This window comes from Euphorbia lathyris, chromosome 1, assembly GCF_963576675.1.
Source record: "Euphorbia lathyris chromosome 1, ddEupLath1.1, whole genome shotgun sequence".
Lineage (NCBI taxonomy): Eukaryota > Viridiplantae > Streptophyta > Magnoliopsida > Malpighiales > Euphorbiaceae > Euphorbia > Euphorbia lathyris.
In genome coordinates this window covers 78,610,773-78,682,861 of record NC_088910.1, presented here as the reverse complement: position 1 = coordinate 78,682,861, position 72,089 = coordinate 78,610,773, and the positions used below count along the sequence as shown (strand labels likewise).

General features: G+C 39.5%; 1 protein-coding gene across 2 annotated transcripts; it reads left to right on the top strand.

Moving 5' to 3' along the window:
* The first annotated feature begins 29,968 nt into the window (after positions 1 to 29,968).
* On the top strand, positions 29,969 to 68,815 carry LOC136202813 (protease Do-like 7). Of its 2 annotated transcripts, XM_065993715.1 has the most exons (24): positions 29,969 to 30,343; positions 34,071 to 34,141; positions 36,645 to 36,779; positions 37,126 to 37,184; positions 37,709 to 37,745; positions 38,264 to 38,389; positions 43,790 to 43,879; positions 44,131 to 44,196; positions 44,300 to 44,356; positions 44,443 to 44,508; positions 44,776 to 44,883; positions 50,362 to 50,442; positions 62,531 to 62,580; positions 63,303 to 63,468; positions 64,001 to 64,513; positions 65,500 to 65,682; positions 65,757 to 65,862; positions 66,079 to 66,249; positions 66,333 to 66,412; positions 66,486 to 66,713; positions 67,078 to 67,293; positions 67,417 to 67,574; positions 68,171 to 68,282; positions 68,432 to 68,815. In XM_065993715.1, exons 1-24 carry the CDS (start codon positions 30,055 to 30,057, stop codon positions 68,606 to 68,608), a joined length of 3,345 nt encoding a protein of 1,114 aa, XP_065849787.1. In that variant the 5' UTR covers positions 29,969 to 30,054; the 3' UTR covers positions 68,609 to 68,815. The 2 variants fall into 2 exon arrangements, with proteins under 2 accessions (XP_065849787.1, XP_065849796.1); XM_065993724.1 differs by lacking the exon at positions 43,790 to 43,879.
* Positions 68,816 to 72,089: the final 3,274 nt, after the last annotated feature.

Here is a 72,089-nt window from a genome sequence, read left to right as displayed (position 1 = left end):
AGTCTGGAAAGGCGATCTGGAATTCTCTATCCTGGATGGTCAGTTAGCCTATAATATGATCCTTGGGCGACCTTTTATCTCCGAAGCGGCGGCCCTTATCTCCATTCGCCACTTAACTCTTTACATCCCCACGGTCAAGGGAGGTGTAATGATCAGAGGGAGTCAAAAATTAGCTCAGGAGACATATTCGGCATCATTAATGATTCGCCCCTAGTCAAAGGAAGAAGACGAAGAAGAACTCGTCACAATGGCCGTGGGCGAAACAGAAATGTACCTCATGGCAGATGAAAAGCAGGTACGGATGGCTAAAGGGCTCAAGGGAGAAATTAAAGAAGCAATCGCCAAGGTTCTCCATGAAGCAGAAGACGTCTTTGCTTGGAGGGATGAGATCCTCCCCGGGATTAGTCCAGATGTGATCACTCACAAACTCAACATCGACAAAGATGCAGTCCCGGTTGCCCAAAAACGGAGAAACCATGGCCTAGAAAGGTAGAAGGTGATAGAGGAAGAAATCACCAAGCTCCAACGGGCGGACGCCATTGAAGAGGTACTTTATACACAATGGCTGGCGAATGTCGTTCTAGCGAAGAAAGCGGGCGGATCCTACCGCATGTGTATTGACTTTACAGATCTCAATAAAGCTTGTCCAAAGGACAACTACCCCTTGCCGTGTATCGATATCCTCGTAGATGGAACCGCGGGACACGCTATGTACTCCTTCACTGACGTGAAGTCCAGCTATCACCAAATCCCGATGGAGCCCTCCGATAGAATCAAAACCTCATTCGTGACTCATCAAGCCACTTATTGCTTCAAAGTCATGCCCTTCGGACTTTAAGAACGCAGGTGCAACCTATCAACATATGATGAACAAAATATTCGCGAAAAGCAAAGGTGATAACTACTCCGTCTATGTGGATGACATGATCATCAAGAGTACCACTGTAGAAAAGCATGCAGATGATGTAAGGGAGGTACTGGGCGTACTCCGGCGTCACAATATCAAACTGAACCCAGAAAAATGTACCTTTGGTGCAACGTATGGAAAGTTCTTGGGATTCATGATTAGCTAGAAGGGAGTGAGCCCAAATCCTGACAAGGTTAAAGCCGTTCTAGAGATGCAAGCGCCACGGAATATCAGGGAAGTGCAACGCCTTAACGGGCGGATCGTAGCCTTGGGCATGTTTATCTCTTGTTCGGCCCGCAGATGCCAACCTTTTTATGAGGTCATCAAGAAGCAAAAGGCGTTCGAATGGAATGAGGATTGTGAGAAGGCCTTCGAAGGAATCAAACGGTTTCTCACAGAACCGCCCTTAATGAGTCGGCCCTTGAAAGGTGAGGATCTTTATATGTATGTTTCGGTTACAGATAAAGCTGTCTGCACAGTCATGATAAGAGAAGAGGATGGCTAACAGTATCCAATTTATTACGTGAGCAAAGTATTAAAGGATGCTGAAACCCGATACTCTAGGCTGGATAAAATGGCGTTGGCTGTGGTCACCATGGCAATCCACCTTAGGCCATACTTTCAAGCTCATACTGTCATAGTTCGAACAAACATACCCATGAGGAAGGTTGTAGACACCGAGTCGGAGGACCTGTGACGAAAACCTGGAAACAAGACGGTGGAAGCGATTGATTCTGAAGGTTTCAAAAAGAAAAAAAATAATAATAATAAATAAATAAAATAAATAAGCTGCGGTCGGTCGCTGTTGTCGATCGGATAGCTCGCGAATGCTTAACGGCACGGTGCGAGTGCTTAGCGGCGGCTGGCGCGCGTTCGACGACAGTCGGACGCCCGCTCGACGACGCGAAGCACGCGCTCGACGTCTGTCGGATGCCCGCTCGACGACGCGAAGCGCGCGCTCGACGTCTGTCGGACGCACGCATCCAACCATGAATGGTTCGGGCTCGGTGTCCGAGCAAGACACGAGCTTGGCGGCACGGGACGCGCGCTCGTCAGCCACGAGGCGTGTGCGCCCGGCAGCGCGGAACACGCATCCGGCGGTCAGGACGCATGAACGCCCGACGACACGGAACGCGAGCTCGACAGCCGCGGGGCGTGCACGCCCGACGACGTAAGACGCGTCCCGACGGCCGTTGAGCGAGTGCCCGACCGCGTCAGGCGGAAGCCCAACGGTAGGCGGGCGCGAGCGCCCAACCGCGTTGGGCGGACGCCCAACGGCAGTTGGGCGCGCGCGCCCAACCTCGCGTTGGGCGCTCGCCCAACGCTGTTGGGCGACCCAACAATTGTTGGGCGACCGCCCAACAATTGTTGGGCGATCGCCCAACAATCGTTGGGCGGCCGCCCAACGGCTTTGGGCGACGCCCGATTTTACTCGGGCGTCGCCCATTGATCCGGGACCCGTTTCCCTATAAAAAGGGGCACAGATCCCAATGAAAAGGGAGAGGATTTTGGAGCCTTTCTCACTCTAAACATTTTTAGAGAGAGAAAGTGAATTTCTTTTGAGAAAAATATTTTTTTTTCTCAAAAATTCCGAATTTTCTAAAGCTAAATTTTTACTAAAAAAACATAAAAAAGGAAGAAGGCGACTCGTGGAATCAATCGGCTTCGACTGTCAGATACCGAATTTAAGGTATTATCCGAGGACTAGACTCTTTTATTTTATTTTATTTATCTTCTTCTTCTATTTATTTTTAGGCTATAGTTTTTATTTATTTAGTTATTCATTTATCTTGTCACGTTTTATTTAATTAGCGTATTTATTTAATTTTCGTTTCGTGTTGAATAAAATTCGGTTTTGTTTTAAAATAAAAAACCTCGTTTTGATATCCCAATACGAACCATGATCCGATAAAAAGGTAGTTCGGGTATCGAAAAACGTTGAGATTATAAGCCTTTTTGATCTAAAAGAAATTTCCAAATAATGTTTTTAAATAAAAAACATCTTTTAGGAACTTCCGTTATTGACTATGATCCATTTTTGGTAGTTCGGAAATCCAAAGCGATTGAATTAGATTTAATTTAAAGCTTTTGAATAAATCTGGAAATAATTGGAGTGCTGCTGTAATTTGCCATTTCTGTCACTAATTGCTGTTTATCGACGGATTTTCCGTCGGTAAATCTGCCAAAACGTAAAAAATGCCATTTCAGTCCCTTTTTCTTAACTTTTAAGCTTTTAATCCTTAATGTATATACGTATAGTTATGTAATATATGTTTTTCAAACTATTTTAGATATTTAGTGTATATAATTATTTAGGATGTTTGTATATCATTCTTTATTTAATTTTTAAACATAAGTATATGTATATATATGTTCTTTTTTATTCATTTGAGTTATATTAGATCCTATTTTAAAGGTTATTTACTTGGGCATTTTGGGAAATAATTAGTAGATATTGGTATATGTTATTTTTGATATTTAAAACTATATTAGTTGTGTATATATGTAGTTTTGGGGTATATGGGTTATGTTATTGATTATTATATGAAACTATTTTGGATAAAGATTATTTTCTTATTTATGAGATTTATTTACTATTTTCACATTTTCACATTTTTAAAAGTATAAATGTATTATATCTAGTATTTTCATACATGTATTATATAGTTCCTTTTTTATTAACTTTCATTCTCAAATTCTCTTTTTGATTTAAATGTATATATATATGCTTAAATTGTTTTCTTTATTCTTTTGGCCCATCCATGGGCCCGGGTTTCAAATGGGCTTTATTTGAGTGTGAATCTTGGTTTAAATGGGTTTATTATTATAATCGTAATAGGTAAAGAGTCCATTAAGTACGAGGGGAAGATAAATCACAAAAAGAGAGTTTTCAATTTAATCATTTACACTAATGAATTTTTAAAGGTTCCTAATGTAAATAAATGGAGTTATTTTTGTTAATATTTCAAAATTGGTTCCAAAACATCACGTTTTAAAACCTTAATCCGTTCCAAAGGCGGATTAAGCGAACATTGTAATTAAAATCGCTTTCTTTGTGAATAATAGAGTTTTTGAATCATTTTCTTAAAGGGTTTGTACAAAATAAAATTGACTTATATGTTTAATCATGTTTTCCTATTAAAAGGTTTTTATCCTAACGTTTTCAAACACTCGAGTCGTTCCAGCGGCGATTCGGGGGAACTTCATCAAACGGGGTTTTAAAACGCACCTAAATCGTTCCAACGGCGATTAAGGTGCGAACCATGTAAATGAACTCGTTTTGGGGAAATGAGTTAGCATAGAGTAAACACACAACATGACATTTAAATAAAGTCGTAAACCACTTCTTTCTTCCCCCTTCTCTGTGTATGTATAATATAAATGGGTGATTCTTTACTAATGTGGCTTTTCAATAATATATGCTCAAAACGGTTTCTAAAAAGAGAAAGAAAAGGTTTCAAATGAATTTTAAACTTAAAGAAGTATACGATTAGTCCGTTATCGCCTAACATGCTGAGTAGGAGGCCGGTGGTTCATAACCGGGCGATGTCGGGGTGCCTAGTAGCCTTTCTCCGGAAAGGAGCTAGCCTTCTCGGCTCGTACCTAAGTTTCCCGAACCCACACCGGTCTCCCGCAAGGGATCGGTGTTCATTTTCCCATTCGTGGGTGGCGACTCTTCCATATCTCTGAGCTCCGGTCCTACCGAGCAGCTTGATTCCACGATTGGTTGCTTTCGGCGTCAATCACCGCTTACGTCGCCATGAGGTTGTCCACCCCCCGGTCCGCCTGGGAGATTAGGCCGCGACACCTCGTCTAACAAGTGGCGACTCTGCTGGGGAAGCGAGAAATTTGATTCTGAAAGGCGTGTATTAAGCCCTTAACGGGGACGGATCGTTTTACTTCTTTTCGTATGCATTCATGTGCATTATTGCAAACCCTTTGGGTAATTTCCGCGAAACCTCTAGCGAGAGTCCATTCGTCGCTCAAAAGAGGCTAGTGTAAGTTCCCCCTTACAGTAAGGCGCCAAAGGGTCCCCATCCATTCGTTAGGGGCGAATTTGTGCGGTCCTGTGAGGTCCCGTGGTCAGCCGTGTCAGCATATAGTAGCCTTAGAAGTTTCCATAGGATCACCCGTTACTATTTTTGATGTGATAAATGAATCAGTTCGTGTTTTCAAACCGCCATGATACGTGTCTAATCCTAAAGTATGTAAAGAAAATGAGACGATGCGTTAATATATACTCATGAATCGACATACTAATTACCCTAAAACATCGAAACGATTTGAACTAAAGACGACTTAGTTATCTCGTATGAATGAACATGTGTGACCCGCCTTGTCCCTTTCGGTGTCCTGACGAAGGCACGTGCTCAGGAAATGCGTTATGACGTAAGCACGTATTAGTATGAATCGGTTCGGTGTTAAGGATAGTTACATTTCGATACAAAAGACTATATTAACAGTAGCCGTTATTCACATTCTTTAGATAAATTGGGATAAAACGAGATCACGACGAAACGAAAACGAAGAACATTTCTGTCTTGAACGACCCTGTCGTAACGTGAAAAGTTTCGCACAAGTAGCCCATCCCTTCCGAATAAAAGACGAGCTTTTACGTTATGCCTCGTGTCGTTCTTAAGAGAAATGGATGTGTCCGCAAAGGTGACTAAGAAAATAAAAGAAAAGAAAAATGAACTAAACGACCAAAATCATTCCAAGTCTACGATATATGTCAATCTCAAGAGTAGTTAAAGAAAATAAACCAATGTCGTTGAATACGTGCCTTGAACGAGTGTATACCCTGTTTAAAACTTTGAAGCCGAATTAAGCCAAACCATATAATTGCGCCATATGGACGAGACTGCGGGTTTTGACTAACGACTCGATCATTTCGACTGTTACCAAAACTGCAAGAAATATGGCCCGATATACGTGTTTGCTTACTTCGCGCCTAAAGGAAAGAGAACGGTGATATCCTCGCCTCGAATAAACATGCGATTCAACGAAACGTTGATTTTCTATAACCACACTAAGGTGATATATCCCGTAGATCGGAAAGAATAAGAGATTGTTGTTAGCCGAAAGATTACCGTGCGCTCAAATAAGACTCGCCGTCTTTTCGAATAGCAAAATGAGCAAACGAATCCTCGACGCTAAGAACAAACACGTTACGCGATGAGTCCGTTCCCTAAAATAAAATCCAAAAGTGATTCCATCACTAAATAAACACGTGGTTACGTCTCTCGATAGATCCAAAAGATCCCGTTGTAATCCAAAATCGAGACACGAACCCACGCGAACAAAAGGGAACGAGTCATTGACAATAACGAACGATTGGACTAGAAGAATAACTCGTACCACGTCTAAAAACTGAGATGCACTCAAAGGGAGTCAAAACCCGAATTAATGCGTCTCGCGAAAGGACAAAAGATGAGTTATTCCAAAAGGACAATCCAACTTGGTCGATTTCTTAGTCACTGAACGCTGATGCGTCGAAAACGAACTGTGTTGTATGGTGAATGATTTATTTTTCCACAATAATCGACGGCATCACGCGTCCCCTGGACCGCAATGTGAGCCCCAAACCAAAATCCTAGGAAAGAGACCTGGACCAACGAGTGTGTGGAGGAATAAGGGTGGAAGAGAGATGTTGTGATACGTGTAAATAGAACTAACGTTTGTTCTTCTTATCTTATAATCTTAAATAAATAAACGCACACACCACAAATCATGCATATAAAATCATGCATACATACTAATGGATACCGTTCGCGCAGACGTCATCATTAAGCGGTTGTGGTTTCGCGAGAGTAATCGGCTTGTCAGACAGTTTGATCAGCTACGAGTAGACAGTTCCAAATCAGTAGTGGTGGCTTCTGAATCATCTTCATCCGGGTATACTCAGTCTTCCGTCAATATGTCTGCGACCGACGAGAAAGTGGCTGAATTGGAAAATTCTGTGAACAATATCAATGATCAGCTGGCCGCAATCTTGGCCCAGCTAGCTGAGTTAGCACTGAAGGACAACAAGAGTGGTAGTAAGCGTGCTGAGAATCAGGTGAACGATGGCCCTCGCTTTGGGAATGAGGAGGATTATCAGGATTATATCCGAAAACAGTTAGAGAAAGAGAAAGCTAAGGAAGAGGAATGGAAGCAACACATCACGCAGGAGGTGCAGGACTTGCGCGGAGGAAGTTCCGGAAGTCAGGACTTTTATAACTTGAAGAATTGTTTATTGGCAACAGCTTTGCCTTTGAAATTTCGGCTCCCTGACATGAAAAAGTTCAATGGAACTGGAGATCCCACCGCTCACATGAATCAGTATGTTGCTGTGATGAAGCACACGATCCTGATGGAGGATCAGGTCCTAGGGCTGTTTAACACCTACTTAGAGGGGGCTGCCCTCACGTGGTTTCATGCATTGGCGATGGTCACGAAGAGGGATTGGAAGGAATTAGCAAAGTCATTCATCGCTCAGTATAGCTTTAACACCATGCTGGAGGTCACTTTGAAAGAGTTAGAGAGCACTAAGCAACAGGCTGGGGAATCCTTTTCCGATTTTGTGAAAAGATGGAGGGCTAAGGTCGCAGTGATGAAACAAAAGCCGCTCGAGCAGGATCAGATCCGAATGGTGGTTGGCAACACGTTGCCGTATATTAAGAATGAGTTGCGGTATATGCCTTTTACCGATTTCAATCAGATGTATAGTTGTGCCTTGACCGTTGAGGGGGATGGAGAGCCGAAGAAAGCATACACTAAATGGACGAAGTCTGGGTATAGTGCTGGAGGGTCGAGTGCTAGTGCAGAATCTGCAGCAGTGAAAGTGCTTGATCTTAATGCTATCGAAAAGAGGCGGTTCGCCAAATTTGATCAGACTTACGCAAAGGTTTTCGAACGTTTACAGAAGAAAGGACTATTGAAAGCCCTTACCCCGTATAACAAAGCTCAACCTACTCCGCAGATACAGGCTAAAGGGTATTGTGAATTCCATAGCAGTTATGGGCATACAATTGAGAATTGTGAGAGGCTGAAACACGAAATCCAGGATTTAATCGAGGAGAAAAAGATAGCTGATCCTTCGTCAGCAAACCCTTCCACTAGGCGTAATCCATTGCCTAATCATAGGGTGAGCATGATCGGAGTTGGTTTGACAGAATGCGTAGTGATGGAATCCTTCGAGGAGAACGTAGAGGAGTTGTTGGACTCCGATGAGAAGAATAATGTGGGAAATGGTTTGTATGTGTCGGCTTTGGAAGAGGAGCCAACGGAAGGAGTGATGGATGATAGAACTGAAACTGAGGAGACCGAGGAAGTCTCATCTCGGAGGATCATGCCTGTGTTGAAATTGTTTAGTGGGGTAGAAGACCCCGAAGCTCATTTGTATGGATACGTGTGTGCTATGTTTGGAGAGCCATACAAAGTGGAAGAAGTCGCTCCATGGTTCCATCTTTCGCTGGTGGGCGAACCTTTGAAGTGGTTTCAATCGCTACCTGACGCGACTAAGCATGATTGGTCACTGATGTCAAGCTTGTTTTTGATGAAGTATCGAAGAGACAAAATACGGGCAGGGGAATATAGCGCGATGCAAATTGGGCCTATCAAACGTCCGTTTCCAACTGTCAACAAGTATAATGAAGGGAAGGACCCCATGGAGCACTTGTATTTTTATCTGTCGGCTATGGGTCCTCTAGGTTTCAAAGAGGAGGAGATCACGAGCTTGTTTTGCAACTCATTGGCAGGAGATTCACTAGTGTGGTACATGTCTCTTCCAATGCACATTAAAGCAGATTGGGCAAAAATGACTAAGAGATTCATCAAGAAATACGCCGCACGGGAATGTCCAGTGGAAATGCCTGCATTACCCGAAGAGGAGACACCTGAAGCAGTAACAGCCATGTCTAAGTATAAGGGAGATGAGAACCCCATTGATCACATAAACCGTTTTCGTGCCTACATGTTTGATGCGGGACTCTACCGAAGTGAGTTAGTCCAGCATTTTCCAAAGACACTCATAGGAGAAGCTTTGATGTGGCACCGAATGCTCGCGGCAAAGACAAAAAGGGACTGGGGATCCCTCATGGAGGCCTTTGTGCAGAGGTATGAGAGGAACATTCCGTGGACAGGGTCGTTGGAAGATTTAGAAAGGATCAGGCAATTCCCCGAGGAACCATTTTGTGGATTATGCTAGAAGATGGAGGTTCAATTATGCCTCGTGTCGGGTCACCTTGAGTGATCAGGAGCAACTCATGTGCATCCGGAAGGGTGCTATTCCACTCATGGTTAGAAGAATGAATGGAGTGTTCCTCAAGGACTATGAAGAACTGATAGGCTGGGCTCGGTATGGATCATCGGACCCTTCCTACATAAATCCGAATGTCCCTCACATAATGGATCTGATGGTCGTGGACGTTTGGGGAAGTTCCTCCGATGAGGAAGGTATCAATCAGAGGGTTCCGATCAACATCTGGGATGAGTCTGATGATGAGTCGGAAGTGGCTGTTAGCACCGAAGGAAAGATTCTGCCAGGATTTGAGATCTTTGATGATGTTGCCGATTGGGGCAAAGGAAAGGCGAGCTGCTTTGTCGAGGAGATTATGATGCTGGATTTGAATGCCGAGGAGCAAGTCATTACCATTGAAGCAACTGCAGGAGCGGGAGATGAGCCTAGTACCTCCAAAATTCATGAGAAGTCCGAAGACCCTGATGATGAAAATTGTATTACTGCTTTGTTTGAATCAGATGATGTAATCACCCATGCTATCAATGAAATGAATTCTGATTTTGCTTACTTGCTTGATGTTGATCATGATCATTCCATGCATTCTCATTCATATAACATGCCTACATTTGAAATCAATGCAATAGAAATGTCAACTTTCAATCTTGGTACGGATGAAAATCCTAAACTTATACAAATTGCTCAAGAATTAACTATTGAAGAGAGAAAAGAATTCGAGAGAATAATTAAAAAATACGAAATTGTATTCGCATGGACATACGAAGACATGCCTGGAATTGATCAATCTATCGTAACTCACCGCATTCCAACTTACCCCGAAGCAAAGCCCGTAAAGCAGAAGCTCCGACGTATGAGACCAGAATGGGCAGATAAGATCAGAGAGGAGGTGAAGAAGTAGTTAGAAGCAGGGTTCATTGAAGTAATCGACTATCCCCCTTGGGTCGCAAATGTGGTGCCCATCGCAAAGAAGGACGACAAAGTGAGAATGTGCGTTGATTATAGAGATCTTAACAAAGCGTGCCCGAAAGATGAGTTCGCATTGCCTCATATTGATGTGTTGATCGACAGTGCAGCGTCAAGCGTTTTACACACGAATGTGGATGGTTTCATGGGCTACATGCAAGTTCAGATGGCCGAAAAGCACAAAGCAAAAACCTCATTCACAACCGAGTGGGGGACATACTGTTACAGAGTAATGCCGTTTGGTTTGAAAAATGTCGGGGCAACTTACCAGCGAATGGCCACAGCACTGTTCCATGATATGATACACAAGGAGGTAGAAGTCTACGTGGACGATATGATGGTCAAATCAGAGACAAGAGAAGGGCATTTTGCCGCACTCGAGAAGTTTTTGGCCCGAATTGCAGAATTCAAGCTAAGGTTAAACCCGAAGAAGTGCTTTTTCGGTGTTTCGTCGGGGAAAATCTTAGGCTATGTAATCGGAAATAAGGGAATCGAGGTGGATCCTGATAAAGTGAAGGCAATACAGGAGATGCCGGCGCCGAGAAATGAGAAGGAAGTGAGAGGGTTTCTGGGGCAGGTTCAGTATATCAGTCGGTTCATAGCAAGACTCACCGCAATCTGCGAGCCAATCTTTAAGTTGCTAAGGAAAGACCAACCCACGATTTGGAATGATAAGTGTCAGTAGGCCTTAGAGAGCGTCCGGAACTATTTGTCTAATCCGCCAGTGCTGAGACCGCCTAAACTGGGAAAGCCGCTTCTCCTCTATGTAGCAATTGAGGAGCGATCTATTGGGGCAATGTTGGCTCAAGAGGGAGACACCGGTGTGGAGCACGCGGTGTATTATTTGAGTAAGAAATTCCTGGAGTACGAGCTCAAGTACAACATGATCGAAAAGACATGTGTGGCAGTAGTATGGTTGACAAAGAAACTGCGGCACTATTTCCAATCGTATAAAGTGATCATTATTTCTCGGATGGACCATGTGAAGTACCTATACCGAACTCCATCCTTGACGGGGAAGTTAGCCAGATGGTTGTTGCTTTTGTCCGAGTTTGACATTGAATATGTGACTAAGAAGGTTATCAAAGGGAGGGCCGTGGCAGAATTTCTGGCCAACCAACCCCTGAACGTAGAGGAAGAAGAGATAAGCTATGATTTCCCCGATGAGCACTTGAACGCAATCGAAGTTATACCGTGGAAAATGTTCTTCGACGGAGCAGTTAATTCGAATGGAGCCGGAGTAGGAGTACTACTTACCTCACCGGAAGGAGAAAGGATCCCGATGGCCAAGAAGTTATCCTTCCCTCTCACTAATAATATGGCCGAGTATGAAGCGTGCATTTATGGTTTAGAGTCATTAGCGGCACTGGGAGCGTCATATGTCGAAATTTGGGGTGACTCAAAGTTGATCATCGAACAGGCACAAGGAAACTGGGAGGTAAGAGAAGAAAGACTACGTCCGTACCTCGATCAGCTAGAAGGGTTGGCACAAAGATTCAAAGAATGTCGTTTCTATCATATTCCATGAGCACAGAACCAGGCGGCGGATGCCTTGGCCACTTTGGTGTCAGTTTGGGACAACCCCCGGAACCTCGCCTCGAAACCGTTGGTATTAAGAAGATCTCACAAACCATGCTACGAGGACGTAATGCTGTTAGAGGCAGATGAAAAATCGTGGTATTTCGATATCGTGAACTTCATGAAAAATGGAACATATCCGGCAGAGTCAGAACCTAGGGATCAAGCTGTGATTAGAAGGCTAGCTCGTCAGTTCGTCATCCATAACGACTTGCTTTACAAAAGGCACATTGATGGGTTACAACTAAGATGCTTGGATGCGGGAGAAGCCCGCGAGGCAATGGAATCAGTACATTCAGGAATTTGTGGAGCCCATATGGGAGGAGCAGTACTAGCTAAGAAAATTATTAGGCAAGGCTTCTATTGGCTCACCATGGAAAGAGATTGTAATGAGTATGCGAAGAAATGTCACGATTGTCAAATCCACGGCGATTGCAATCATCTTCCGGCCATGGAATTATATGTGTTAGCACCTATTTGGCCATTCGCTGCCTGGGGCATCGACATCATCGGCGAAGTAAGGCCTAACGCTTCAAATGGACATAAGTTTATTGCTGTCGCCATCGATTATTTCACCAAGTGGGTAGAAGCAGAGTCGTTTAGCAAACTGGGATCCAAGCAGATGAGAAAGTTCATTGAAAAACACTTGATCACCAGGTTTGGAGTGCCTCATCACATGATTACGGATAACGGGGTCCAGTTTCAGGGGGAAGTAAGGAATCTTTTCCGAAAATATGGCATTGAACATCACAGATCTTCTCCGTACCGTCCACAAGCTAATGGGGCAGTAGAAGCAGCTAATAAGAACCTTAAAAGGATTCTCGTAAAGACGGTGGAATCACATCGGAACTGGCATGAGCACCTCCCACTCGCGTTGTGGGCTTATCGCACGATAATTAGAACCTCGACTGGGGCAACGCCATTCTCCTTGGTATACGGAACAGAAGCAGTCCTGCGGATTGAGATCGAAAAGTGATCATTGAGAATCGCAGTGGAAGCAGAAATCCCCGAGACGGAATGGGTGAAGAGGCGATGTGAGCAGTTGGCTTTAGTTGACGAAAAAAGGATGGAAGCGCTTTACCATGTACAGTTATACTAGAGAAGAATGGCTCGGGCTTTCAATAAAAAAGTCAAGACCAGCCCTATCAAAGAAGGAGATTTGGTGCTGAAACAGATCCGTGTGACGCACACCGACCCAAGGGGGAAGTTTAGGCCTAACTGGGAAGGGCCATTCGTCGTGAAGAAGATACTAAGCAAAGGAGCGGTAAAGTTAACTACAATGGACGGCATGGAATTCTCCGAACCTACCAACCTGGATAGGCTTAAGAAATACTTTTCGTAAAAAAAAAAAAAAAAAAAAAAAAAAAAAAAAAAAAAAAGAAAAATTCCCGATAGGTTGAAAACCCGCAAAGGGCGACCTATGCAACAATAAGGGAAATCCCAATGGGTGAAAACCCGAAAGGGCACTCATTTAAAAATTCCGGGATAGTAAAAGGAGAGGAGAAAAATCGCCGGGATCCGAAAACCGAAAGGCGGGTCCTGGTAACAATAGTTATGACTTGAGCAATTACAAAAACAATGTATAAGAGACTAAGTATTTCTGTTGTTTGTAAATAAATAAAGGCATGAATATATTTGACGAGAATGATTGGAATCATCATAATCTACTGAATGGAGGGTAATATGAATCACGAGTTATACATTTCCTATCATACTTTTCACAAAAAGCCTACCTACTATCCACCCCACTCCCTATACATCAGCTATACAGCGGGGAAACTCCAATAAAAGCTACAAAGCAATAATGAAAGCTACAAAACAATACATAACGAGCCTAATACGGAGGGAAATCCCAATAGTCCTCAAAATCTCTTAAGTGGGATGCCTGCTCCGCAGATAGTGCCTCCTCGGCAGCTCGCGCTCGCTCATCAGCAACTCGTGCTCTCTCATCGGCGACCCGTGCTCTCTCCTCAGCAGCGAGGCGTCCGATCGACTCATCGCGCGCTCTCTCCTCAACAGCAAGGCGACCCTCAGTCTCCCGTCGCATCATTCCTGACCAATGGTCATTTCTCTCCTGATACACCTGACCGACCCGGGCGTCGGCCTCCCGCACCAACTCGCTCTGCCTCCGCTCGTGGGCATGCAGATCGCTCTAAAGCAAAAGAAAGGAAAAACAGATAAAAATAAGAAGCAGCGTAGGCACGAACATAAATCATACATGCATGCATACATTCCACTACACTAAAGTAAAATAATGATACATACCAGGTGATCGGTGCAGCGCAAGCTGAGGCGATCTCGGAGATAACCAGACAGCCCCACGTAATCCGTGCAGGTCTCCCTCGTAGTCAGAGAAGCATTTGAGGGATCAAAGGGGACCCTCGAGGTGAAGATAGAAGGAGCTGTCTCAAATCCCGCATAAGCTGCCCCGGACACGTCATAACAAATCGTGGCAAAATCTCGCCCGTAGTCTGGTAGGGGCACACCTAGGGATGAGCTCTCTGGTCGGGCAGCGCTGGAGGACTCGCCGATATAGTAAGGCTGCTCGCACATGGGTGTCTGAGCTCGAGTGCCGTCAAAGAAATTAGATAAATGGGCACTCCTCCAGGATCCCTCCTGCAAAAAAAACACACAATAAATACCGCTAACCATCTCATGAATAAAGGGTAAAAAAGCGGAACTACTCACTGGGACCTCCTCCTGACCAAAGACTGCCGCAACAGCCTCCCTCGAAAATACATCTGCCACCGGATCCACCTCCATCGCTGCCGCCGGGGCATCCCTCGCGCTCAGCAGAGTAGACAAGTAAAGCTCACAGCCCCCGGCGTGAACCCACACCGCTCTACCAACGAACCGACGAGACCAGTCCCGACGAACGACCGATAGGGGCATGTTCCGCACCGCAAACATAGAGATGGGGATCTCACCCGGTGTCCAATGTGCGTCACTAACTCCGGTAATGCCTCGGTCCCCCAAATACCACGCCCGCATGCAGGGGCCGGTGAGCACACACTGCTGCTCCTGGATCATAGATACATACGTATAATCGGGACCGAAGTCGAGGTCGTCCCACCTGAACTTAATCTAAAAAAGGCACAAAGAGAAAGTCAGAAAGACTCAAACAAAAATCTAGCACGACTAGGCAAAATCTACCTGTCTGAGGGTCAACGAGTCTATCCAATCTAGAAGTCGCGGCACCGTCCGTGTCCTCTCGGCACCCAAGTCGAAATCTCTCCACCGGGTCATGAGAGGCGGCCTCGGTACTCTCGGTCGAGGTCGAGACCGGCTGGGAAGGATGTGCCTCTCATACGCCCACACCTGCGGTAAAAACAAGGACTAGGAGGGTGAAAGACGCAAAGAAGATAAGACGGGCAAGTCAAAAAGGCGTCGCGTACCAGCAAAGCGAAGGTGTAACCACCGAAATCCTTGCGCTTCCGGCAAGTCAGATCCAAAAACTTGTAGAGAAAGGCTAAGCCTGCCCCCGCCCAATCATAGGAAGCCGTCGCATCCAGATCGCTGAGTGCCTGAATGAGACCCGCGTGTACCTTCCCGCCCTTCGTGCGGAAAATCGTCTCACTCAGAGTATATACCAAGAAACTACAAACCGCCAAGTCGGTATCGTCAGTCTCGCAAAAATCTCGCCGACTCAAAAGGCTCGCGGTGGAAATAAACTTCGCCGGAGTAGATTTGGTGCATGGGCGAACTCCCGGTCCAATCAAAGCAGCGAGCCTAGCGAGGTCGACCCGCGGTCGCATCATGTCGAAATGAAGGGGAACGGGAGTGCTGCTCCCTCGCAATCCTGTCAACAGTGAAAAATCTCTGGGCAAGATGGTCATCTCCCCGAAAGAAAGGTGGAAAGTGTGGGTCGAGTCAACCCACCGCTCACATAAGGCGCGTAGGCCAAAACGGTCACATACCCCGTTGGTACGGGGCAACGCTGCAATAAAAGGCTCGAAGCCCAACTCGCGCACGCGGGCTCTCGCCGCGGCTCCCAGCCTAGCATACCACGAGTGAATCTCGGCGGTGGTCCCGGAAATCTCAATAAACTAAAAAGAACGAAACGAGAAAATTTAAATACAATTCCTAAAGCATGCAATTAATGAGGACGCGTTAAGACTAGGCATTCTTTCATTATCTAACCTAGAGACATCCGGTCAGTTAGGACCTGCTTTCTGTAAAAATCTCTCCTTTAGGGTCGTCCATGTAAGGTTTAGTCAATTCTTTAACCCACTCTCGTCTGCATAGACGAGGGGCATAGATTAGGTTTACACTCACATGCATTAGTTAAGTTTGCACTATTCACGTTTTTTTACTACTCACGTGCATTAGTGAAGTTTTTGCTATTCACGTTTTTACTATTCACGTGTATTAGTTAAGTCTTTACTATCCACGTTTTTACTATTCACGTGCACTATTCACGTTTTTAGTATTCACGTACACTATTCATGTTTTTACTATTCACGCGCACTATTCACGTTTTACTATTCACGTGCATTAGTTAAGTTTTACTATCCACGCGCATGAGTTAAGTTTTCACTATTCACGTGCATTAGTTAAGTTTTTACTATTCACGTACGCTATTCATGTGCACTATTCACGTTTTTACTATTCACGTGCACTATTCACGTTTTTACTATCCACGTTGTTTTTACTGTTAGCATGCATAAATTCGTAGTGTCGTTATTCACATGCATATAGCGCGCATTCTCACACAGAAATAAACAAGTGTTACTTGTAAGTGAAGAAATTCATGTTTTCTAGCTAAAGTTCTCTAAGGCAATCTAAAGGTTAGCATGCAAATCATGTTCGGATAGGAATGCTAAAGCCTAGAGTTTGAATCAAATAAAAGTGAGAAATTACTTACCTCGTTGCAGCGTGTCCGGCTCAGATGCATTGTAGGGTCGTGGAAGGGATCCACTCTATCTAGGTTTACGTAAACCTCGTCCATGCCTCTAGTGCCATCCCATTCATCTAAATCCATCCCGAGAATAATCCAAAATCAAAGTCTAGAGAGAGAAAGAAGAGAGAGAATGTGTGGGGTTGAAATGAAACCCCACCACCTTATATAGTAAGAGGGAATGGCATTCCCGTAAATAGTGAAAAAGGTACGATTTGATATAAAGGTAAAAAGTAAATAATTAATTACTAGGTACACAGACCTCCGATTCGCAGTCCGTTTCAGCCTGCATTTCTCCCAAACAGCAGCCAATATTATCAAGATATGAACTCCAGACAACAGTCAATTTTTACAGAACAGTGACACCAGTCAAAATACAGACGACAGTCAACAGAAAAACAATCATTAGTCTATATCATTTCAGACTAAAACATGTTCCCATTAAACCCCCGAGACGATAGCTCCAGTAAGAAAATACAGACAACAGTGTTGTAAGAAAATCCAGAAACAATCCCCGCTTTTGAGCCATATTACTAATGGTCGCAGACCGGAGTTGCTTTTGAGCCATCTGACTCATGGTCGCTGACCGGAGTTGCTTTTGAGCCATTTTACCCGCGGTCGTGGACCAGGGTCGCTTTTGAGACATCTGACTCAAGGTCGCAGACCTGAGTTGCTTTTGAGCCATTTTACCCGCGGTCATGGACCAGGGTCGCTTTTGAGCCATCTTACTCTCGGTCGTAGACCAGAGTTGCTTTTGAGCCATCTGACTCATGGTCGCTGACCAGAGTTGCTTTTGAGCCATTTTACTCGCGGTCGTGGACCAGGGTCGCTTTTGAGCCATCTGACTCAAGGTCGCAGACCTGAGTTGCTTTTGAGCCATTTTACCCGCAGTCGTGGACCAGGGTCGCTTTTGAGCCATCTTACTCTCGGTCGTAGACCAGAGTTGCTTTTGAGCCATCTTACTCAAGGTCGCAGACCTGAGTTGCTTTTGAGCCATTTTACCCGCGGTCGTGGACCAGGGTCGCTTTTGAGCCATCTTACTCAAGGTCGCAGACCTGAGTTGCTTTTGAGCCATTTTACCCGCGGTCGTGGACCAGGGTCGCTTTTGAGCCATCTTACTCTCGATCGTAGACCAGAGTTGCTTTTGAGCCATCTTACTCAAGGTCGTAGACCTGGGTTGCTTTTGAGTCACCTTGCCCGCGGTCGTGGACCGGGGTCGCTTTTGAGCCATCTGACTCACGGTCGCAGACCAGGGTCGCTTTTGAGCCATCTTACTCGCGGTCGCAGACTTGAGTTGCTTTGGAGCCATCCCATTAACGATCGTAGACCGAAATTGCTTTTGAGCCATTCTTACCCATAACCAACGTACGCTAGATTCCGAGAAAAGAGCATTCATCGACGGCCGCTCCAGAGGCGACGACGGAAGGAATCAGAGAACAACACCAGAGCGCGTAGCGTGAAGGTCAGGTATGCTTCCTCCTACTCTTTACGTGTCTTTTACTTTTATATGTTTTACATTGCATGTGTTACGTTAGCAAAAAACGTTTTCAAAACACACACATCACCGTCAAAATAGAAAAGTAGGGGCAACTGTAGACACCGAGTCAGAGGACCAGTGACGAAAATATGGAAACAAGACGGTGGAAGCGATTGATTCTGAAGGTTTCAAAAAGAAAAAAAAATAATAATAAATAAATAAAATAAATAAGTTACGGTCGGTCGCTGTTGTCGATCGGATAGATCGAGAATGCTTAACGGCACGGTGCGAGTGCTTAGCGGCGGCTGGCGCGCGTTCGACGACAGTCGGACGCCCGCTCGACGACGCGAAGCGCGCGCTCGACGTCTGTCGGACGCACGAATCCAACCATGAATGGTTCGCGCTTAGTGTCCGAGCAAGACACGAGCTTGGCGGCACGGGACGCGCGCTCGTCAGCCACAAGGCGTGTGCGCCCGGCAGCGCGGAACACGCGTCCGGCGGTCAGGACGCATGAACGCCTGACGACGCGGAGCGCGAGCTCGACAGCCGCGGGGCGTGCACGCCCGACGACGTAAGACACGCCCCGGCGGCCGTTGAGCGAGTGCCCGACCGCGTCAGGCGGAAGCCCAATGGTAGGCGGACGCGAGCGCCCAACCGCGTCGGGCGGACGCCCAACGGCAGTTGGGCGCTCGCCCAACGCTGTTGGGCGACCGCCCAACAATTGTTGGGCGATCGCCCAACAATCGTTGGGCGGTAGCCCAACGTAGTGTTGGGCGGCCGTCCAACGGCTTTGGGCGACGCCCGATTTTACTCGGGCGTCGCCCATTGATCCGGGACCCGTTTCCCTATAAAAAGGGGCACGGATCCCAATGAAAAGGGATAAGATTTTGGAGCCTTTCTCACTCTAAACATTTTTAGAGAGAGAAAGTGCATTTTTTTTGAGAAAAATATTTTTTTTCTCAAAAATTCCGAATTTCCTAAAGTTAAATTTTTACTAAAAAAAACATAAAAAAGGAAGAAGGCGACTCGTGGAATCAATCGGCTTCGACTGTCAGATATCGAATTTAAGGTATTATCCGAGGACTAGACTCTTTTATTTTATTTTATTTATCTTCTCCTTCTATTTATTTTTAGGCTATAGTTTTTATTTATTTAGTTATTCATTTAGCTTGTCACGTTTTATTTAATTAGCGTATTTATTTAATTTTCGTTTCGTGTTGAATAAAATTCGGTTTTGTTTTAAAATAAAAAACCTCGTTTTGATATCCCAATACGAACCATGATCCGATAAAAAGGTAGTTCGGGTATCGAAAAAAGTTGAGATTATAAGCCTTTTTGATCTAAAAGAAATTTCCAAATAATGTGTTTAAATAAAAAACATCGTTTTAGGAACTTCCGTTATTAACTATGATCCATTTTTGGTAGTTCGGAAATTCAAAGCGATTGAATTAGATTTAATTTAAAGCTTTTGAATAAATCTGGAAATAATTGGAGTGCTGCTGTAATTTGCCATTTCTGTCACTAATTGCTGTTTATCGACGGATTTTCCGTCGGTAAATCTGCCAAAATGTAAAAAATGCCATTTCAGTCCCTTTTTCTTAACTTTTAAGCTTTTAATCCTTAATGTATATACGTATAGTTATGTAATATATGTTTTTCAAACTATTTTAGATATTTAGTGTATATAATTATTTAGGATGTTTGTATATCATTCTTTATTTAATTTTTAAACATAAGTATATGTATATATATGTTCTTTTTTATTCATTTGAGTTATATTAGATCCTATTTTAAAGGTTATTTACTTGGGCATTTTGGAAAATAATTAGTAGATATTGGTATATGTTATTTTTGATATTTAAAACTATATTAGTTGTGTATATATGTAGTTTTGGGGTATATGGGTTATGTTATTGATTATTATATGAAACTATTTTGGATAAAGATTATTTTCTTATTTATGAGATTTATTTACTATTTTCACATTTTTAAAAGTATAAATGTATTATATCTAGTATTTTCATACATGTATTATATAGTTCCTTTTTTATTAACTTTCATTCTCAAATTCTCTTTTTGATTTAAATGTATATATATATGCTTAAATTGTTTTCTTTATTCTTTTGGCCCATCCATGGGCCCGGGTTTCAAATGGGCTTTATTTGAGTGTGAATCTTGGTTTAAATGGGTTTATTATTATAATCGTAATAGGTAAAGAGTCCATTAAGTACGAGGGGAAGATAAATCACAAAAAGAGAGTTTTCAATTTAATCATTTACACTAATGAATTTTTAGAGGTTCCTAATGTAAATAAATGGAGTTATTTTTGTTAATATTTCAAAATTGGTTCCAAAACATCACGTTTTAAAACCTTAATCCGTTCCAAAGGCGGATTAAGCGAACATTGTAATTAAAATCGCTTTCTTTGTGAATAATAGAGTTTTTGAATCATTTTCTTAAAGGGTTTGTACAAAATAAAATTGACTTGTATGTTTAATCATGTTTTCCTATTAAAAGGTTTTTATCCTAACGTTTTCAAACACTCGAGTCGTTCCAACGGCGATTCGGGGGAACTTCATCAAACGGGGTTTTAAAACGCACCTAAATCGTTCCAACGGCGATTAAGGTGCGAACCATGTAAATGAACTCGTTTTGGGGAAATGAGTTAGCATAGAGTAAACACACAAAATGACATTTAAATAAAGTCGTAAACCACTTCTTTCTTCCCCCTTCTCTGTGTATGTATAATATAAATGGGTGATTCTTTACTAATGTGGCTTTTCAATAATATATGCTCAAAACGGTTTCTAAAAAGAGAAAGAAAAGGTTTCAAATGAATTTTAAACTTGAAGAAGTATACGATTAGTCCGTTATCGCCTAACATGCTGAGTAGGAGGCCGGTGGTTCATAACCGGGCGATGTCGGGGTGCCTAGTAGCCTTTCTCCGGAAAGAAACTAGCCTTCTCGGCTCGTACCTAAGTTTCCCGAACCCACATCGGTCTCCCGCAAGGGATCGGTGTTCATTTTCCCATTCGTGGGTGGCGACTCTTCCATATCTCCGAGCTCCGGTCCTGCCGAGCAGCTTGATTCCACGATTGGTTGCTTTCGGCGCCAATCACCGCTTACGTCGCCATGAGGTTGTCCACCCCCCGGTCCGCCCGGGAGATTAGGCCGCGACACCTCGTCTAACAAAGGTATTGCAAAAGCCGGACACTTCAGGCAGATTGATGGAATGAGCAATCCGCCTAGGAGAGTTTGATGTACGATACGAGAGCAGATCAGCCTTGAAGAGTCAAGTCTTGGCAGACTTTGTGAATGAATTCACAGAAGAAGGGATGAATCTCCCAAAATCTCAGGTCGAGGAATGGACGATGTACACAGACGGAGCCTCCTCGGCAGAAGGAGCGGGTATAGGCATCGTAATCACAGGCCCTCAATATATAAAGCTAAGGTACGCAGCAAAATTGGATTTCATAGCAACCAATAATGCAGCGGAATACGAGGACTTAATATTAGGACTACGCCTGCTAAAAGAAATCACTCCCGAGCGGATCGTGATCTATAGCGACTCCAAGTTGATGGTCAACCAGGTGATCAAAAACTACGAGGTAAAAGATGAGGTTTTGGCCAAATACGTTGCCGAGGTTAAAAAATTGTTGGATCACCTTGAAGCTAAAGAAACTAAATGGGAGTTGATCCATGTACCACGCGGTTCAAATACCGAAGCAGATCATCTAGCTAAAATGGCTTCCAGCAAGGAGAACTGAGTGGATCCACAATGTCCATTCGAAATAAAACCAGCTCCGGCCTTCGCCTCGGAAGAAGTATCTCTACTCACAACAGTGGAAGGGGATTGGAGGTTTGCCATCCGCCAGTATATGTTAGATGGAGCACTACCTACGGACAAGGAGGAAGCTCGACGGATAGTCAGGAAGGCGGTCTATTTCTCTATAATAAACGATGGCCTTTATAGAAAATCTTTTAGCCATCCTTGGTTAAAATGCATTTCGCCAGAAGAAGGACAGCATGTCCTCAAGGAGTTGCATGAAGGAGCATGTGGAGCCTATGAGGCATCCGCCTCCATCCTAAAAAAGTCCAGGCTAGCAGGATTTTATTGGCCCACTGCAGAACTTGATGCACAGAAACTAGTGGAATCTTGTCATAATTGTCAGATTCATGCGAATGAATCTCATACAGCAAAGCATCTCCAAAAACCCATCATGGAAGGTCGACCCTTTGCCCTCTGGGGATTGACATCGTTGGACCATTTCCTCCTACTCGTAGACAAAGAAGGTATGTGGTAGTAGCCGTAGATCACTTCACCAAATGGGTGGAAGCTGAAGCTGTCTCCTCACTGCTGAACGAATGGTAGAATTCGTCAAAGATAATATCGTGGGAAGATATGGCATCCCACACACGATCATCACAGATAATGGAACGCAATTCAACTCTGGTGAGTTCAAAGCTTTCTGTGAAAAATTGGGCATTTTGAACAGATTCGCCTCCGTGTATTACCCACAATCCAACGGTATGACTGAAGTCACGAATCAGACAATCGTAAAAGGAATAAAGAAAAGACTGGGGGAGCATGATAAGAAATGGGCGGATCAGTTAACAAGCGTCTTATGGGCGTATCGTACTACTCCTCGCACGGCCACAGGCGAAACCCCATTCGCCCTTTCTCATGGTGTGGAAGCAGTTATCCCAGTCGAAATATTGGTTCCAAGTGACAGAGTTGCATTCTATTGCGAGGAGGACAACGGTCAGAGATTAAGAGAAAACCTTGATCAAGTGGAAGATAAGAGGGACAAGGCATATGTGCGTATGGCGGCTTATAAGCAGCGGATCGCAGCTTATCATGACAAAAACGCCAAACTTGTAGAATTGAATGTGGGAGATCTCGTGCTCCGCAAGGCAGATAAAATCCAATCAAAAGAAGGGAAGGGCAAGCTAGGGCTCACCTGGACTGGTCCATACCGCATAGTGGACAAGATTGGGTTCGCCACATTTAAAATCCAGGACATGGACGGGAATATACTGCCACGCACTTGGAATCTCCAAAATCTCCGCAAGTACTTCGCCAGAAAATAGAATGTAAACAAGGTCTTGAGTACTCTTTTTCCTTTAATAAGCTTTTTCCCATGTGGTTTTTCTTATTAAAGGTTTTAATGAGGCTCACATATAAGACCCACTTGCTGTAATAAAGCATATCTTCTATCAATAAAAAGCAATTGTTCTATTGTCCATATTCTTTTTAAGTATTTTCTTGCAGCTATATAAATATTCCAGTTTCAAAAAGAGGGGGGCATCAAACGCTCTCCACATTAAAAAGTACTGCTAGCTCATAGTTACTTTTTCTCCTCAAAAATAGGAGAACAATCTCATGGGCGGATCCATCTGTAGATAATCCCCATTCGAGATAGAGTTAAAACGATCCTTGGACGCAAGGTCTTTACACTCTCTTACTCCCTTCCCAAAGAAGGGTTCACAAAGTCCTATAAGCGAATCACTTCACCTCAAAGATAGGTCGCAAGATGATCCCTGAAGGCAGCTTTACTTCCTCTAAGGGAATAAAACAGCTTCAAACCTTCACAAAGGTTCGCACAATGGAGTATGGCTGGCCACCTACTCCAAAATAAATCCTAACAGCCTATGTATATATATTTCCTTACGCAAACGTAAAAGTAAAATAAATAGCAAACATGAGGATTAAAATTTTGTATTCAAAGTTTTACAAACAAAATAAAACATCAAGTAACCACAGGAGCATCCTCAACATTCTTCTCGCCAGAAACACCTGCTTGAGAAGCTTCCTTCTCGACAGCCTCGGATACGCCCGCCAAGGAGACTTCCTTTTCCACGGAAGGTGTTTCCCCAGGAAGAGAGGTGCCATCGGTTATCAGCTCCTCACCAGACTTCGGAGGCACTTCCTCGAGATCCACTAGCTGGACGTTGGTGGCAGGTTTGATTTCTTCAACAGGTCCCTTCATCCATTTCCGAACATAGTCACGGAGGTAGTCCTTGATGTCTGGGATTTTGTTAAATTTAAGAACATCTTCTGGGTCTGGAACGGCGAACTGCGGATCTGTAAAATCGATCTCAGGATGCGCCAGCGAGACATACGCTATGATCAGTTCGCCGTAAAAGAAAGCTTGCTCACAGCCATGTACTCAACTTCTCCTACAGCATTCTCATGCTCCTTGGCATCTGCCTCAATCTTCTCCTTTAGCCTCCTTATCTCGGCGTCCTTAAGGGCCATGGAAGACGTGGCGGATGCAATATTCGCCCTGGCATCAGCTATTTCTTTCTCCAACCTTTCTATGGTAGCCTTATCCGCCATGCCTTGAAGGAGCTCAGCTTCCATAGCACGTATGCGAGTATACATCTGTAAAAAACAAACAGTTTTGTCAAAATGAAGGAACAAAGATATAACTTTTTCTAAAAATAGAGAGAGTCATTCTAGCAAAGGGATCTACCGTAAGAAGCTCTGTCTTTCCCCTTTGAGCATGGATTGATCCTAGAATCTGGTTTTGATTCCTCTGTACCTCACCCAGCTGACCCAAAGCCTCATCCAGGTCATTGATAACAAATTCATTCTCTAAAGATCCCTGGACACCATACTTGGCGGACCAGTATCTGCCTAGGTTAGGCTTCGCCATCTACACGAAAATGTAAGGATCAAAACTTAGATTCCAAACATGGCTAACAGATAAGAGATAAAGACAACCTACTTGTCCCATCTCCACCACGGGCATGGCGGATCTCATGGCATCCGCCATAATCTTCGGACCACCCGAAGCTGCAGGTTTCCTCCTTTTTAAAGGCGGATCGACCGTTGTCTCCACCGGACGTTTCCCAGTATCCATTTGGGGATTCTCCATTTGAGCTTTCTTATGCGCCTCATCCTCCATCAGCTTCCTACGCTTCTCTGCAAGAGCGTGATTGGCCTTAGATAAACCCCTGCCAAGGAAAACAACAAAGTAATCAAAGTTCAAAAAGAAAACACAGTTACCTTGGTCAAATTGAGTAATCTTCGAGTAAATGAACTTGTCCCCATCCTTGCAAATCAGGGGAATATCGCTCATCATGAAATCTAGGGCATCAGCGTATGTCCAGGCATCCGTCTTGACACTTTTCATGAGCTCCGCCACCACCTCATCACTATTCGTCAGAATACGCATATCTCCCGCCATATGTAAAGGTTTGGGATTCCAATATGTTGGGAAGCCTAGAGATTCGCCCTCATTTATCTTCACGTAGAAGAATTTTTCGTCCCAGCAATGGACGTTGGATATTTTGCCACTAAACGGTGAGTACACTCCAAATTTTGCAAAAGTGAGAAAAGACTCAGACTTCCGTTTTGATGGTTTATGAAAGGCTCTAAAGATACGGGGAGTGTACACTACTCCTAAATTCAAGGCTAGATATCAATCTAAAGCTATGTCTAACCAGCCATTAGGATGCAATTGGCTAGCCGTAATATCAAAATAAGCAAGGATGTTCGCCATCATCTTGGGGAGAGGCAATCGAAATCCTCTTTCTACGTGACTATAGTACACTGTCAAGAATCCGCTTGGCGGATAGGCGGGTCGTTGATGAGCCTCCACCAATTGGGTCTCATAGTTATTTATCCATGGGAATCTACTCGCCAGATCCGCTAGATCCGCGGCATTCATACGAGACGAAGTGGACTCCGCTCGAGGTTTCTTTTTCCTAGGTAGGGTAGAAGAAGGGGCCATCCTCCCAGAAAAATGCCTAGGACCTACGGCCGGAGCGGTTTCAGTGATCAGAGATGAGAGGTTTTGATTACTACTACCTAAACGAGTTCGATCGTGATTACGCGTCGAGTTAAGCAACTCAGCTAAATCGGAGTTAACCGTACCTTCGGAGGAAGTAGAATTTTCCGACGAAGAAGAGGTCCAGCTAAATACAACCTCGGAAGGAGAGGACAAATTGAAAAACTCAGAGGTAGACCCAGAGGATGAAGAGGAACTTCTAAACATTCAAAGCACAATATACAGAATGAAAAGATGAACTTACATGAAGAGTAGAAGATTAAAGGATTCTGGAAATACTCCGAAAAAGCTTTGCATAGAAGATGCAAAAGAAAATGAAGAAGAAGAACAAATGAGGAAGAAAGAGAAAAGGGAAACAGAAGAAGGCGTCTTCTTTCTCCTCGGGTGATGCGCCTGTTACACGTGTCACTCCATTACTGGCATCGAACAGAGTGCTCATTAATGCAGGTAATCATGACAACGCGCAAATAATCTCAAAAACCCTAAAGGACTTTAAAGGAACTTTGGGGGGCTTCTGATAACATTGTGATATTATCCCAAGGATCAAAATGGATATCTGATTAAAGAACGCCACGTGTTAGTCGCCTGACCAGGAATTCCACGGCGTATCGAAGTAAAGAGATCCGACGGGCGAATCACCTAAAACTCGCCAAGAATGACCCGCTGGCGAATCTATGAGGCGGATCTCCATAAGCTCTCAATCCGCCATGGAACGGCGGAGCCGACCTTGTAATAAAGACCATTAATGAGCTATCAATTAGCTAACCGCCAACTTAAGGGTAACCAGTAACCGCCATTAATGGGGCATTAATGGAGATTTTCTAGTTACTGAGAGTTACGACTTCACAAACTATATATAGCCTATGTCTCAGGCTATCAAGGTACACATTCACTTACCCTTTGTCAATTCAGTTTTCTCTCTTGTTCTTCCTTACTGACTTTGGCATCGAAGCTTCCCCCCGTCGAACCCAACGACGCCCCCCACAGGGACGGAAGTTAATAAAAAATTCTCCGCTTGTCATCAAGGTTTTTCCAAAAACTCATCATTTGTTGTGCATGTGGCATATTAATAAAGATGTGGAGGATAGAGTAGGCAAATTGATTGGAATGAAGGAATTTGGAGAAATTTTTAAGAATAGCAAATGGAAAAAAATAAGTGAAGCACCGACAATAGCCGAATATGAGGAGGCAATGAGAATAATGAAGAATACTTCTGCCAAATGGCCTTGTGTGATACAGTATGTGGAGACCACATGGCTAGTGCATAAGGAGAAGTTATGCCGAGCGTGGACGAACAATGTGTTGCACTTAGGAAACATAACAACATGTCGAGTAGAGAGTGCACATGCACAGTTGAAACAGTGGTTGAATTCATCTACCGGAGCACTCAATACAGTGTTCGCGAAGGTGCACAAATACATTGAGGCTCAGATTGATGCGATCAAGTAAGACATTTTTTCTGTTATTAAATTTAATCTTTTTAATTGTAATAAATTAGTTTTTTAATGTTTTATTGTATATAACCAGATACCCACTTGAGGACTCGAGACGAAGATCTGCGGTGTCTCACTGCGGATTTCCTTTCAGTTACCTCGACTTACATGTTTCACATTACTGTTTGCGTCTATTGTATGATGAGCGGAAGCATATGCTCGAATTGAGTGTGGATGTCTTTACCGATTGCGGGTGTGTGTTGCCCATAACTCATGGTATTCCTTGTGCATATGAAATAAAAAAACATATGGATTCGAATGCGCCAATTAGTGTGGACCACATCCATCCTTTTTGGAGAAATATTGCTTTTGATGGTTTGAGTGACATACCAGCTACTACTCCCCTATTGGGCGATGGATCCGAGGATCACCGGTTTTTTCACTCTCTTGTGGAAAAGGTTGCCAAGTTAGATCCTGCAATGGTGTGTAGCATATCTATCTACATCCATGATCAAATTAACCCAGATCAAGGCAGTTACAAAGAACCTGAGGTCAAAGATACAGTTAGGGGTAGACCTAAGGGGAGTTCATCTACGAAGTGCAATTCGAGTGCATTGGAGTATAGTCAGAGTGCACGTGGTCGTGCTCGGTCTTCTACTTCGAGGAGTAGTCGTAGTCGAGGCCGAAGCTCATCGTCCTCTATACATAACAATGAGATGCCAGGTATTTATTATTTTCGTAATAAATAAGTTCATGTTAAAGCAAATATATTATCACTAACGAAATTCATATATTCATATTTGCAGCTGGATTTAATGCAGATATCAGTAGATACTATCATTTACATAGGGTCTAGGGAATCATCGTACCATTTATTACTGGATACTTAGATGTTGTATCAGATGGTAACTATGGATTTCATGTTTTAGCCGACGTCATCACAAATAATCAGAAGTGGAAGCTGGTAAGAACACTTATAGAAAATGAGGTGCGGGCCCACCATGATCTGTATGAGGCAGTATTCTGGAACCGAGTAGATGGTGCACTCACGCGTATTAGATGGGCAGGAGCGGGGTATGATGAGTCCCACTGGATGGTGAGTCCGGATGACTTATATGCTGTTGCATCTGTTTTAAATGTAGCGATATTCCTTTTTACTGAGCCACGGTTAGGATGTTGTACTATACTGCCGATGCGTTCAGACGATGGAAGACCACCAGAGTGAGAGATTGTCATTTGGGGAGTTATGAACACTACATACGTCTTTATTTAAGACTTGGATTTCCAGTCCCTCCCATTCCCTTCCAATGGCATAAATATCGTGATCCGAGTGTTCAACACTTGGACAATATTTATGCTGACAGGAGAGCGACTTAGAATAGATTACATTGATGTATATGAATTTATGTGTTTTAATTGACAATATTATTTATCAACTTATATTATTGCTACGCGTTTTAATTTAATTTATTTATCAACTTATATTATTATTACATGTTTAAATTTAATTTATTTATCAACTTATATTATTGTTACGTATTTTAATTTAAATTATATTTAAAAAAAATTACGAAGGGCGTGAGGACATCACGCCTCACCACAAGGTGAGGCGTTTGGCTATCACGCCTCACCATATGGTGAGGCGTGATAGCTAAACACCTCACATCCACGTGTTGGGAGAACAAAAAAAATAACTCCATTTCCCACCCCAATATGTGAAGAGGCCGTCCTTTCGGGTGGCTAAGGATAAAAAAAGTGAGCTGCTATATACCACAACTTTTTTTCATCCACCGCACTCTTTTGACATTTATGCCCTTCTCATTTTATTTTTTTAAAAAACTCAAATTTTTTTTCTCTCTTTCTCTCCCAAGCCTAAAAACCCGAATTTGACGAAAATGGATCCGAGTATTCCCGAGGACCATGATTTCGAACACGAAGTAACCTTACGATATAAATTTAAATTAAAAATCCGTTTTATAAATTTTGAATTTTTTTTAAGGAATAAGCCTAAACGGATGCGCCACCCAGTTCCACCATACGGTGGAACGAGCGCAGAACCCAGTTCCACCTTACGGTGGAACGGGTGCGCCACCCGTTCCACCTGATGGTGGAACGGGTGCTCCATACTTTCCACCTTACGGTGGAAAGTATGGCCGACGCCGTTGCCACCACGGGCGAAACGAACAGTTCGTCCGTTCCGCCCGTGGTGGCAATGGCGTCAGAGTTCCGTTTAGGAAAAAAAAACGGGTTCCGCCTCCGATTTCGGAGGCGGAACCCGTGATTTCGGACATATTTAAAAAAAAAACTTATCGGAAGATTCATTAAGCCTTTTCCCCTTCCTTCCTTTGGCGGTATGTCGTTTTAGGTCGGGTTTTATAAAAAGCTTTAAGAGCTAGAGAGGATTTAAGAGTTTTTGGTTATTGGTTTGAAATTGTGAGGAGGGCATAAATGTCAAAAGAGTGTGATGGAAAGTATAATTTTTGCGGTATATAGCAATTACTAAAAAAAATGGGGGCGGGAATAACAACATTTTTTTTGTTTTTTTTTTTAGGAAACAAGAAGGCAATTAAACGGAGTGTTTCACATGGGTGGGGCCAGGGCAGGCCAACCAAAAACCAAACATGAAGCTTGCGCGCGTGTTTGGCCAATTGCCATATTAGGCCTTCACTCAACTCTTTCAGTTCCACTACCTAATCAAACTCCCTTCACTCGCTCTGTTCTTTCTGTTGATTGTTTTTCTTTCTCCTCGTAAATTATTCTTCCGATGGGTGACCCGCTTGAGAGACTGGGATCCGATGCTGATATGGCCGGGCTTGACTCTACCATCAAGGATGAGCTTTGCATGGAGATCGATCCCCCTTTTCGTGAGAACTCTGCCACTGCTGAGGACTGGCGGAAGGCTCTCAACAAGGTCGTTCCAGCTGTTGTCGTGCTGCGGACAACTGCTTGTCGTGCATTTGATACAGAGGTCGCTGGTGCTAGCTATGCCACCGGCTTTGTGGTCGATAAGCGCCGTGGAATTATACTTACCAATCGCCATGTCGTCAAACCGGGTACCTTTTTGCCATTATGTCTTCTGAATGAAAACTGGAATGAATTGCTTTTCTTAAATGTTGCGTCGAGTTTGTACATTTTATTATTAATTTTTCTTTTCGGGTTGAATTTATATTTCTTTGTGCGGGGGATCAAATTTCTTAACTTAATACTATTTTGCGTCTTGTTTGAGCAAATTGGGGAAAAGATTACCGTTCTTTATTTGTTTTTCTTTTCGTTCTTTTGTTAATATATGATTTTTGGGCGAGAGAATTAGAGTCCTAGCTTATTCTACTCCCACGGCATTGGTGTTGGTAAATCTGTGTGGATATAAAGGTCGAATTCGTGTTTGTTTGTGTGTTGAGGAAACTGGGATAAGAAAGGATTTTTCTTTTCTTTTTTTATTCTATTCTAGTAATTAATGAAAATCCTTTATTTTCCCTTCTTTTATTCTCTCTAGTCCTAGTATTGCATGATCTCGAGTGAGAATTACAGTCCTATCCTATTGCTATGCATGCCATTATATTGGCAGACTGATTTATAGTTGTTTGCCAGTGTAACATATTATAGGTATTGGTAATGCAATTAGATAGTTTTGGGATATTCATCAATTGAATGCCCTTGGCACTTCCAATGCAATTAGATTATTTTGACATCCATCAATTGGATGATCTTGGTGATGTACTTAAGGTTAGATAACTGTGGGATTGCTAGTGGATTATTGGCAAGACATTTGGCGTTCCTTCCTTGTTCTGATATTTTCTTAGTTCTTTTGCAAATTATAAAACATCTGTCTTTGTGAACTTTCTTTGCTTCTTTCATATTATGATGTTTGCTACTTTCTGACTTCGTGATGTTTTCAACCTACATAACTCAGTTTGAGCTTTTTGAGAATTTCATGTCCTCTTTGGCCTATTTGTCCTCATGAATGTGTTCATTTACTCTTTCTTGATTTGATCGGGTTAGAGTGTTCGGAATGGCTTGTCAGTTGTCACCACGCAATACATATTGCAGGTTGCCACTATCTATGAATGTGTTCAATGCATACACAAAATGTAATATCGTGTTTTTTGGCGATTAAATTTAAATTCAAATTATTTCTCTTGAATCCCCAGAAGTGGAAAAATGGACATTCATACAAGGATCTGAGTTTTCAATTTTTGTAAGTTTTGATTTTGGGATAACATGTATAAGGCATCTTTGCTTTTCTTCTATAAGATATTTCAATCAAGTCTATCATGATATTTCTTGATGTATAAACCATAGCTATTTCTGGATTAGAAAATAGGAACTTACTGAATAGACAAATGGAGTGTATTATGTATATTTGTGAGTGCCTTAGCATCATAACAAATGACATGAGTGACAAAGTATTGCCTTTCTTTCAAAAATATGCGTAAACATAAAGTAGAACATCAAATCACATTGTTTCTCTTGTGAAGGAAAAGGGAAATATGTAATTTAAATCTCCTACATAATATTCTTTTATTTTTATTTAAAAACCTTGATGAAACAATTATAAATTGCATCTGTAAAAACACAGAATACAGAATGTAGGATTATTCTAGTATAGAGGAATGAAAAAACTAAGAAATAGGAAGTAAGAAAGAAGAGGTTTTGTCGAAAATGTTACCTCATTTAAGAAATCATGGCCAGGGGCGGAGCCAGAGGGGGCGGGGAGGGTCGGCCGACCCTCCGGCCTGCCGGAACACCCCTGAGAGAGGTGGTTTCAGAAGCTCCGGCCTGAGCTGCCATGGCTGGGAGCCATGGCCAAAGAAAAAGAAGATGGGGCTGAGCCCCATCTGCTTATAAAAAAAATTCTAATTACTTCCAAACTTCACATCCCAACTCTTAAAAGAGGCAGAAATAAAACCAGAAAACATAGAAAATTTAAGGGATGAAACTAAATTAACAAAAATTGATGCACAGATGAATGGAAAAGAAGAATGGAACTGATTCTCTTCTTGAAGGAAGAAGACACTGCCAGGAGAGGAGTTTTTTTTTATCTAATTACTTTTTGTGTTATATTATTATTTTATTTGTATCCCTGAGTCCATAACAAAAGTAAGATAGAGGAAATGTTTTCTTTATTATTTTTAATTATATTTTTATCTAAAAATGCTTTTTTATTATTTTTAATTGTATTTTTTAACGTTGTGTTTTTTATAATTTTTTAACGTTGTATTTTTTACGAACAGAAATACATTTAACGTTTACATGCAGGAGAAATTTTATCCTTAATGAATGATAAAATACAGTATATTTTTTAAATTTTTTCACGTTTAATCATATATTTATGATTTCGTATTAATGAATGATAAAATGACACATAGATGACAAGATTCACGATAGAGAAAACAATTTGATGAATAATTTCTCCAATTGACCAAACTTATGAACTTTATGGATAAAATTGCTCTTCACTACTAACTTTAAGGGTAAAATTGTTCTTAGTGTAAATGTTATGATATTTTTTTTTATCCCTACTTTATATTGAAGTTCAGTTGTTTTGCAGCTTAATGTTTCCAATTAAAATTAAATTTACCCTTATATTATCAAAAATTTAAAATTTTTAATTTGACTACTATGAATCAAAGCCTTGAATCGTTATTAAGAAAAAAAATTCTTCGTATAGTGGAGCCCCTCCAGAGTATGAGCCCTGGCTCCGCCACTGATCATGGCTGAGATGAATATTTAATTGTTTGTGAATAGATCAAAGTTTTCTAATTTATTCATAATATTATGTACAAATCTAGGAAGCACCGACACTTCTAGGAGGTTAACATACGAGTGTCGGACACTCCGACGCTCCGGGGAAACTTGGGGACACGCACCAGACCTTGTAGGATGATTCTAGTACAGAGGAATGGAAAAACTAAGAAATAGAAAGTAAGAAAGAAGAGGGTTTGTTGAAAATGTTACCTCATTTAAGAAATCATGGCTGAGATGAATATTTAATTGTTTGTGAATAGGTCAAAGTCTTCTAATTTATTCATAATATTATGTACAAGTCTATGAAGCACCGACACTTCTAGGAGGTTAACGTACTAGTGTCGGACACTCCGCGGACACTTAGGGACACGCACACCAGACACTCCAAAGTAAGTGTCCCCTCTTTTTTTTTTTTTTTTTTTAATGGGGACACTTCAGGGTCACGGATCCTAAGTAAGTTAACTAGAATATAGGGGTATTTTTAAATAATTTTACAAAAAAGAGGGGTTGATATATACAAAAAAAAAAAAAAAACCTAATAAAAAAAAAAGAAATCAAAATCTAAAGAAAAGAATATAGCAGCCTCCCCTTTTTGGTAGTTTAAATAGTTTGATGTATTAAATGTTTCTTTTTGATGAATTATTATGCTATTTATAGTTTATAATGACTAATGAATGTATGATAATATATATATATATATATATATATATATATATATATATATATATATATGTATATGAATCTTGCTTGTCCCCATACCTGTGTCTCATATATTTTAAAAATACTGTTTGCCGCACCCGCTCTCGTACGAGCACCCATGTCGGTGCTTCCTAGGTAGAAATACAATGTATAAATAAATGCACAAGTATAGACATAACATAAGTAATAAAAGATTTCATGTAATATATTTTTTCTTTGATTTCTAAGTAGCTTGATGAATGATGGCTTTTTGTCTTGTGAAGACTTTTTGTTCTCATTTCAATTTTTTTTCCTTTTGATGTTTGTTAGTTTTAATTGGATATTTGGGTTTTGTAGGACCTGTAGTTGCAGAGGCAATGTTTGTGAATCGTGAGGAGATTCCTGTCCATCCTATATATAGAGATCCTGTAAGTGGATTTTCTTTTTCCTAATGAGTTATTTTATTTTATTTTTATTTTTCTTGAATCATTTTTTCCAATTTGTTCTTTGCATCTGTTTCACTTACAAGTAACGCAACAATGTTTATGTTGCGGTGAAAAGGAATACTTAGAGGAAGAATAGATTGATATCTTTAAAAAGATTTGAATGGATGGGATGCCATTAGCCTTTGCGTACTTTCTAAATAAAGAAAGAATATAACTTTGAAATTGATATCCTTAAAAAGATTTAATGGAGGGGATACCATCAGCCTCTACGTTTGATATTGAAGTAGACTGCACACACACATATATATATATATATATATATATATATATATATATATACATATACTGCTCTTTTGATTTCTTTTTAAATAGAAAGTTATGATTACTAATAAATTGTTTGTGAATCTGCAAAATGTTTGCTATAGAACCGTATAGAAAGTAGTGAAAGAAGAGGGTTAAATAAATGATCCTATAAGCTATTTGCACAATCATTATTGTCTATCTTATTTTTTTAAGAACTTTAATCTAATAGTAAAACAATATTCAAAGACATAAAACTATTAATACCATGTATGAACTCAAAATTTTCTTTTTTCTATCTGCCAATTGTAACTAACTATTAGTAAACCACCTGTCACCAGCATTTGGTTCTAGTTAACTATTCGTGAAAGTAGTAGCTTAATCGTATTTCAATTGTTTTAGGGACAGTTCTAGTAGTTGGATTAAAATTCCTAGAATTCTCTTTTTCTTAGGAGTTTGTTTTCCTATAGTTGCTTTTATTATTTACGTACATGTGGCAGAAGTTTTACTAGTTAGTTGGAACCCGAATGCTGGTGGCAGGTGGCTTCCTAATACTAACTATAGTTGCAAGTGTAAGAATAGAGTTTTACCAAACAATATTCTAACTCTCGAGTATTATAGATATTAATATTTGCAAATTGTTGTCTTAGTCCTACCATAACGTTTCTAATGGATGAAGAGCCATTTCTATAAGTGATAAAGTACTATTAGGATAGGTTTATGTTTGGTTGTTTTCCTTGTTATTATCTCCCTCTCATCTTCTAGACGTTTGAGCTCTATATTAACGCGAGCAGGTTATTGGGTGGTTCTAACTTAGATTACTCAACTAATACCATAAGATTTGTTGGATTACAAGGAAAAATATGCTTGTTTACATCTCTCCCGTAGAAAGCAAAGAGTAAATTGTATGTTATTTTATATGACAACATATTTCTTAAGTTACTCTTATTTTATAAAGGGATACGGTCTAATTTTCCCCTATTGTTTTCGGGGAAGTGCAAATTTGCCCCTAACTTTCGAAATGGTACAATTTTACCCCTAACGTTTCCAAACAAGGTCAACTTTAACCCTACCTAACAAAAACATTTGACTCGTTGTTTAGCTATCACATTTGACCTTTCAAACATTAATTATGTCTAAAATATTTATTCTATTACTAATACAGTTGCAAAAGACCTGCCAAAACGCCAATATTTAAGTCTGACAGATACAATATCACAAAAAACTGCCTAAAATGTTTATTATGTTATTAAAACGGTTATAAACAACCTGCCAAAATGCATAAAACTGCTTCCATTTGTCGACAAACTTGTTTGGAAGTTTAAGTGCGGCAGTCGAATAACTGTCAAATCAGTCTGTTCAAATTTTCTGTTAGGTACGGGTAAAATTGATCTTGTTTGGCAACGTTAGGGGTAAAGTAAACTATGTAATTTTTTTTTAGACAAAATAGCATTAATTGAAAATAATATACTTCAGTACATCATTGCTATTCGATACAAACTGTCTTAAAATAATAAAAAAAAACTTCTAATGCTAAGTAGATCGACGATTACGAGCTGGCAATTGACATCTATGATCTGTCATAGCTTGAAAACGATGTGGTGCCTCTACCTATACTGCTTCTTTTTAGGGTTAAGGTGCAAAAATACCCCTAACGTTTAACGTTTTGGGGCAGGAGCAATTTTACCCCTAACGTCTAAAATGACGTTAGGGGTAAAATTGCTCCTGCCCCAAAACGTTAGGGGTATTTTTGCACCTTAACCCTTCTTTTTATATCAAAAACCCACAAGGCAAAACGGCCAAAACGACGCCGTTTTGAGGGGAACCAAAACGACGTCGTTTTGGACTAATTTTTTTTTTTTTTATATTTGGGATGAAGGGTGGGGGCAAATGCCTCCTTTGACCCCCCCCCCCCCCCCCCTACCCCCCCCCCCTACATCCGCCCCTGCCATAAAGGACATAGGCAAGTTTGGACGTTATCCCTTTTTTAAACCATGTCCAATGGATATTTTATTCCTTTACCTATTTTGTGAACCGAACAAGTCTTAAAAGGCGTAGGGTGGTCGCAGAACAAAATTGGGTTCGTGATTAATTACATTTGTATGACTCTTTCATTAACACGTATACTTGTGCAAGTTCTTAGTGTTTGTTTTTAACCTTACCTTTTGTGCAATTTTTTTTGTAGGTTCATGATTTTGGCTTCTTTCGTTACGATCCTAGTGCAGTTCAATTTCTGAACTATGAGGAGATTCCTCTTGCCCCTGACGCTGCTTGTGTTGGACTTGAAATTAGGGTTGTTGGTAATGACAGTGGTGAAAAGGTATTTCCTTACATGCGTTTTTTTCTTATTTATTGGGTTGGAATTTCCTTTTTGCTATTGAAGTTCAAAATATCTCCATGGCTACCTTTTATTGATGCTAAGTTGGTAATAAATTCCTAATAGCCTACTAATGGATGGCAGCTAGGCTAAGTGATTTCCTATTGGCAATCCATTACATCTGCCTTTTCTGGTGGCCCGTCTTTGCTCACTTGGTGTCCACTTCAGCTTTCTAGTTTCTATATCCTTAAGTAGATTGATGTCATTGCTTAACGGAATCTAGCTTGGGATTTGTGTTTTTTTTTTTCCTGGTCAATGTTCTTTTCTTAATATGAGTTTGAACTTACAGGTTTCCATTTTGGCTGGTACTCTTGCTCGTTTGGATAGAGATGCACCTCACTACAAAAAGTATGTCTAACTTTTAATGTCATTGTTTTTAATGTCTCACTGCAGGTTGGATAGCAAAATATTTGGAATAACAAGCTAATTGAATTAGTCTAATCTTACTAACTCGATCAATGATCATCTTACACATGCCTGACATTGTGGTTCTCATGGTCATCTTTAACTTTTGGGCTGTGAAATAGTCATACGTAATGATGTTATTTTAACTTTTTTTTTTTTTTTTCCTATGAGTGTTTAAAAATTCAAATCTAATTTGTTCACTGGGTTTGATGATGATGTATATGATGTTTGGTTGGATGCTAAACAATTATTTTGACCATATGCATTGGTGTCTACGTATTAAAAACAATGCTAGAATGGATTATACACATATATTTTATCATTTATTGTGACATAAAATACACTAGAGTTTCTACAGTTTCAAGGTAAAGCAGAAAGCAGATTGATTTTTTTTTCTTTTCTTTTTATGTGCTGAATTTTGTAGATTTAATAGGTAGAGCTTTGTTACTAATGCTTTTTTGGTGCAGGGACGGGTATAATGACTTCAATACATTTTACATGCAAGTAAGTAGCGCAATTCTGGATTCTTCCATAGCATACATAATCTTATGAATTTCAATCCATGTATCCACCACAACTTGTGTGAAGCAATAGGAATTATTGTTATGTTACGTGGTCTTCTTATGAGTTTTATGGAATAAGCTATATCAATTGGTGGCATCTCTGGTACTTCCATTCTTTATTTGAAGTCGCTGATGATAATATTGTGCATGGTTTTATTCTGTTTGAGGTTGTATTTTTATGTTATTTTCTTTAAATGATTTACATCGGAGTTCGTACGCTAGTTCATTACCTTTGTTCTATAAATTTGCCTGTAAATAAATTTGATAATTTATTTATGATGCTGAATTGCACCTATAATTGCAACAAAAAACAACAACCAAGCCTTGGTCCCAACTAGTTGGGATCGGCCATATGGATTCAGCTAACCAAAGCATGTACTCAAGGTTGTTAAATGGTCACTCTTAGTCAGGTACTTCATGTCATGCCAATCAGTAAACTAATATGACTTTTCTTTATAGGCTGCTTCTGGAACTAAGGGTGGCTCAAGTGGTTCTCCTGTCATTGATTGGCAAGGGAGGGCAGTGGCGTTAAATGCTGGTAGCAAGTCATCAAGTGCTTCTGCTTTTTTCTTCCCTCTAGAAAGAGTGAGTTTGCATTCTTCGTGGTTTTGCTTTGTTCATTTACTGTTTGTGCAATGCTTTTAAGATTGACTAATAGAGTGCAACTTTTTGGTTACACTGTACTAAAGTCTGAAATTATTGTGCTAAAATATATTGAAAGCAGCAAAAGAACAAAATATCTGGTTTCTTGAATAAAGAGACAGGAAGTAGAAAGAGAAAGAGAAAGAGTGAGGCAGAGCATCGAGATGTAGAGAGAGGAGAAAACTTGGACTATTGGAGTCTAATGATCATTATTAGCTTTACCTTGGTTGAAATTAACTTGTTGATAGTAATTTTGTTTTTCTTTAGATTGTCACATACGGAAACATATAGGTGTGGTCTGTCACCACTCACCATAAGATAATGCAACTTGCTTAGTATATAGATCTATGCACAGTTGACCTTTTTAATGGCTTAATTACCCAAGTGCATGTGCGTTGCAGGCCTTAGGTGTGCCATAGTAAAAGTGTCTTTCTTGGGCCCTTTCCTAGAGATTCAGAATCTCTTTTGGCATTGGGCTTCATACAGGTGACTTAGGCATGTTAAAGACTCTCCTTTTATTTTAAGTGTGTTGTGACTTAAATGCCTTAATAATAGGAAGAAGTTCAAAACACACATTGCTCATAGGATTAAAGCTGGTTGGTCGAAGTGGAAGAGTGCTACGGGTTTTCTTTGTGACCCCGGCATGCCTAATAGATTGAAGGGAAAATTCTACCGGACGGCAATTAGACCAGCATTGTTATATGGTACGGAGTGTTGGGCAGTGAAACACTGCCACATCCATAAGATGTCGGTGGCGGAGATGCGTATGTTGAGATGGATGTGTGGTCATACGAGAAAGGATCGGGTGAGTAATGAAATAATTAGGACAAAAGTAGGGGTCACATCTATTGAGAATAAAATGAGAGAAAACCGACTAAGGTGGTTTGGCCATGTGAGACGTAGAGCGCATTAGGAGAACCGAAGAGTGGCAAAGGGATGTAGTGGTGAGGGGTAGGGGAAGACCTAAGCAAACTTGGAGGAGGGTGATCGAGAGTGATATGAGTTTACTGGGAATTGAGGAAAATATGGTAGTGGATAGGACGGAGTGGAGGGAGCGAATTTGTGTCGCTGACACGACTTGATTTCACGGTTTTATATGATGGTTCATGTTAGCCGACCCCGAATCATTTCGGGACTAAGGCTTTGTTGTTGTTGTTGTTGTATGATAAGGTTTATTTCATTTCTTTCCTATTTAATGCCTCTTTTTGCTATCATCTCTGAGATCATACTCTTGAAATCCCATGCGTCACTAACAATTTGACTATAAAAACTTGCCCATCTTGGGTTGTCAAATGGAAACCAAATAGTCCCTCACTATTTATTATTTTTCTTCATAAAATATATTTTTTTAATTTTTATTTTATGTAGAAGGAATAGATCAGTCTTTTCTTTAGCATTTTGTGCATGATAGAAGAATTTATATATTGGCTATCATATATTGAGTTATTTTACGCCATAAAGATCCTATTTGGACATAATTTTGACGAAGTAAAAAAAGGAAACCTCTTGGTGGTAAATGTCCCCATAGAATGACCGAAGTGATGAAGTATGGATTATACTTCGAAAATCTCCCTAATCTATTTTGAATGATTATTGTCAAGACCAGGCTTTTAGCATCTAGTACCCATTATTATATGGTTTTAGCACAATATGAGCCACTATGTCCCAACCAGAGTTCTTTCCAAATGGATCCCATTCTGCTTTATGAACTCCTCATGGTAGTCCTATTTGTATGACATGAGTTTTAGTTCACTCGTCTTACTTTCTGCTGGGTTTGCATTTGGAGTGTTGAGGACTGGACTCCTTATGGGCTGCTAATTGGATCTAATTCTTTTGTACGTATCTGCTGTCTAGTTTTAGCTTTTGCTTCACATGTTTAAAGAAGAGGATAGTTTGAGCTCCTCTACTAAAATATTAAAGGGGTAAGGTGCAAACATACCCCTATTATTGGCAGCCAAGGGAAAAAATACTCCTAACGTTAATAATAGTACAATTAAGAGCCTAACATTGATAAGTTAGTCAAATTTTAAGCAACAGTAACAGATCCCTTAATTCAATTAATAATTCTGTTTTCTCACTTTATGTGTATGCCGTATCACGTAATTACAAAAATCCAAAATCTCATCTGAATTCCTCTTCCCCTTCACCTCTTCAATCCCTTCATTTGTAAGAGCCCAAAATCCCAAATCAAAAGGTGGGAGGAACCCCTAAAACCCAAATCATAATGTTTAAAACCCTCATATTCATGTATATATCCAATACTCTTCCTTTCAAATTAAAGAAATCATGACTGTAAAATGCCAAATGAAGCATGCCAGATTGTTGGCAATTTCTCATTTTCCCGTACCTCACTTATTTCAATCTTCATCCTTATACCTTAACGTATTATCGATGAACTGTAATTACAAGATATAATAAGATCAAGAACTAACTAGATAGAAATACACATTAGAAGAGCTAGAACAGATTATGTAAGAACCGAGTGCAAGCAAAGTGATAAAAACTTATGACAACAGATGAAGGTTAGGATTTTCGGGGGTTTTGTATTTTTACAGATGAAGGGGATGAATAGACGAACGGGATGAGGGATTCAGATGAGATTTTGGGTTTTTGTAATGTAAGTGATATTTCTTGATATGACAGTCACGTGGAGGGAGATAACAGAATTATTAACTGAGTTAAGTGATCTGTTTAGTATTGTCTAAAATTGGAATGCTTTATGAATGTTAGGCTCTTCATTGTACTATTTTTGACGTTCGGGGTATTTTTGCTCTTGGCTACCAACGTTTAGGGGCACTTTTGCACCTTATCCCGATATTAAATGAAAAGGCTGCAAGACAAAAAAATTAGTCTAGCTTAGGGGAAGAGTGAAAAGAGATTGCTACTTAAGAACCCACAATCTTGTTGAAAGGTGAGGAACTATTAAGGGTGCTCTTTTGGAAAGCATGGATGGAGTTGTATCTTTTGATCAATTGCGGTTACATTTAAGGTTTACTCTCAGCTATATCAAGGTGGCATTAGAGGTAGAAAGCTGAGTTTACTTTCACTTTATGGTGCGCATAAATTATAAATATAATTAGCAGTTGCTAATACAGTTCTGATGGGTTATTTGATTTACATCTAATGGTTATATGCTCTCATGTTGTGGAGAACTTAAATACATCTGTAGACAAGCAGCTAAAAGGTCACAACTTAATATAAGTTCTATCAGAGAGCACAAACAATTGATATTTGTAAAATTAGCCAATGCCTATGCTGAAAGGAGTTCATTGATAAAAAAAGTGTATGAATACCTCAAAGCATCCCCTTAAATCTGATTAAACCTTTTCTTGTCAATCCCTCTTTCAAGGATGGAGTTGTATCTTTTGATCAATTGTGGTTACATATAAGGTTTGCTCTCAGCTATATGAAGGTGGCATTAGAGGTAGAAACCTGAGTTTTACTTTCACTTTATGGTGCGCATAAATTATAAATAGGGAAAAATATAAAAATAAATCTTGTGGTTTAGGCCATTTTCAAACATGAACTATGTGGTTTAAATGACAGTCAGAGTTAAAGGGCAAATAGTTATTTTGGTCTTTATATTTATTTATTTTATAAATTAACCCCTTATTATACAATTATCACCAACCAACTCCAAAACAAGAACCAAAATTCAAACTCACAATCTTCTCCTCCTCTCACCAAAATTCAATCTAGACCCTTGATTTAACTACCGCTTTTTTCTTTTCTTTGTACCTCCATAATTATTAGATTAAAAGTTAAAAAAGATTTTATCCTTTTTAATTGTGTCAATTTTAAACCAGAGATGACCTTCTTCAAAATCTAAAAAGCACGGATGGCCTGGCGATTGAATCCGGCGGCAATCAATCTGCGAATGAGAATGAAGAACGTGTTTGAAGTGGGGTGGATATGTTTGCTTTCCATGTCAAGCATGAGCAGACAAGAAACGTCGAATTGGCAGATCTTAGAGAGAATATCGATAATGAGATCGTAGGTGGCGGAGGTAACGGCGGAAGAGGAAGAAGGGAGAAAAAGAGCATAGTGAAAAAGAGAAAGGTCGATTTTAGAGTGATTAAAGAGGCGGAGTAGTGTCTGGTGGAGAAGGGAAGGAGTGAGAGAGATACCTTGGAGAGAAGATTCCATGGAATGGAAAGGATTGTGATGGTGGAGGAGGCTTTGGGAGAGTAATTCAGGTGTCGTTTGAAGGATGGAGAACGGGAAAAGAAGAGGAGAAGAGACGACATAATGGAGGAGGAAAGGGAGAGAAAGAGCTAAATGGGTTCATAAATTAATTTTTAAATTTTTTTTGACAAGAAATCTATTAGATTTTAAAGAAGGTCATCTCTGGTTTAAAGTATGTTATAAATAGATATAATTAAAAAGGATAATTTCTCCCTCTTTTGTAATTTTCTATTTTTTATTAATAATATTCAGGGTTGGTTAAGTGCGTTCGGGGTGCCAACCTAGTTGGGATGTCTAACCTCTTAATCGCGTCCCAATCTTTCATTAAAAAAATAATTAAAAAGGATAAAATCCTTTTTAACTTTTAATCTAATAATTATGGAGGTACAAAGAAAAGAAAAAAGCAATAGTTAAATCAATGGTCTAGATTGAATTTTGGTGAGAGGAGGAGAAGACGGTGAGTTTGAATTTTGGTTCTTGTTTTGGGGTTTGTTGGTGGTAATTAGATAATAAAGAGTTAATTAATAAAATAAATAAATATAAGGATCAAAATAACTCTTTGCCCTTTGACTTTGACTGTCATTTTGACTTTTTTTTAACACCGTTAGTCAGTTTGGACTGTGTTTGCTAACGGAATCAACCACAAGGTGCCTGTTTGTCAACTTTTAAACCACATAGTTTATGTTTGAAAATGGCCTAAATCACATGGTTTATTTTTGTATTTTTCCCTTATAAATATACTAAGCAGTTGCTAATACAGTGGTTCTTCGCTTTTGCTAGAGTTACTGATGGATGGAGTTTCTTTAACTGCATTATTTTCCTCTCAACTTCTATTGTTTTGCTTGTTGCTCTGACGGGTTATTTGATTTACATCTAATGGTTATATGCTCTCATGTTGTGGAGAACTTAAATACATCTGTAGACAAGCAGCTAAAAGGTCACAACTTAATATAAGTTCTATCAGAGAGCACAAACAATTGGTATTTGTAAATTAGCAAATGCCTATGCTGAAAGCAGTTCATTGATAAAAAAGTGCATGAATACCTCAAAGCATTCCCTTAAATCTGATTAAACCTTTTCTTGTCAATCCCTCTTTCAAGGCCCTTTAGTTTCGGCTGAGGTTTCAGTGATTACATCACAATGTCACTTTACTTACAGGTTGTACGCGCTTTAGGATTTCTTCAGAAGGGAAGAGATTCTTATACAAATAAATGGGAAGCAGTCCCTATACCTCGTGGTACGCTTCAGGTTTGTTGTTAATGTTATCCTTGGTGATCTTCTTTTAAAGTGTATGCTCTATTTGTGTAGATCAATTTTCATCGTGTATGTTGTGTGCTAATAGAACTTTGAAAATTTGCATGGCGGGGTTTGTTGATTATTTGTTAAATGATTACTGGAAAATCAGCACATTACTCATCTCCCTTTTATAAGTGGAACATGTTTTAGCACTATAAATTATGAGTTATTTGTTTTTTTACCTATTATTATTATTATTATAGATTACCTTTCTCCATAAAGGATTTGATGAGACACGTCGACTTGGTCTTCGAAGTGAAACTGAACAGGTATCTAGTTCTTTAGTGTTATTTTCATTCTTTTGTTTGTAGTTGATATACAGTATGAGCAACGGTTGATTCCTAATATGTTGTGCCTTTTACCACTTTTTAGATGGTGCGCCATGCATCTCCACTTGGGGAAACTGGAATGCTTGTGGTTGATTCTGTGGTGAGCTTGTGTTTATATAAGTTTTGAACTGTTCAAGCAGAAGGATGACATGTAACTTGTAAATAATGTGTACTTGCATGTTTCAGGTGCCAGGCGGCCCCGCTCATACGCAGCTAGAACCAGGTGATGTGCTTGTACATGTGAATGGAGAAGTAAGTGCCAATTTTGTCAGTCTAAACTAGTTAATATTTCTAGATCACTCCAATGTGTTCTAATTATTTTAATGATCAGTTGAGAGGATCATTATCATATTGCATATGCTGAGCTCAACACATTTCATGTCTCTTTCTTTGTGTTTTTCTTTGCTTGTTATAAGCTTTCATAATTTTAATTTTTAGGTTTTGATGAATAATTGGATGTTGTTTTACTGCTGATAACTCACATCCTTGCTCTATAATCTATTTTTGATCCTAATGCAGGTAAGTACACAGTTTCTGAAACTGGAAAGTTTGCTTGATGATAGTGTTGACCAAAAGATTGATTTACAAATTGAAAGGGGTGGCACATCCTTGACTGTAAACTTGGTGGTATGATTTCTGATTTAAAGTTAATCTCTTGTTTTTGGCTCTTTATGTATTCATCTATCTATTTATTTTATTAATGCCAATTTAGTTCAGTCAAAATTTATAACTCGAAAATATTCCTAATGGACATAACCCTTGTGCCGTAGCATGATAATATAGCTGTGCACTATCATTATCTAGCAAAATTGCAAGGACCAAGTAGAATCCACTTTTTCAGAATATCTGTGTCATTTTTAAATTTTAATCATTGATTTCTTCAACCTGTATACCAAGGTACCTGTGCATCAGTGGACATCATTGGATTCTAGTATGTATCATAGTAAAGAACTAAAAAATATTAAGTAAATCCATTGCTAACAACCACAATTATCTTAGCTGAACGAAGGAGTGGTACTGGTACCATACACCACCATTGGTGTATGAGTGGACTACATAATAGAATCACTGCTATTATTTATTTCTTAAACATATAGAATGTCTGTTATTTGATAGGCTATTTTGCTTATGCCAATCAAGGGATCAATATGAAGTATGGAAAGTCAACATCATGTGATGCTTACAAAAATAATATCAATCTAAGGGGAGGTCATTTTAGATGGATTGGGAATTATTATGCATTGAATAAATTGTAATTCTTATCCATTATGTTTATTGTAATTGTGGTTGTGAGAATTTGGGGTATTTCCTATTTATGTTTATAGTCAAAATAGAAAAGCTATAATAAGAAAAGATAAAATTAATATAGGAAGAAGAGAAAAAGAAGGGAATGAAAGAAAATAGAAACCGAAGAAATAAGGATTGTTTATATTTAAACAAATTTTATTTAGTTTTCAGAAATAGTATAAATACCATGTGAATTTGTTTCAGATTAAAAATGTAGAATGTTTTAATATACATTTTCTTCATAATAGTTATTTTTATTCAAGCCAAATACTTAGGCAATATCTATCTATAGTTGTTAAAGGCGCAAGGCGCGCTAAGGCTTTAAGGGATCCTGGAGCCTAGGCTCAAGGCGCAAGGCGAGACCCGCACTTTAGAAACACGAGGCGCATAAAATAAAATAAACTATATACTCTTTTATTGGTTAAGCATAAAAAAAACACCTATGACCACACAAAGAAAGCAAAACCTCATAAAAACATAATACTAAATCATATATGTCAAAAACACTAAATTAAGTTCATAGAGACACTAACTTATACTTAACGTCTTAAGCTAAAATACCTAACTATAACTAATCCTACTAAACTAATAACCATTCATTGTCAATCAAAAAGAACACGCACAATGAGAACGCACACACTCTTACTCTGTTTCTTCTTCATTCTGTGTCTGTGGAAGTTTGTTTTTGCTTGGAGTGGAGGATACTTCTTTCTTTACATGACTTCTCCTAATCTTTCTCTATTTTTTATATATTTAATTATGACGGAGACTCTTGATATTCTTATTTAAATTAAGGGTTAAGATTAATCTTATTTAAGTTAGATTAGTGGTTGAGATTAATCAAACAGTTATTTTAGAGAAAACTGTAAAAATAAAACTAAAAACCTAATTAAAAATCACTAGGCGCAACAGGCTCCCAAGCGCAAGCAAGGCGAGAGCCTTTTGTACAGAGCCTCATTTTCTAGGTTCAAGGCTCAAGACCCTAAGCCTTGACTGAGGTGCGCCTTTAACAACTATGTTCGCTGCTATCTCTGTTCAAGCCAAATACTTAGGTAATATCATATCTATTTATTTTTTCCATATTATATATTAGAAGCTAAATTTCTGCTGTGTAAGGGGGGAGTTTGGCCATAGGCAAACTCAACCCCAAGCATGGGCAAGGCTACATGAAGGGTTTGACATGAAGTGGAGAATGGAGCATATCGACGTACACTGATAGTGGAGGCCGAGTTGGTATAAGAAACAGATGGACTACAAGTGGCGTTGAATCTTTGTCACCCCTGGGTCAGTTGTCGGTAATGGAGGGGAACTCTATGGACATTATGGTGAGCTTGGTCATTATAAAGCAAATTGGCCAAATAAGGGGGTAATATCCAAGAAGCACAACAACGATATCTTCAAAGGAAAACAACAAGAAAAGCAAAAGGCAAGTTATGTCTCAAATAATGAAGATGATTATTGCTACTCTATCTTAGAGGAGCAGTGCAATGAAATTTCTCATAAGTGGATGTTTGATTCAGGAGCCTCACACCACATGTGCCTTAATAGGAAGTGGTTCAAAACCTACCAAAGTTTGGATGGTGGTACATTTTTAATGGGAAACAATCATGCATGTAAAACCGTGGGGTTAGGTACCATACGAATCAAGATGCGTGATGGAGCGGTAAGAACCTTGATGGATGTGAGAAACATCCCAGATTTGCAGAAAAACCTTATTTCTCTTGGTTTAGTAGAGAAAAATGGTTGCAAAATAGTTGGGAAAAATGGAGTTTTAAAAGTTGTTTGTGGTTCCTTGGTAGTGATGAAGGGAATTCGGCATGGAAATCTTTATCCTCTTTTGGGAATAACTGTTACAAGAGATTTAGCAGTTGGAATCGGTGGAATTCAAGATCAAACTGAATGCACAAGGATATGACACATGCGCCTTGGGCATATGCTAGATTAAGGTCTATCATTGCTTAGTGGGAAAGGTTTGTTGAAGAACATGAAGACGCCATGCTTGGATTTTGCGAACATTGTGTATGGAAAAGCATACTGATTAAAGTTACAAGCAAGCACAAAAGCAGGGGGTTGTTAGACTGTGTGCATACTGATGTTTGGGGTCCGGCTAAAGTTACTTCCAATGGTGGTTCTACGTACTATGTTACATTCGTTGATGATTATTCTAGATATGCTTGGATTTACTTAAGCACAAGAATGATGTATTCGACATTTTCAAGCAATGGAAAGTAATAGTTGAGAATAGAACATGTAGAAAGCTAAAAACAGTGAGGTCTGATAATGGCACATCGTACATAGAGGGAGCTTTCAAAGAATTTTGTGATCAGGAAGGCATAGTAAGACATTGGACAGAATGCAGCCGCAGAAAGATTGAACCGTACACTACTTGAAAAAGCAAGATGTATGCGCTCTAGTTCTGGGTTAGGTAGAGAATGGTGGGTAGAGTCGGTTGCTACAATTTGCTACATAGTAAATCGATCCCCACATTCTTACTTAGACGGAGACACACCTTATAAGGTGTGGTCAAAGGAACATGCAGATTATAAGAAGAGTTTTCAGATGCATAGCCTACTACCACGTCAAGGAGAACAAGCTTGTATTATGAGAATTTGGGTTATTTGTCTTTGGTATCCAAAAGAGCCAAGAAAGCAATATTCTTAGGGTATCCAAAAAGGGTAAGTGGATATTGTCTTTGGTGTGTAGAGGACTCTAAATTTGTAATTAGCAGGGACATGACCTTTAATGAAAGATTCATGGTTGCACATTTTAGACTCTCTAGTAAACTATCTCCCATTACAGCGGAAGAGAAGGCATACATGGAACGTGTACCTTAGGCTAGTGCAGTTGGCAGTTTGATGTACGCCATGGTGTGTTCATGTCCATATATTTCACAAGCGGTCAGTGTTGTCAGTAGATTCATGGCGAATCCAGAAAAGGCACATTGGGAAGCGGTGTAAGGTACTTGAAAGGTACCATTAACACGGGTTTGTGTTTTGGTGGAGATACATGTCAAATTAGTGGTTTCATTGATTCAGATTATGCTGGTGATCTAGATAGACGACAATCTATTACTGGTTATGTGTTTAAAATACATGGTGCTCCAGTTAGTTGACGATTGATATTACAGTCTACAATGTCACTATCTACCACATAGGTTGAGTATATGGTTGTGGCAAAAGGATTGAAGGAAGCATTGTGGTTGAGGGGTCTTCTAGATGATCTGGGTTTTATGCAAGAATGTGTGAATTTGAGGTGTGACAGTCAAAATGCGATTCACTTGGCAAAGAATCAGGGTCATCACGCTCGTACGAAGCATATCGACGTAATGTATCATGTACATGATGTCGTAGAGGAAGGTCATATTTCTCTTATGAAGGTACACACCGATGAGAACCCATTTGACATGTTAACCAAGGTTGTGATAGATGGTAAGTTCCAACATTATTTGGACTTGCTCAATGTTGAAACATGTTGAGTCATATGGAGGAATAATAGAACTACGAGTGGCTTGATCCCGGTTACAGGATATGTAGGCAGTCATGGTCATTATGGTGCAACCAACTTAATGACGCAATTTGTTTGTCAAAAATTTGAAGTCTTTCAAATTATGAACGAGGTGGAGAATTGTGAAAATTTGGGGTGTTACCTATTTATGTTTATAGTGAAAATAGAAAAACTATAATAAGGAAAGATAAAATTAAATGTAGGAAGAATAGAAAAAGAAGGGAAATAAAATAGAAATTGAAGAAATAAGGGTTGTATATATTTAAACAACTCTTTATTTAGTTTTCAGAAATAGTACAAATACCATGTACAATGTTTTAATATACATTTTCTTCATAAGAGTTATTTTTGTTCAAGCCAAATGGTTAGCCAATATCATATTTATTTATTTTTTCCATATTATCTATTAGAAGCTAAATTTCCGTTGCAAGCTCTAACAATGGTGGATGTATTGGAATGTCATTATCAACATCTTATTCAAACTTCAAGATGTTTAAATTTATAAAAGGTGTTCACTGATTTCAATAGTTTTGTTCCATTGTTCTAATGGAGGTCTGAAGAAAATAAATCCATTTATTTGTGTTCTTCATTTTATATTGTCTGTCTTGCAATGCTATAGTGCTTTCATAGTTATTAAAGGGCGCACTAAGGCGCTAGCGGTCCTGGAGCCTTGGCGCATAGCGATAGGCGCGCATATCGAGACAAGGCGCACTTACAAAAACAAAAATGATAAAACTATAAAACTAACATAAAAATGCAATGAATACTAAATCATGACAATATTCTTAAGCATAAATAAATTTTAAAATACAAAATAAACCCCATGTTAGAAAGCTAAAGTTGAATACTAAATCCTAAGCTCTACTCCTGATTATACGTTTGTGTTGATTCGTTTTCTATGTTTTGTTCTACTAAACTTCTTCCCCTTATAATAACATAAGACTATGTTGCTTCCTCTTCTAATTAATTCAAACGTATAATCTCTCTCTTCCTTTTTAGGAATTTTTTTTTTCTCATTTGGGACCCCTCAGAACACTTCTTCCAGATATGTAACTGTAAAAAAACCCATAAAACTGGCCCTATGTCACCAAGGCATGCCTTTGGCAACTGCCCCCCGGCGCAAAATGGCGCACTAGGCGCGCGCCACGCCATGTTGGTGTCATGGCGCTAAGGCCTGCGCCTGGTGCACCATGTGCCAAAGGCGCACCTTTAATAATTATGAGTGCTTTGCTTGAGTTGGTAGTGTACTCCGTCTTGGAGCTGTGCTTCTTTCTTCTCTTTACTTATGCTTAACTTTGATTACCTATGTTGCAGGTTCAGGATTTGCACTTAATAACTCCTGACTATTTCTTAGAAGTTAGTGGCGCAGTTATACATCCTCTATCTTACCAACAGGTATCATTGTTTTTCAGGTTTTTTTTTTTTATTCACAATGAAGCTTTATTATTATTATTATTACTTTTTATACACACACACACACATATATATATATATATATATATATATATATATTTGAGAATGATATAAAGGTATAAAGAGTGGTTAGGAAATACAGGAACACTTGTTTGGTTATTATTGAGAGTTAGATATCGGAGAGAGAGGTCATCTATTATATATTTAGGCATGGGTGAGAAGGTAGATTTTGATTATTTAGTTTATGTTCTTGGATTTAGGCTTGGGAAGGGGCCTGCCTGAAGAAGCAAAGGGGTCTACGCCCTTCTTTTTTCTTTTTGTTACTTACCTTGTTCTGCTCTAGTTTCCATAACCTTGTTTTTGGAAGAAATCTATTGTGAAAGTTTTGTTCTTTATGTTGGTGTGATTTTTTTTTATTTCACTTTTTTCTAGTATTGGTTTGACCTAACGAGTCCCAAAACCTATGTTTCTAACTTCTATGGAGAAGGCTCAGGGTCATGGTTGGAAATTATTTAAAAGAGCTCAATGAGTTAAAATCAGGGTTGAGAAGATTTACCCAATCTGTAACCGAGCTTCAACAAATTGTGGTGTTTGAGAAGAAAAATTAGGAGTTTAGTCTGATAAAAGAACAGTGAAGGGGTAACTTTTGGGAGAGCATCAACATTCAACAATCGAAAATAGGGCTTTCAATACAATTGGGGTAAGAAGTTGAGTATTTCCATGGGTACCAAATTTTCTCTTAATGTGTCAATGGGCAATTGAACTTTTAGTGGTCAAGGGTTCTTGTTGTGGTCTTGCTCGAGCAGACAATGACTTCTCCAATCATCAGACGCCACAAAATATGTGTGAAGGCTATGTGTAAACTTGAGATGTCTCTGATTTCCATTATCTCCAAATAAATAGACTCTGTTTTGCTCAAGTTTGGGACCTCCAATAGTTATTTAAGGCACAAGGGCCACAAGGCGCACTAAAAGAATAAAAATATATAAAATTATAAATGATAGTATTTAAAATATAAAAAATATATATTCTAAAATCAAAATGCAATAAATACAAAATCATGACAATATTCTTAATCATAAACTTTAACATGCAATAAACCCCATGTTCTAAAGTTCTAAGTGTTCAACTAAATAGTAAATCCTAAGTTGGCTCATAGCTACTTCTCATCAAAAGTCTCCAAATTCATAACTAATCAGTTGAAGCGATGACAGGCGTGCCTCTTTGGAGCCTTAGGTGTGTCTCAGGCATGCCTTTTAACAACTATGGGACCACCAGTCATGTTGCCATAGCTTAGAAGGATACATGGAATCCCATTTATGTAGATGTTGGTGAAGATTTTAGTCCCTGCTAAGAAAATGGGTAATTTTGAATCTAGTCCCAATTCTTCTACCACGACAGCAGTACAGAAGTTCTGATCTCTGTTTGATGCACTGAAATGCAGATTTAACAGAACCTTGGAGACTCACCATCTTAATTGAGAAAAAGGGGAAGATTGCAAACCCAAATTGGGGGTAGTAACATAATCATCAGTATCGATGTTCAAAAGGAAATTGAGGCTGTTATCAGAAGATGATGGTGTCAATAGAGGAGGGATTGTTATGGCTGATATTGTGAGTATGAAGGAAATATGGTGAAGATGGAGGGTCGGTTGGAAGAAAAAGATAAAAGGAATCAGGTTGGAACTACAAGCCAGTGAAGTTTTTATAAGCTTGACTTCTGACATGGAGTGGAGATACATTTTTCCAGACCTTCATGATCAGGTGGAATGGTGGAAGGTTGAATTGTGCGCTTTGCTTGAAGGAAAAAAGATCTGTTGAACTCAGGGACAAGATTGGAGACTGCTTTGATGGAGATCGTCAAGCAAAATAAGCGATTGCAATTGAGTGTTAGGATTGAAAAGGTAGAGCAAAAGGTGCTGCTGCTTGCTGATAAGCAGAAACAAGTTTTAATGCTAGTGGAGCAAGAGCAGAAGGTAACTGAAGATTCTCGTGTAGATGTTGAGCAAAATGCAGCAGCACAGAGATATTCTGTTCAAGTATTTTAGGAAAAGTATGGAGAAGTCATTGCATCACTTGCAGAATGGGGAAAAAAGTTACAATGGCAATGGAAATAGCCAGGTTTGGGAATTTTTTCAGTGGGAGAGCTGTACATCTCATTTTATTTTTGCCAAATTAGTAGTGTATAAGTTTTAGGCCAGAAGCCTTTTTTGTCCAATTATATGTCACGACTATTAAGGAGTTATTTTAGATATTAATTAGGAGTTAATTGTCTTATTATTTGCTTGTTATTGCTTATTTAGTGGTTATTTCCTATTAGGAGTTTGTTACACAACAACTGTAAAATAGCACATCTGTGTGCTATGGTAACTGCTGCCACGTCAGCATAGCTTTTCCTATTTAGTCTCTTCCTTAGGAACTTATCGATTATCATATGAAAATTAATGAAACTTTACTTTCTCTTTCCTTATTCATCTCTTCTCTAAACCCTGCGATTCCTTCTTCAAATCTCTGTTCTTCTCTTTTCTTCTATCCTTCTCTTCCCTATTTCAATTCAGCCCTAATTATTACTACCAGGAATCCCTAACCGTTACATTGGTATCAGAGACAGTCTTTCCTCCGGCCATGGAAGATTTTGAACAGCAAATGGAACATTACCGCAGGGAGACGAGCGAGCGGCAACAAAGGTTTGACGAACAATGGGAACTGCTTCGCAGGAAGCAACAAGAAAATTATGAACAAATCTGTAAATCCTTCTCAAACTTGATTCAATCGATTCAAGAATTTGGAGGAGTTTCAGATCCTTCTTCGGTCACACCCCAAGTGTTTGATGAAAAGTCTGAACAGAAATTGTCATCAGTTGCACCCCAAGTGTTTGATGAAAAGTCTGAACAGAAATTGGAGCTGACAGATTTCAAATTACAAGGAGAAACTATAGAGATCGTTGAGCAGAAACAAACTTCTACTATGGAGAAGGACATCCCTCTCAATGATGTTGTTAAGGCTCCTAAGCCCAATCCTACATTTCGATCTCCCCTTGCTCCAAAGCAATTGCCCCAAACTCACCTTTCACATACCAAAACTTGTGTCGAAGTCAACCTAACACCTATAACAACTCAGAAACCTAACCCAACATCCAGATCTTCATTAACTACTTCATCTTGTACCCAAAATGCTCCAAATAAACTGGATATTTTGCCTGAAACAAATCTGCTGCCAATGTTCAGCCAGAAAACACTGAACAATTTGCCTTTTGGTACAAATGGTAGGAATTCACCTGTTGGCCAAGCTATTGGGTCACCCTTCTCTTATAATCATGCTGTTATTATTGGTTCTTCCTTGTCAAGGAGTACCACCCCTAGTCCTTGCCTTACTTCCATTAGACAAAGGAGACCTTTTGCATCTAAAAAGCGAGGCGTTAATGATTCAAGATCATTCATTGGTGTTCTCTTCGGGGTTAGGAGAAAGGAATTCTGGTTTCTTTCTACTGTTGACACAGTCTTGAAGGAGTTCATTCCGAGGCTCTCACATGATGCAAGTGCATTTAGCTTTCAAGGTTGGGATGATTCCTATGATACTAGCACCCATGAAGGGCTTCTAAAGTGGAGGTATGCTAATATGAACTCAATTGATTTTCTATTTGAGATGGGTATTGATGATCGTCATTTATTGTATCCGTTTGAAAGAGGGAAAAAGAAGTTGATGGAAGGCTTTAAAGGATTAATTGTAGCATCGGATAAAACAAATATGCAGGGTAAAGGATTTGGTTTAGATGTTTTTCGGGTTAATGTTACTAGTGCCCCAAGCACTTTCAGTCATGGTTCTGCACCAGATTATTGTGATGCTTTAGGTGAAGTATACAAATGGGATGAGGTCATATATGATAACTCCGTTAAGGTTGGGGATGACAAGAATGCCAATTATTTATACACTAGACTTGATGTGCTTCTCCCTAAGCCATTAGAATCTAATGCAGTTTTAGAATCTAATCTTTATGTTGATGGGAGGCTTTCGTGCTTGGTAGAGATTAAGCCTTTTGGAGAATCTGTTGAAGAAATTGCATATCATGTGTCTGCTTTAACATCCAGGAATGAAGTCTACACATGGGGAACGGGTGCCAATGGGAGGTTAGGCCATGGACACATCGAGGACCGGAAAGCACCAATTCTAGTTGAAGGATTAAAGGACAGACGCGTGAAGTTTATTGCTTGTGGTGCAAACTATAGGCAAGCATCTGGGTTCACTCAAAATAGGCATAACTACTATAATTGTGGACTTCTGCAGTACCTTTCATGCAGTTCAAGAAAAACAACTCGAGCTGCCTTAGCTACTAAAAATGTGAACGTAACTCTTGGAGTGGACAATCAGTGGGTCAATGGAGGACAAGTTGAGATTAATAATGATAGATGGCATGAAATTGGAGTTTTATCTCCAAATCAATTGCAAGTGGAAGAACTGAATGCGGGTGCAGTGAGTAACCTTTCTGTTTCAATAAGATCAGTAGCAAATGCTAGGGTGGGTGACATTGTTACTCATTATAGTAGAAAGGCTGAAAACTCGCTATCTGGATATAAGGAAGCCATTCCTCCTAGGTTGCAGACCAAGAGGCGAGGTTCAACCATCGGACTCGAAAGTGTGATGTAACCATTAAATTTTCCGGTGTTGTTTCTGGTTTGCTTGTTAAAGTACAACAAACAACAAACAGTTTCCCATTTGGTTCATGCATGAGTAGTACGGACATAGATAATGAAGAAATTGAAGCAGTTGTTGGTGCCTTGGCAATAAACAAGAGGAAAGCTATGCAAGTATTAGTGAGTCTTCCTCTTTGTGTTGACAGTGATGATGAGAAAAACGGAAGTGCGAGAGGTTTCCGATTGAGCTACTCATCCTATGGAAGTGCAAACAATAGTGATGGCTTGGATAAGGCTGATGATGAAACATATGTTGCCATTGGCGCCAGAGCCTTGTTGACGAATAAAGCACAAACTGTTTTGCTGCAAATACTGAGGAGCACTAAAGATAAGCTTAAGGATGTAGCAATCTCAACAATTGACAATTTCCAAGATCGAGAGAAGGAAACCATTCTGGTTGTGGTTCATGTATTATTGGAGCTTAATGTGACAACAATGGGCAATCCTGTGAAGTTTCAGTGTGTGTGGCAAGTTCAGTTCACTGTTTTCATACATTCTTGGGGACAAGAATGCTCTTAAGGGGAGGGTATTGTCACGACTATTAAGGAGTTATTTTAGATATTAATTAGGAGTTAATTGTCTTATTATTTGCTTGTTATTGCTTATTTAGTGGTTATTTCCTATTAGGAGTTTGTTACACAACAACTGTAAAATAGCACATCTGTGTGCTATGGTAACTGCTGCCACGTCAGCATAGCTTTTCCTATTTAGTCTCTTCCTTAGGAACTTATCGATTATCATATGAAAATTAATGAAACTTTACTTTCTCTTTCCTTATTCATCTCTTCTCTAAACCCTGCGATTCCTTCTTCTAATCTCTGTTCTTCTCTTTTCTTCTATCCTTCTCTTCCCTATTTCAATTCAGCCCTAATTATTACTACCAGGAATCCCTAACCGTTACATTATAGCCATCGTTACCCTTTCTGGTTTGGTTGACAGCCAAAAACGATGTCTGTTACACTCCATTGTGTTCTAGAACCACTGGTTTCTATAGAAACTTGGATTAAAATGGTAATGGATTCTCAAAAGGGATCTTCAGTGACTTGGTATTACTATGATTTATAGGACTAATGCTTTTCATGGTCATCAGAATATCTATAACCCCATAAGTTCTCTTTCAGATATTAGTCTTGGAGCTAAAAAAACAATACGGGCTGCAACTGAACTGGAGGATTAAGAGTTACATGTATTGGTTATAATATTGCTCCTTCTATTGGGATTTATAGAGATCTAGGCTGTGGCTGATGCCACTAAAGCTATAGTGAAGATTCTCAAATTGTTCTATCCAGTGGCGGAGGCAGCCCAGTGCTTGGGGGGCCGTAGCCCCCTCTTCACTTCGATCTTATCCCTCTCTTCTGAAGTCTGAACCCTCTCTTTCTTTTTCCTTTATTTTCAATCCTCCTTCCTCCGTTCACCATGCCGTCGGCTTCGAAGTCCGCCCTTGTTTCGCCGTCCCACTGCAGGACTAAAATTAGCCCCTTCCCCCAATCTCATATCCTGGCTCCGCCACAGGTTCTATCAAGGGTTTGGAGTTGTTGAGAGGACTTCCTCCGAATTGCAGATGAAGATAAAAATGTTATGGTCTTTGAATCAATGATGCTTGTGATTGCAAAGGGGAGAAGAAATAATTGGGTTTTCCCTATTCTTGTTAGGCTTGGTGATTGCGAGGACATCAAAGTATTGAATAGAGGGCTAAATTACACCTATAGTACCTGGACTTTAACGTGTTTCGCATTTTGGTATCTGGATTTCAGTTTTGCGCATAAAAATACTTGAACTCATGGTGACCTAACATTAAAGTACATATAACCTGCTATTAAAGGTTACATGTGACACATCAGCCCTTTGACCCATCTTTAACTAAAAAGGTTACATGTGACACATTAGCCCTTTGACCCATCTTTAACTAAAAAGCGGGTCTCACATCACTAAAGTTACAATTTTCCCTCCCTTAATTTTCTCTTCCATCCTTACCATTTCAAATCTCAATAACTGACCTTCTTTCTTCTTTATTTCTTTTCCCCTATCAGTTAATCTGTTCTCCCTAAAATCATTATAATTTGTCCTTACTAATCTATTTTTCAACAATGCGCAGACATAGTGCCATTTAATTATTTTCTCAATCTCTCTTAATTTAATTTCTTTTTCATTCTTAATAAAAAATAACCCTTCATCATGTTGAATTAAGTCCCACCTTAGACATGGACATCGTCAGTACATAGACATTATCTTGAACACTTGGCGGCCAATACATTTATTGGTTAGTCTGATCCAACAACAACAACAACAACAAAGCCTTAGTCCCGAAATGATTCGGGGTCGGCTAACATGAACCATCATATAAAACCGTGAAATCAAGTCGTGTCAGCGACACAAATTCTCTCTCTCCACTCTTTCCTATCCACTACCATATTTTCCTCAATCCCCAATACACTCATATCACTCTCGATCACCCTCCTCCAAGTTTGCTTAGGTCTTCCCCTACCTCTCACCACTACATCCCTTTGCCACTCTTCAGTCCTCCTAACCGGCGCATCAAGCGCTCTTCGTCTTACATGGCCAAACCACCTTAGTCGGTTTTCCCTCATTTTATTCTCAATAGATGTAACCCCTACTTTTGTCCTAATTATTTCATTACTCACCCGATCCTTTCTCGTATGACCACACATCCATCTCAACATACGCATCTCCGCCACCGACATCTTATGAGTGTGACAGTGTTTCACTGCCCAACACTCTGTACCATATAACAGTGCTGGTCTGATTGCCGTGCGGTAGAATTTGCCCTTCAATCTATTTGGCATGCCGGGGTCACAAAGGAAACCCGTAGCACTCTTCCACTCCGTCCAACCAGATTTAATCCTATGCGCAACATCTCCATCTACTTCTCCATCCGTTTGGATAATAGATCCTAAATACCGAAAGCAATCCGATGCCTGAACAACTCTCCCATCTAGGGTGATTGTCCCTGCCTCCCTACTCCTATCGCCGCTAAACTTACACTCCAAATATTCTGTCTTACTCCGGCTCAGCTTAAAGCCTCTAGATTCTAAAGTTTGTCTCCATAGTTCCAACTTCCTCTCTACGCCTTCTTTCGTCTCATCAACCAACACAATATCATCTGCAAACAACATGCACCATGGTATACCATCTTGAAGTGAATTCGTTAGTTCATCCATAACGATGGCAAAAAGAAATGGGCTTAGTGCAGAACCTTGATGCACTCCAATCGTAATAAGGAACTCTTCAGTCTTCCCAACACTGGTGCGTACACTCGCATGCTCCCTCATACATGTCCTTTATGATGTCAACATATTTTCGCGAAATGCCTTTCCTTATTAGGGCCCACCAAAGTACTTCCCTTGGTACCTTATCATACGCCTTCTCCAAGTCAATGAAAACCATATGCAAGTCTTTCTTCTTATTTCGATAGTGCTCAATTAATTGTCTCATTAGGTGGATGGCTTCCATAGTTGATCTTCCCAGCATAAAGCCAAACTGGTTTTCCGAGATCTTCACCGTCCTCCTTAGCCTTTGTTCGATCACCCGCTCCCACAGTTTCATAGTGTCACTCATTAATTTGATTCCTCGATAGTTGGCACAATCTTGGACATCGCCTTTGTTCTTATACAACGGGATTAGGATACTTTTCCTCCATTCGGATGACATCTTATTGTTTCTCCAAATTTTGTTGAAGAACGTCGTCAACCATTCGATTCCTCTCTCTCCCAAACATCTCCAAATCTCAATAGGGATGCCATCAGGTCCTACTGCTTTCTTCAATCTCATCTTATTTAATGCCATTTGACTTCACCCTTTTGAATTCTTCGTATGCATTCACGATTTATCATATCATGAGGGGTACTTATATCTCCAACCTCTTGTCCGCGATCTCCATTAAATAAGTTATCAAAATAGGACCTCCATCGTTCCTTGATATCCTTATCTCCAATTAGGACTTTTTGGTCCACGTCCTTTACACATTTAACTTTTCCGAGATCTCGTGTCTTCCTATCTCTCATCCGAGCAATTCTATATATGTCTCTTTCCCCTTCCTTCGTATCCAATCTTGTGTACAGATCCCGATTCACCTTTGCTCTAGCATCTCGTATGACCTTCTTTACTTCCCTTTTAGCCTCTTTGTACTTTTCGTAGTTCTCATCACTCCTGCACTTCCCTAATATTTTATAGGATTCTCGCTTACTCTTTACTGCTTGTCGTACTTCTTCTGTCCACCAAGATGTGTCCTTACCCGGTGGCATGCTACCTTTAGATTCCCCTAGAACTTCCTTCGCTACTTCCCTTATACTATGCTCCATCTTAGTCCATATCGAATCTATATCTAAATCCATATTCCAAGTCCAAATATCTTTTTTGGCCATCTCATCCACAAATTTTTGTTGATTCTCCCCTTGCAGTTTCCACCACTTAATCTTAGTCTCCACTTGTGGTGTTCGTTTTCTCATACATCTCCTACTTCGAAAATCAAGCACCACTACTCTATGTTGGGTTGTCGTACTCTCACCAGGGATCACCTTACAATCAATATAACTCTTTCTCCAAGCACTCCTTACTAGGAAGAAGTCGATTTGGCTCGCATTACCGCCACTCCGATAAGTCACTAAGTGGGATGTTCTTTTCATAAACCATGTGTTCATGATGCGAATTCCAAGATATCATAGGCTGATGCGAATTCCAAGATATCATTTCCTGCTACATTTTTATCTCCAAAACCATACCCTCCATGAACACTCTCAAACCCATCTCGCCTAGAACCTACGTGTCCATTGAGATCACCACCTAGTACCATCTTTTCATCGCTAGGAACCTATTGCACCACTTCCTCCAAGTCCTCCCAAAAAGCTTGTCTTATAGACACATCTAATCTTATTTGTGGCGCATATACACTTATGACATTCACAACCTCATCTCCTATCACAAGCTTAACACTCATAATCCTATCGCTCTTCCTAGACACCGCTACTACATCATCAATATACTCCCTATCAATAAGAATTCCTACTCCATTCTACCCTTATCTTTTCCTGAGTACCACAGTTTATAACCCCAATGAACTATCTCTCTAGCCTTGGCTCCAACCCATTTGGTTTCTTGTAGGCACATTATATTTATTCTCCTCCTCTTCACAACATCTACAATTTCAGCTAATCTTCCTGTCAAAGAGCCTATGTTCCATGTCCCAAAGCGTAACCTATTACCCCTACCCCTACCATTACCATGGACTAGCTTATTTACCCGCAACCCTTGCATATTTGACACCACCCCCGGGTCTTGGGGTGGCGCGCCGCTTCAGGGCGACGACCTAGCAACCCTTGCATATTTTTCACTACACCCGGGTCTAAGAAGTGCAGCGCACCGCTGAGTAGGGAACGCCCCCACGATATTCATATTATGGTTCATGTCATAAGATGTGGCTAAGTTTTACGTTGGCCGCCACAAACCTACCGCAACCCTCCTCCTTTGTCCGGGCTTGGGACCGGCTGTAAATGCCACCAAGTGACCCTCACAGGCGGAGTTTTAGAATATCTTTCCATACAAGAAAACTGTTTCAACTAGACTGGACAACAACAAAATGATGTGCTTCTACTACTTCAACCATAGTTCATATTTTACTAACAGTTTTCTCTTACTCCCATTTTCGACAAGTTTCCTCAAAATCAACTCAGAGATACTTCGAAGCAGACACGTATTTCAACAAAAACAAATCTGTTGGTGTGCAGGCTGCCATCAGCTATCGTATCACATTCACCACTGCCACGGAAATTGAGTGTAAACAGATTGGTTAAACCGCTAATTTTAGGGTCAATGGTTAAACCACTAATTTTAGTGCTACTACTTGAACCATAGTTCGTATTTTATTAACAGTTTTCTCTTACTCCCATTTTCGACAAGTTTCCTTAAAATCAACTCGAGATACTTCGAAGCAGTATTTCAACAAAAACAAATCATATTCCTTAACACCACTGCCACGGAAATTGAGTGTAAACAGATTGGTTAAACCACTAATTTTAGGGTCAATGGACATAAAGGGAACTTCAGTCTGTAACCTTATCAGCGGAAACATTAACAGAACCATTTGGATTCAAAGGTGGCTTCGGGATGTTGCAGAGACATTTGGGGTTTCAAGCCCACCGGTATTATCAGTGTCAGAGATTGCTAGAGGAGGGATTTCAGATTAACTAAGCTGGAGAGATTCAGGATTTGGCCTGAGATTGAGTTCCCTTTGAAGCTTAAAACTTAGTCACTGTTCCATTCATGCACTCTTTAATCCCCTTCCATTTGCAGGCATCATTTTCTTGTGGCCATGGAAGTGAGTTTAAAGGATCAATTAATGATTAAAATCATTAGATCTGCCATTTCACTCACGGACTAGAATGAACAGACCAGTAAACCTTCGCCCAAAATGGAGGAAGACCATTACATTCAATAAAAATGAAATTGAACCGAAATGGAAGAGTACCATTGCCTTCCAATTTTAATAGAGAATTTGTTAGAGAATGATATACAGGTATATAGAGTTGATTAGGAATATAAGGATTTGTGGTTTTGGTTCTTAGTGGGAGTTAGTTACAGGTGAGAGAGAGAGAGAGAGAGGGAAACTTCAGCTGGTATATATTTTGGTGTGTATTGAGAAGTTAAGGCAGCTTTTTGGGTATTAGTTTATGATTCACTTTAGTCTTGGGGATGGGTACTTCCCTGTGGAAGCAAAGGGGTCTGTCTTTGCGATAAGGTACAATTTTAGCCCTATGGTTATTGGGGGAGAACGGATTTGGACTCCACGTACAAAACAGTGCAATAAACCTCATTAACAAAAGATGAGTTTTTTTCATTAACAGGAGATGTGCAATTTCAAACCTTATTGGATGGCCAAAATGTTGGAGGTTGAAATTGTATCATCCGCTAAACGTTAGGATTAAGATTGCACTATTTTGTATGTGGAGACTAAATCCGCTCTCCCCCAATAACCATACGGCTAAATTTTTACCATAGCCCTTTTTCTTTTCTGCGTTATACTGTTTGGTTTCTCATTTTCTATCATTAATGCTCAGCTTGCTGTTCACAAGTTAAGGAGCTGATGTATTATGGCATGTGGCACCTGTTTTTTTTTTGTTTTACAATTTTGGAGTACTATTAATTCACAGTATAAACATGAACTCTCAAATTCTACACTTTTTTTCGTGAATAGTTGGCTTATTTTATTTTTCTTCTTGATGTGGTTTAACTCATTCTTTAACCAAAATTGGGTTTAGTATACAGTCAAACATTGAGAATTCTGGTTTCAGTTTTGCATTTGGTCATGTACTTCATTCTCTAGCTCATTATTGATAACTTCAAAGTTTTATCCTCTTTCTGAAACAGGCTAGAAATTTTCGTTTCCAGTGCGGTCTGGTGTATGTTTCAGAACCAGGGTAGGTTATTTTTCTGAAATTATGTTGAGAATTGAATGTGCTGTATGTTGATTGGATTTTTTTTTTCAGAAGGTCTAATTTTTCCATTTGCTTATTTTAGATTTTTAGATGTTATTGTGCAGTATTTATCTTTTACTGGTTATGATCTGGCATGTAGAAGTGGACCCACTGTTAGCTTTTCCAATAAATGGTTAAACTGGAGACTAAAATTCTGTATTGAAATCACAATAACATTTTTGAGGCCTACTAATAGCTGGCCTTAAATATGTCTGAGAAAATAATGAAAACTATTCTTAGGCCTTAATTATCAGCTTAAGCTTTTGGTTCAAATGGTTCATTGACATAGTATCGGAGCCTCTTAGACAAAGTGGTCGAGGGTTCGAATCCTGACAACGCCATTTGTTGATTAAATTTCAACACATGGTAAGATGGGGCTGTATTGTACACGCTTCAAGCCCGGGGGCATTCGTGTAAGGGGTATGTTAGAGATAATAATAAAAGCTATTCTTGGGCATTAACTATCAGCTTAAGAGCTCGTAATTACTCACTCTGTACAAACATTAGCATGGTACTGCTGGCGGATTCTGTTACTTAAAATCATGGTAGCAAGCCATTATATCTGGAGATTGACATCCTGGTTGTTTTTGATTTATTTGATTTAGTTTGGCATGAACCATAAGTCCATTTTCATTGAATTGAATTGTTTTGTTTGCTTGTTGCAGATATATGCTATTTAGAGCTGGAGTTCCTCGCCATGCCATCATTAAGAAGTTTGCTGGTGAGGAGATATCACATCTTGATGAACTAATCTCTGTTCTATCAAAGCTTTCTAGGGGTGCTAGGGTCCCATTGGAATATCTAAGCTACACAGATCGTCATCGGAGGAAGGTACATGGTGGCTAATCACAGTAACATCTGTCACTAAGTGAATATTTTTTTTCCCAGACTTTGGTGCGGTCATTGATGAATTAGCCTTTCATCAACATATTATACTCTGGGGGAGTAAGTTAAGCCAAATTAATGGATCTCTTTCTCCCTCCAATCAAATTGTTAAAAGCAATGAAGTTAATTGAAAATATCTCTGCCTTAGCATTTATGTAGAATGCCCAAATTTGTAAATAGTATGGATATTGTTGTAATTGGAAATGGGTTTCGGGCTATCAAGTTATGGTTATTCATCCAAAATATACTGCCTCAACTTGTGCAGATTGTGATTATATAAATTAGGACATACATTGACATTTCTTAGCCATATGATGCTAGCACTCTGTTTATGCAAATTATAGAATGTAATTTGAAATATATTTTCTGCTATTGAGTTGTGGCCATTCGCCAGGAAGATTCTGCCTCTTCTTGTACAGATTGTGATTATATAAATCAGGATTATTTTGATAATTTTTGATCCACATGGTGCTGGCAGTCTGTCCTGGTTACAGTTGATCGCCACGAATGGTATGCCCCTCCACAGATATACACTCGTGATGACAGCTCAGGGTTGTGGATAGCAAAGCCTGCTATTCAACCCGGGTCTCTGCAACTATCATCTCATAGTACTGATAGTGGACAAGTTTTACCTAGACAAACTGTTTGCTTGAGTAAGGAGGCAACTCATATGCAACAGTCAAATCAAGGTAGCAACCCAGAGTTGACTGATGGTGTAACCAGTATGGAAACCAGTGATGAACATGCTTCTGGGGAACTACATTCTCGAGATGAATCAGATGTCGGAACAAAGAAACGAAGGGTATCAGATTTGTCTGCCAATGGAATTACTGTTGACTCTTCAGTACAGCATGGAAGTGGAGAAGTGAATATGGGGAACCGGAGTTCTGTGGAAAATGAAGTTCTCAGAGATCTTCAGGGTGCAAATGCAGGAGCGGCCAATGCTTCATTTGCTGAAAGTGTGATAGAGCCCACACTTGTAATGTTTGAGGTAAAGTTCTGACAGGTTTTTCATAGTTTAAAAAGAATAAAATAATTGTTCATTGTTGTTTGATTTCTGGATTTCTTGTGGTGCTATATGTGCAATTTTTATGTACTTCGTAAATTATTATTATTTTTTTATCATGAAATAGTGCTGCTGATGGTAACTTTTTCCTGCTATATTCTCACTCTGATACTGATTAAGTTGGAAGAATTAGCTTTAAAAAATATGTGGTACAATAGCTTATTGTTGAGTTTTCCGTATCATTACATTTCGTTAACTGTTGTACTACTCGTTCTATATTGTTTTCTTTTATATCTGTGTCTGTATGTTTCTGGGTGCTCTCTGCTTTGTTGACTGTCGAGCATGTTATAAAATAATACAATTCTATAGTGTAGGATATAATATATTATTGCAGGCTTGTCATTGTTGGTTTATGTTTCTTTGCATATCATGAAACCTGAAGCATGCCATTAATTATAATTAATGGACATATGTAAGGACTGGCAATCAGTGAAAGAGATTCTACTTCTCTTTATTTGCACTGTGAAGCTTATATTTCATCCTTAATTCATTTTCTTCAAGCTCTTAGAAATTTTATTCTATTACATATTATTATAGATACTAGTTAGGTCTCATTGCCGATTTAATTGCAATACTGAAAGATATACAGCAGGGTTCATCTGCTATTTTCTGTCTGCCTGTCTTTCAATGAGAGATTATTTTACTTGTAAAAGATAAGGTCTTTGTTACTTTCAGAAAACATTTCTGTTTCCCTTGTGCTTGTTTCTGGTGTTCCATTTCTCCGGATGTATCAGAAAAAGGGGATTAATTTAATTTTTCATTTTTCTTGTATCTTAAAACTTTCTTTTTCATACTATTTAATAATTTATTATAAAATACATGGTCTGATATTTTATATTAAAGAATAAGGGGAAATTTTTCTGGAACACCGGCTTATTTTTCCAGCATGACAGATTGTTTTATGCTTGTAGGTTCATGTCCCACCATCAATCATGCTTGATGGTGTGCATTCACAGCATTTTTTTGGGACTGGTGTCATCGTTTATCATTCTCAGGATATGGGATTAGTAGCAGTTGACAGAAACACTGTTGCAGTATCAGCATCAGACGTGATGTTGTCCTTCGCTGCTTTTCCGATTGAAATTCCCGGCGAGGTACATTCTTATAACAATTACGTAATCAAGACAAAGTTGCATATGTTTTGATCAATGATTATGTTTTTTTCCAGGTGATTTTTCTTCATCCTGTTCACAATTATGCTCTCGTTGCTTATAACCCCTTAGACCTAGGACCTGCTGGTGCCTCCACGGTTCGTGCTGCTGAATTGCTTCCTGGTAGTCACGCTTTCTGCATTCTTGTACTGATTCTGTCCCTAAATTTATATTACCATTGTTGTGACTTTTCCAAAAAAGTTGTGTTTCCCTTGCGATACAGATTGTCATCTGGTTTTGCTCAAGTGAATATATTTGATCCACATATCAACTCTTACCAAACTTCATTTCCCTTTTGTGTGTGTGTTTTTTATAATTAATATTAATGATTTTGGACAGAGCCAACATTGCGTCGTGGAGATTCGGTATATCTTGTGGGATTAAGTAGAAGCCTACAAGCGACATCTAGGAAATCCATTGTGACCAACCCTTGTGCTGCTCTGAATATTGGGTCAGCTGATTGTCCACGTTATAGAGCGACAAATATGGAAGTCATTGAACTTGATACTGGTGAGAATTGCATCATTAATAGCGTGGGTATTATAAATGGATGTTTCAACAGTATCTTCCGATCAAATTATATTGTCTTCCAGATTTTGGCAGTACATTTTCGGGCGTGCTGACTGATGAGCTTGGAAGGGTCCAAGCTATATGGGGAAGCTTTTCAACACAGGTACATAAATTAGTTAATTCTTCTTAACTGCATCCTGTTTTGGCATAGTATAATGCTTTGTTCTTAATTTCAGTTGAAATATGGTTGCAATACATCAGAAGATCATCAATTTGTTAGAGGAATCCCTATCTATGCTATAAGCCAAGTCCTTGACAAAATTGCGCATGGGGCAAAAGGACCACCTTTTCTCATAAATGGCATCAGCAGGCCAATGCCACTTGTTAGGATTTTGGAGGTTGAGTTTTATCCTACTTTGCTTTCAAAAGCGCGAAGCTTTGGTTTGAGTGATCACTGGGTCCAAGTATGTTGCTTTTTAACTCTTTATTTATTTATTTTTCTTTGCATGTATTTTTCCCTCTAGTGTTCTATTGAAGACATAAAGGAAAAAAGCATTAGTTTGATGTTTTCTTATTGCTCATGAATGTCAAATATTTCAAACTTAAATGTATATGGTTTTGATATGTTGATTATAATATTGACTTGACATGAAGTTCTAGATGTTATAGCTGAAACTTACCAAAAATTATAGACAAGCTTGATGTCTTGATGTACTGAGTGATAGGATTCATTATTTTTTTGATTTGGTTGACTAGATAGTTTTACTTCTCGTCCTTGTAGTTTCTTTTTTGCCTTTTTCATTGACTACTGATTTCTATATTCTATAGGCTCTTGTCAAGAAAGATCGAATTAGACGACAGGTCTTACGTGTCAAAGGTTGTTTGGCGGGATCAAAAGCTGAAAATCTATTAGAACAAGGGGATATGGTTTTGGCAGTCAACAAAGAGCCAGTCACTTGCTTCCATGACATAGAATATGCTTGCCAAGCCTTAGACAAGAGCGAAGATAATGATGGGAAGCTTAATATGACCATATTTCGACAGGTTAGCAATCAATAAGATTATTTGGACTTCAGTTTCTTGCTCTTGTCTATTGAATTATTAGTTTATGGCTATTTTGCTCAAGGGAACTGTACCGGTTCTGATAATGTCTCTATTGCTTTTCAGGGATGTGAAATTGATCTTCATGTTGGAACAGATGTTAGGGATGGGATTGGTACAACATGTATTATAAATTGGTGTGGTTGCATTGTTCAGGATCCTCATCCAGCAGTTCGTGCTCTTGGGTTTCTTCCTGACGAAGGTCATGGTGTTTATGTGGCTAGGTAAAATCTGTTGCTGCAGGGAAATATTGCTGGTTTTTTTTTTTTTGGTAGAGATGGTAGTAAGCAGTTGAGAATGGCATCACATATCTACTGTCTAAAGGGTAAAAGGGGGATGTTCCTATATGGGAAGTTCAAAAAACAGTTACAATGGTTATTGAATGGAAAGAGTACTGTGAAATGGCAGCACCACTGGGGAAGTACTGGAGAAATTAAGCAGTGGACCCAGATATCCAAAGTGAGGGAGGGAGTATATTTAAGACATTTATGATTTTTGTTTCCGGAAAAAACTTCTACAGAGTGCTTGCTTACCCCTTTTGAAAGCCTTTATATCTTCATATCTTTGTGAATGGAGAGAAGTGGATGATGAGGCTAACTGAAGATTGAGAGAAAGGTTGCAGATTAGAAAGTATTTGAATGACCTTGATGTGATATCTCTCTTTTTGTTTTCCCATCTTCAACGATTATTTTGAAAGATCGATTGTAGATAAAATTTAACTGATGATATATATATGTGTGTGCATTGATTCATTTATGAGTCATGCCTGAAGCTTTCAGCTTGTTGAATTCATTTCTAACAAACTTCATATTTTTGTTAGGTGGTGTCATGGAAGTCCTGTACACAGATATGGTTTATATGCTCTTCAATGGATAGTTGAAATAAATGGGAAACCAACACCTAATTTAGATGCCTTCATTAATGTAACAAAGGTAATATATACATGCATGCTCTCAAGTAATAATAGTAATTACTTATGCTCAGAATTGACTCCACATTTTCTTTTTCTTTCTTTTTTTGTTTTATTGCTGTTGATATAATGTAATACATAATTGGTTTTATTGCTGCTATACTTGATCAGGAATTAGGGCATGGGGAATTCGTCCGTGTAAGGACGGTTCACCTTAATGGGAAACCTCGAGTATTAACATTGAAGCAAGATCTGCATTACTGGCCTACATGGGAGCTGAGATTTGACCCCAGCAATGCAATGTGGAGTAGAAAAACTATCAAATCATTAGACAGCAACCTTATATAAATAATGTAGGAAGTATCAAGTGCAGGGTAGAGTATATTATGCTCAAAAGCAACCTTATAATATTTTTCTGTTATTATAAGAATTCTTATAATGCCAGAGTAGTATATAGAGTCAATAAATAGAACATGATAAGAACTTTTTGTACAATTGAATTGAATGGGATGATGAGGTAAATTGAATAAAACTATTGTCCCACTTTATTTTTTATTTGGCAACGGAATCCTTCATTACAACATGATTGGCATTAATTCTTCTTTTAGTTGTTACAAAATGTTAGATTTTGTAATGCGGTGGATGAGAATGATGACAAACAAATATAATGCCTAATGCCTACTATACATACATACATACAGGGATGTGTACAGTGTATCTAATTGTAATTGATGATCTTCCCGGAGCAAACTGATTCTGGCTGCAGATGTCAACAATATGCTAAATTTCCTATCAAACCCTACAACCTTTTAGCTTAGCTTCCCATAATTCAATCTGAATCTTAGTAAATTATAGAAAAGGCAATAAAACAAGACCACATTTGTATGGAAGGCAGCCGTAGATGTTTTCATTTTAACCCGCTTTTCATAGACATCCTCTCCTCTTTTTCTTTACAACTCAAAATATAAAATTAAATTTAGGGTATTGCTAAATATCGCACCTAATTTACTTTTCACCGCTCCCTCTTTTACGCCCTTCTCATTTATTTCCTACTAAAACTCAAAATCCTTTCTCTCTCTTTCTCTCCCAAGCTAAAAAACCCGACTTTGATGAAAATGGACCCGAGCATTCCTGAAGACCATGATTTCGAACACGAGGTATTATTACGATCTAAATTTAATTTAAATTATCGTTTTTTATTTATTTTTTGTTTTTTGGCCTGAACGGGCGGCATGCGCCGCCCGTTCCACCCGTAGGCTGGGCAGGCTGCCCGTTTAGGCCATTAAAGGCCCGAACAAGCTCGAAATTTTAATTTTTAACGGGCAGGTTGTCCGAACAAGTCCCGAATTTTTATTTTTTAATTTTTGCACGTACTGTTAATACCTATTATGCATCCGAATTTTAATTTTTAATTTTTTGCACGTATTGTTAATACCTATTATGCATTTTTTATATATTAAGGAACCGTTAGAAGATTGGCAACCCGATGACATTGATTACAGTTCCCGTTTCATAATGGACATCGTTTTCCCTTCGTGTGAATATGCTGTTGATTGGGCAAAATAGGTAGCTATTCGAAATGGGTTAGAGATTATAATATCTTCGCATAAACATGGGGGAAAGCAAAAGCTATTGAGATGTTCACGGGGTGAACGCTACAGAGGGAGAACGGATGAAGCAGGGTTAATAAGAAAAAGTAAAACTAAAGCGTGCAAATGTAAATTTCAGATTAAAGCCTATCAACATTCAGACCTTTCTGGTTGGGGGATACAGACTAAGGCTGGATTAACTGGTCAGCACAATCATACGTTACGTGTGTATCCAGAGGGAAGTGGGCAGATGAGCGGACTCAGTACCGCATCTAAATTAATTGTGCGTGATATGAGTTCGGCTCAAGCAAAGCCCTGTTCTATTTTAGCAGCCGTTAAAGAAAAGCATCCCGAAGATAACCCAACAATTAAACACGTCTACAATTATATGGATAAGATGAGGAAGGATGGGTTCGAAGGTAGAGACCTGGCTAGTCAGTTCTATCATATTGCTCTCCAGAACAAGTATGTTCATTAAACGCAAGTTGATCCTCATTCTGGCGTGATAACGCATATGTTTATGGCACATCTAGAATTAGTAGATTTATTCAGGACCTATTACTGGTACATCGGCATTGAGTCATCTTACAAAACCAACAAGTAAAAAATGCCATTTGTTGAAATTGTTGGGATGACGCCATGCAATAATAACTTTAAGATCGCGTATGTCATCATTAAAGATGAGACTGAAGGGAGCTATCATTGGGTCCTGCAGCGGCTGAGGGTTTTGATGGGGTTTGATCTCAACCCGACTGTTATTGTTAGTGATAGGGAGTTGGGGTTGTTGAAGCCGATCCTAGAGGTTTTCCCACATACAGCACACTTGCTATGCACCTGTCATATAAATAAGGATGTAGAAGATCGAGTGTACAGAATTATGGGAGATAAATCATTTGCCGTTAAATTCAAGAATGGAAAATGGAGAACAATAATTCAATCCTTATCCATTGCGGAGTACGAGAAAAATCTGAGCAAGATGAAGGATTCGATGAATAGGTACCAAACTCTTATCTCGTACGTTGAGGAGATGTGGTTGGTGCATAAGGAGAAGTTTCTTGTTGCTTGGACGAAAGATTTCCTACATTTTGGCAACACAACTTCTTATCGTGTGGAGAGCGAACATGCGAGTCTAAAGTAATGGCTCAATACAGCCACTGGATCCCTCGATACGGTATGGCAGAAGGTTCACAAGCAGATAGAATCCCAGACAACTAATATCAGGTATTTGCAATACGTTCTAATGCAGTATGTTTATCTTCTTATCAGGTATTTGTAATCTCAAGCAACTGATAGTATGTTTATCTTCTTATCAGGTACATGCTTGAGCAGTCCAGGCTTCGTAAAGAAGTTCTAGACGATTTATGTGTTCTTATGGATGTTTTCAGTTACAGTTTTGATACAGTTGTGTTTAGTCGAGTTACAGGTTGATTCTGTATGACTTATGTAATGTCCTGGATGTGTTCAGTTATGTTTGAGTTGTTTTCAGTCGAATTACAGGTTGATTCTGGAGGATTTGTGTTCTTCTGGATGTTTTCAGTTACAATTTTGATACAGTTGTGTTCAGTCGAGTTACAAGTTGATTTTGTATGATTTCTATAATGTTCTGGATGTGTTCAGTTATGTTGCAGTTGTGTTCAGTTGAGTTACAGGTTGATTCTGTAGGATTTCTGTAATATTCTGGATGTGTTCAGTTACAGTTTTGATACAGTTGTGTTCAGTCGAGTTGCAGGTTGGTTCTGTATGATTTATGTAATGTTCTGGATGTGTTTAGTTATGTTTCAGTTGTTTTTAGTCGAGTTACAGGTTGATTCTGGAGGATTTCTGTGTTCTTCTGGATGTTTTCAGTTACAGTTTTGTCACAGTTGTGTGCAGTCGAGTTACATGTTGATTCTGTATGATTTTTGTAATGTTCTGGATGTGTTTTGTTATGTTACAGTTGTGTTTAGTTGAGTTACAGGTTGATTCTGTAGGATTTTTGTAATATTCTGGATGTGTTTAGTTACAGTTTTGATACAGTTGTGTTTAGTCGAGTTACAGGTTGATTCTGGAGGATTTTTGTGTTCTTCTGGATGTTTTCAGTTACAGTTTTGATACAGTTGTGTTTAGTCGAGTTATATTTTTATGAAAAAAAGTAATAAAGTACGTACTTATATAATTAAAGTACTAAAATGCCAAATACCTACAAATATAATCCGTACAACTATAATAAAAAGTACTAAGCCACAATCACAAATCACTTG

What these genes read in the sequence shown, in the direction of transcription:
- LOC136202813 (XM_065993715.1), top strand. Translation starts at nt 30,055, where the DNA reads ATGGGTGACCCGCTTGAGAGACTGGGATCCGATGCTGATATGGCCGGG. An exon ending in TTGTACATGTGAATGGAGAA is followed by an intron (nt 44,509 to 44,775) that starts GTAAGTGCCAAT and finishes ATCCTAATGCAG; the next exon opens with GTAAGTACACAGTTTCTGAA. An exon ending in TGAGTGATCACTGGGTCCAA is followed by an intron (nt 66,714 to 67,077) that starts GTATGTTGCTTT and finishes TATATTCTATAG; the next exon opens with GCTCTTGTCAAGAAAGATCG.